Source organism: Rutidosis leptorrhynchoides, chromosome 11, assembly GCF_046630445.1.
Source record: "Rutidosis leptorrhynchoides isolate AG116_Rl617_1_P2 chromosome 11, CSIRO_AGI_Rlap_v1, whole genome shotgun sequence".
Classification (NCBI taxonomy): Eukaryota; Viridiplantae; Streptophyta; class Magnoliopsida; order Asterales; family Asteraceae; genus Rutidosis; species Rutidosis leptorrhynchoides.
The window spans coordinates 139,089,112-139,161,200 of record NC_092343.1 but is presented as its reverse complement, the minus strand read 5'-3'; the positions used below and the strand labels follow the sequence as shown (position 1 = coordinate 139,161,200).

Below are 72,089 nucleotides of genomic sequence, written 5' to 3'. Positions count from 1 at the left end.
AGTCATGAAGACTTGATATGATTCTTGAAGTGTTCTTGAAAGATGGTTGTTTTTATGATGATTAAAAGCTTGTAATTGAAGCTAAAAGATGGTGAAAGTGCTTGGAGATGATCAGGTATGATGTTAGGAGTATTTTGAGAGAGAAATTGGAGTGTAAGTATGAGAAAATGGAGTGAAGAAATTGAAATGTCCCGTTCTTATTGATTAAAAACGTTCCATATTAATTGATTTCGTTGCGAGGTTTTGACCTCTATATGAGACGTTTTCCAAAGACTGCATTCATTTTAAAACAAACCATAACCTTTATTTCATCAATAAAGGTTTAAAAAGCTTTACGTAGATTATCAAATAATGATAATCTAAAATATCTTGTTTACACACGACCATTACATAATGGTTTACAATACAAATATGTTACAACAAAATAAGTTTCTTGAATGCAGTTTTTACACAATATCATACAAGCATGGACTCCAAATCTCGTCCTTATTTAAGTATGCGACAGCGGAAGCTCTTAATAATCACCTAAGAATAAACATGCTTAAAACGTCAACAAAAATGTTGGTGAGTTATAGGTTTAACCTATATATATATATATATATATATATATATATATATATATATATATATATATATATATATATATATATATATATATATATATATATATCAAATCATAATAATAGACCACAAGATTTCATATTTCAATACACATCCCATACATAGATATAAAAATCATTCATATGGTGAACACCTGGTAACCGACATTAACAAGATGCATATATAAGAATATCCCCATCATTCCGGGACACCCTTCGGATATGATATAAATTTCGAAGTACTAAAGCATCCGGTACTTTGGATGGGGTTTGTTAGGCCCAATAGATCTATCTTTAGGATTCGCGTCAATTATGGTGTCTGTTCCCTAATTCTTAGATTACCAGACTTAATAAAAAGGGGCATATTCGATTTCGATAATTCAACCATAGAATGTAGTTTCACGTACTTGTGTCTATTTTGTAAATCATTTATAAAACCTGCATGTATTCTCATCCCAAAAATATTAGATTTTAAAAGTGGGACTATAACTCACTTTCACAGATTTTTACTTCGTCGGAAAGTAAGACTTGGCCACTGGTTGATTCACGAACCTATAACAATATATACATATATATCAAAGTATGTTCAAAATATATTTACAACACTTTTAATATATTTTGATGTTTTAAGTTTATTAAGTCAGCTGTCCTCGTTAGTAACCTACAACTAGTTGTCCACAGTTAGATGTACAGAAATAAATCGATAAATATTATCTTGAATCAATCCACGACCCAGTGTATACGTATCTCAGTATTGATCACAACTCAAACTATATATATTTTGGAATCAACCTCAACCCTGTATAGCTAACTCCAACATTCACATATAGAGTGTCTATGATTGTTCCGAAATATATATAGATGTGTCGACATGATAGGTCGAAACATTGTATACGTGTCTATGGTATCTCAAGATTACATAATATACAATACAAGTTGATTAAGTTATGGTTGGAATAGATTTGTTACCAATTTTCACGTAGCTAAAATGAGAAAAATTATCCAATCTTGTTTTACCCATAACTTCTTCATTTTAAATCCGTTTTGAGTGAATCAAATTGCTATGGTTTCATATTGAACTCTATTTTATGAATCTAAACAGAAAAAGTATAGGTTTATAGTCGGAAAAATAAGTTACAAGTCGTTTTTGTAAAGGTAGTCATTTCAGTCGAAAGAACGACGTCTAGATGACCATTTTAGAAAACATACTTCCACTTTGAGTTTAACCATAATTTTTGGTTTCATGTTCATAATAAAAATCATTTTCTCAGAATAACAACTTTTAAATCAAAGTTTATCGTAGTTTTTAATTAACTAACCCAAAACAGCCCGCGGTGTTACTACGACGGCGTAAATCCGGTTTTACGGTGTTTTTCGTGTTTCCAGGTTTTAAATCATTAAGTTAGCATATCATATAGATATATAACATGTGTTTAGTTGATTTTAAAAGTCAAGTTAGAAGGATTAACTTTTGTTTGCGAACAAGTTTAGAATTAACTAAACTATGTTCTAGTGATTACAAGTTTAAACCTTCGAATAAGATAGCTTTATATGTATGAATCGAATGATGTTATGAACATCATTACTACCTTAAGTTCCTTGGATAAACCTACTGGAAAAGAGAAAAATGGATCTAGCTTCAACGGATCCTTGGATGGCTCGAAGTTCTTGAAGCAGAATCATGACACGAAAACAAGTTCAAGTAAGATCATCACTTGAAATAAGATTGTTATAGTTATAGCAATTGAACCAAAGTTTGAATATAATTATTACCTTATATTAGAATGATAACCTACTGTAAGAAACAAAGATTTCTTGAGGTTGGATGATCACCTTACAAGATTGGAAGTGAGCTAGCAAACTTGAAAGTATTCTTGATTTTATGTAACTAGAACTTGTAGAATATATGAAGAACACTTAGAACTTGAAGATAGAACTTGAGAGAGATCAATTAGATGAAGAAAATTGAAGAATGAAAGTGTTTGTAGGTGTTTTTGGTCGTTGGTGTATGGATTAGATATAAAGGATATGTAATTTTGTTTTCATGTAAATAAGTCATGAATGATTACTCATATTTTTGTAATTTTATGAGATATTTCATGCTAGTTGTCAAATGATGGTTCCCACATGTGTTAGGTGACTCACATGGGCTGCTAAGAGCTGATCATTGGAGTGTATATACCAATAGTACATACATCTAAAAGCTGTGTATTGTACGAGTACGAATACGGGTGCATACGAGTAGAATTGTTGATGAAACTGAACGAGGATGTAATTGTAAGCATTTTTGTTAAGTAGAAGTATTTTTATAAGTGTATTGAAGTCTTTCAAAAGTGTATAAATACATATTAAAACACTACATGTATATACATTTTAACTGAGTCGTTAAGTCATCGTTAGTCGTTACATGTAAGTGTTGTTTTGAAACCTTTAGGTTAACGATCTTGTTAAATGTTGTTAACCCAATGTTTATAATATCAAATGAGATTTTAAATTATTATATTATCATGATATTATCATGTATGAATATCTCTTAATATGATATATATACATTAAATGTCTTTACAACGATAATCGTTACATATATGTCTCGTTTAAAAATCATTAAGTTAGTAGTCTTGTTTTTACATATGTAGTTCATTGTTAATATACTTAATGATATATTTACTTATCATAGTATCATGTTAACTATATATATATCCATATATATATCATCATATAGTTTTTACAAGTTTTAACGTTCGTGAATCACCGGTCAACTTGGGTGGTCAATTGTCTATATGAAACATATTTCAATTAATCAAGTCTTAACAAGTTTGATTGCTTAACATGTTGGAAACATTTAATCATGTAAATATCAATCTCAATTAATATATATAAACATGGAAAAGTTCGGGTCACTACAGTACCTACCCGTTAAATAAATTTCGTCCCGAAATTTTAAGCTGTTGAAGGTGTTGACGAATCTTCTGGAAATAGATGCGGGTATTTCTTCTTCATCTGATCTTCACGCTCCCAAGTGAACTCGGGTCCTCTATGAGCATTCCATCGAACCTTAACAATTAGTATCTTGTTTTGCTTAAGTCTTTTAACCTTACGATCCATTATTTCGACGGGTTCTTCGATGAATTGAAGTTTTTCGTTGATTTGGATTTCATCTAACGGAATAGTGAGATCTTCTTTAGCAAAACATTTCTTCAAATTCGAGACATGGAAAGTGTTATGTACAGTCGCGAGTTGTTGAGGTAACTCAAGTCGGTAAGCTACTGGTCCGACACGATCAATAATCTTGAATGGTCCAATATACCTTGGATTTAATTTCCCTCGTTTACCAAATCGAACAACGTCTTTCCAAGGTGCAACTTTAAGCATGACCATCTCTCCAATTTCAAATTCTATATCTTTTCTTTTAATGTCAGCGTAGCTCTTTTGTCGACTTTGGGCGGTTTTCAACTGTTGTTGAATTTGGATGATCTTCTCGGTAGTTTCTTGTATAATCTCCGGACCCGTAATCTGTCTATCCCCCACTTCACTCCAACAAATCAGAGACCTGCACTTTCTACCATAAAGTGCTTCAAACGGTGCCATCTCAATGCTTGAATGGTAGCTGTTGTTGTATGAAAATTCTGCTAACGGTAGATGTCGATCCCAACTGTTTCCGAAATCAATAACACATGCTCGTAGCATGCCTTCAAGCGTTTGTATCGTCCTTTTGCTCTACCCATCAGTTTGTGGATGTTAGGCAGTACTCATGTCTAGACGAGTTCCTAATGCTTGCTGTAATGTCTGCCAGAATCTTGAAATAAATCTGCCATCCCTATCAGAGATAATAGAGATTGGTATTCCATGTCTGGAGACGACTTCCTTCAAATACAGTCGTGCTAACTTCTCCATCTTGTCATCTTCTCTTATTGGCAGGAAGTGTGCTGATTTGGTGAGACGATCAACTATTACCCAAATAGTATCAAAACCACTTGCAGTCCTTGGCAATTTAGTGATGAAATCTATGGTAATGTTTTCCCATTTCCATTTCGGGATTTCGGGTTGTTGAAGTAGACCTGATAGTTTCTGATGCTCAGCTTTGACTTTAGAACACGTCAAACATTCTCCTACGTATTTAGCAACATCGGCTTTCATACCCAGCCACCAAAAATGTTTCTTGATATCCTTGTACATCTTCCCCGTTCCAGGATGTATTGAGTATCTGGTTTTATGAGCTTCTCTAAGTACCATTTCTCTCATATCTCCAAATTTTGGTACCCAAATCCTTTCAGCCCTATACCGGGTTCCGTCTTCCCGAATATTAAGATGCTTCTCCGATCCTTTGGGTATTTCATCCTTTAAATTTCCCTCTTTTAAAACTCCTTGTTGCGCCTCCTTTATTTGAGTAGTAAGGTTATTATGAATCATTATATTCATAGATTTTACTCGAATGGGTTCTCTATCCTTCCTGCTCAAGGCATCGGCTACCACATTTGCCTTCTCCGGGTGGTAACGAATCTCAAAGTCGTAATCATTCAATAATTCAATCCACCTACGCTGCCTCATATTCAGTTGTTTCTGATTAAATATGTGTTGAAGACTTTTGTGGTCGGTATATATAATACTTTTGACCCCATATAAGTAGTGCCTCCAAGTCTTTAATGCAAAAACAACCGCGCCTAATTCCAAATCATGCGTCGTATAATTTTGTTCGTGAATCTTCAATTGTCTAGACGCATAAGCAATCACCTTCGTTCGTTGCATTAATACACAACCGAGACCTTGCTTTGATGCGTCACAATAAATCACAAAATCATCATTCCCTTCAGGCAATGACAATATAGGTGCCGTAGTTAGCTTTTTCTTCAATAACTGAAACGTTTTCTCGTGTTCATCATTCCATTCAAATTTCTTCCCTTTATGCGTTAATGCAGTCAAGGGTTTTGCTATTCTGGAAAAGTCTTGGATGAACCTTCTGTAGTAACCAGCTAGTCCTAAAAACTGGCGTATGTGTTTCGGAGTTTTCGGGGTTTCCCACTTTTCAATAGTTTCTATCTTTGCCGGATCCACCTTAATACCTTCTTTGTTCACTATGTGACCGAGGAATTGAACTTCTTCCAACCAAAATGCACACTTTGAAAACTTAGCGTACAATTCTTCCTTCCTCAATACTTCTGACACCTTTCTCAAATGTTCACCGTGTTCTTGGTCATTCTTTGAGTAAATAAGTATGTCATCAATAAAAACAATGACAAACTTGTCAAGGTATGGTCCACACACTCGGTTCATAAGGTCCATGAACACAGCTGGTGCATTAGTTAAACCAAACGGCATGACCATAAACTCGTAATGACCGTAACGTGTTCTGAAAGCAGTCTTTGGAATATCATCTTCTTTCACCCGCATTTGATGATACCCGGAACGTAAGTCAATCTTTGAATAAACAGACGAGCCTTGCAGTTGATCAAATAAGTCGTCGATTCTCGGTAGTGGGTAGCGGTTCTTGATGGTAAGTTTGTTCAACTCTCGGTAGTCGATACACAACCTGAATGTACCATCTTTCTTCTTGACAAACAAAACAGGAGCTCCCCACGGTGATGTGCTTGGTCGAATGAAACCACGCTCTAAAAGTTCTTGTAATTGGCTTTGCAGTTCTTTCATCTCGCTGGGTGCGAGTCTGTAAGGAGCACGAGCTATTGGTGCAGCTCCTGGTACAAGATCTATTTGAAATTCAACGGATCGATGTGGGGGTAATCCCGGTAATTCTTTCGGAAATACATCGGGAAATTCTTTTGCAATGGGAACATCATTGATGCTCTTTTCTTCAGTTTGTACTTTCTCGACGTGTGCTAGAACAGCATAGCAACCTTTTCTTATTAGTTTTTGTGCCTTCAAATTACTAATAAGATGTAGCTTCGTGTTGCCCTTTTCTCCGTACACCATTAAGGGTTTTCCTTTTTCTCGTATAATGCGAATTGCATTTTTGTAACAAACGATCTCTGCTTTCACTTCTTTCAACCAGTCCATACCGATTATCACATCAAAACTCCCTAACTCTACTGGTATCAAATCAATCTTAAATGTTTCGCTAACCAGTTTAATTTCTCGATTCCGACATATATTATCTGCTGAAATTAATTTACCAATTGCTAATTCGAGTAAAAATTTACTATCCAAAGGCGTCAATGGACAACTTAATTTAGCACAAAAATCTCTACTCATATAGCTTCTATCCGCACCCGAATCAAATAAAACGTAAGCAGATTTATTGTCAATAAGAAACGTACCCGTAACAAGCTCCGGGTCTTCCTGTGCCTCTGCCGCATTAATATTGAAAACTCTTCCGCGGCCTTGTCCATTCGTGTTCTCCTGGTTCGGGCAATTTCTAATAATGTGGCCCGGTTTTCCACATTTATAACAAACTACATTGGCATAACTTGCTCCGACACTACTTGCTCCGCCATTACTCGTTCCGACACCATTTGTTCCTTTTGTTCTTTTAACCCCTGGTCCATAGACCTCACACTTCGCCGCGCTATGACCATTTCTTTTACACTTGTTGCAAAATTTGGTGCAGAACTCCGAGTGATACTTTTCACACCTTTGGCATAGCTGCTTCTGATTGTTGTTGTTGTTGCGGTTATTATTGTTGTTGGGATGATTGTTGTAGTTGCTGTTGTTGTTGTTGTTGTTGTTGTTGTTGTTGGGCCGTTTGTTGTAGTTGCGATTGATGTTGCGATTGTTGGGATAATTGTTGCGATTATTGTTGTAATTACTGTTGTTGTTGTATTGGTGATTCTTATCACCGTTTTCCTCCCACTTTCTTTTGACTTGCTTCACATTGGCCTCTTCAGCAGTCTGTTCTTTAATTCTTTCTTCAATCTGGTTCACTAGTTTGTGAGCCATTCTACATGCCTGTTGTATGGAGGTGGGCTCGTGTGAACTTATATCTTCTTGGATTCTTTCCGGTAATCCTTTCACAAACGTGTCGATCTTCTCTTCCTCGTCTTCGAATGCTCCCGGACACAATAGGCACAATTCTGTGAATCGTCTTTCGTACGTGGTAATATCAAATCCTTGGGTTCGTAACCCTCTAAGTTCTGTCTTGAGCTTATTGACCTCGGTTCTGGGACGGTACTTCTCATTCATCAAGTGCTTGAATGCTGACCACGGTAGTGCGTACGCATCGTCTTGTCCCACTTGCTCTAGATAGGTATTCCACCATGTTAACGCAGAACCTGTGAAGGTATGCGTAGCGTACTTCACTTTGTCCTCTTCAGTACACTTACTTATGGCAAACACCGATTCGACCTTCTCGGTCCACCGTTTCAATCCGATCGGTCCTTCGGTTCCATCAAATTTCAAAGGTTTGCAGGCAGTGAATTCTTTGTAGGTGCATCCTACACAATTTCCTGTACTGCTAGATCCAAGGTTATTGTTGGTATGTAGCGCAGCCTGTACTGCGGCTATGTTTGAAGCTAGAAAAGTACGGAATTCCTCTTCATTCATATTCACGGTGTGTCGAGTAGTCGGTGCCATTTCCTTCAAAAAAGTCAAATGGAACAAGTTAATCATACAGAATATTAAGAGTAGTTAATAGTATTTCGTAGCATAATATGAACTCATTTATAAAAGCTTTTTCTTCATATTAGCGTTTTATAAGTTTAAATTCTGGTAGTACCTACCCGTTAAGTTCATACTTAGTAGCTAATATACAATTCAACTACTACAATTCTATATGAAAAACTGATTATAATAATATTTCGCGTTCAAACTTTTACACAATATTTTACAAACTTACAATACCGCTTATTTTACATATAGCATGAAATATAGCACACAATAAATTTGATACAAGATGGTTGTGAAGATAATTCTAGCTAGTACACAAGTCGTTCAGCAAAGGCAATAAAGACACGTAATTCATACGTCCAGAAACAAGTCATGCATTCTGGTTTTACTAGGATTACTTCTCATCCTTGGTCTTGTGGAACATAACCGTTATGGCCATTGATAAGACAGCGTGTTGTAACGTCGTCAAAGGGACGAGGGTTACGTAATGTCCAACAGTCCCGTAACAATCTAAAAACCTCATTTCTTACCCCAATTACCGACTCCGTCACTTGTGGGAACGTTTTGTTTAATAGTTGTAGCCCGATGTTCTTGTTCTCACTTTGGTGAGAAGCGAACATTACTAATCCGTAAGCATAACATGCTTCTTTATGTTGCATGTTAGCCGCTTTTTCTAAATCACGAAGTCCAATATTCGGATATATTGAGTCAAAATAATTTCTTAACCCATTGTGTAAAATAGCATTTAGGTTCCCCGCAATATATGCGTCAAAGTAAACACATCGTAACTTATGGATTTCCCAATGTGATATCCCCCATCTTTCGAACGAAAGCCTTTTATAAACCAAGGCATTCTTGGAACGTTCTTCGAATGTCTTACAAACTGATCTCGCCTTAAATAGTTGTGCCGAAGAATTCTGACCGACTCTAGACAAGATTTCATCAATCATGTCTCCGGGTAGGTCTCTTAAAATATTGGGTTGTCTATCCATTTTGTGTTTTTATACTGTAAAATAGACAAGAGTTAGATTCATAAAAAAAAAAATACTTATTAATACAAGCAATTTTTACATATATCATAAAGCATAAGCACACTATATTACATATATTACACCACACGAATACAACTATCTTATTCCGACTCGTTTGTTTCTTCTTCTTCGGTTTTGGTTCGTTTTGCCAAGTTTCTAGGGATATATGATGTTCCCCTAATACGAGCCGTCTTTTTCCACATTGGTTTTAGAAAAACCTGGTGGTTTAGAGGTTCCCGGGTCATTGTTACAACTTAAGGACTTCGGGGGTTGATGATACATATAAAGTTCATCGGGGTTGGAATTAGATTTCTCTATTTTTATGCCCTTTCCCTTATTATTTTCTTTTGCCTTTTTAAATTCAGTTGGGGTAATTTCTATAACATCATCGGAATTCTAGTCGGAATCCGATTCATCAGAGAATTGGTAATCCTCCCAATATTTTGCTTCCTTGGCGGAAACACCATTGACCATAATTAACCTTGGTCGGTTGGTTGAGGATTTTCTTTTACTTAACCGTTTTATTATTTCCCCCACCGGTTCTATTTCTTCATCCGGTTCCGATTCTTCTTCCGGTTCCGATTCTTCTTCCGGTTCCGACTCTTCTTCCGGTTCCTCTTCGGGAACTTGTGAATCAGTCCACGAATCATTCCAATTTACATTTGACTCTTCATTATTATTAGGTGAGTCAATGGGACTTGTTCTAGAGGTAGACATCTATCACATAATATCAAACGCGTTAAGAGATTAATATATCACATAATATTCACATGTTAAAAATATATAGTTTCCAACAAAATTTGTTAAGCAATCATTTTTCAAGTAAACACGGTCGAAGTCCAGACTCACTAATGTATCCTAACAAACTCGATAAGACACACTAATGCAAAATTTTGGTTCTCTAAGACCAACGCTCGGATACCAACTGAAATGTCCCGTTCTTATTGATTAAAAACGTTCCATATTAATTGATTTCGTTGCGAGGTTTTGATCTCTATATGAGACGTTTTTCAAAGACTGCATTCATTTTAAAACAAACCATAACCTTTATTTCATCAATAAAGGTTTAAAAAGCTTTACGTAGATTATCAAATAATGATAATCTAAAATATCTTGTTTACACACGACCATTACATAATGGTTTACAATACAAATATGTTACAACAAAATAAGTTTCTTGAATGCAGTTTTTACACAATATCATACAAGCATGGACTCCAAATCTCGTCCTTATTTAAGTATGCGACAGCGGAAGCTCAATAATCACCTGAGAATAAACATGCTTAAAACGTCAACAAAAATGTTGGTAAGTTATAGGTTTAACCTATATATATATATCAAATCATAATAATAGACCACAATATTTCATATTTCAATACACATCCCATACATAGTGATAAAAATCATTCATATGGTGAACACCTGGTAACCGACATTAACAAGATGCATATATAAGAATATCCCCATTATTCCGGGACACCCTTCGGATATGATATAAATTTCGAAGTACTAAAGCATCCAGTACTTTGGATGGGGTTTGTTAGGCCTAATAGATCTATCTTTAGGATTCGCGTCAATTAGGGTGCCTGTTCCCTAATTCTTAAATTACCAGACTTAATAAAAAGGGGCATATTCGATTTCGATAATTCAACCATAGAATGTAGTTTCAAGTACTTGTGTCTATTTTGTAAATCATTTATAAAACCTGCATGTATTCTCATCCCAATAATATTAGATTTTAAAAGTGGGACTATAACTCACTTTCACATATTTTTACTTCGTCGGGAAGTAAGACTTGGCCACTGGTTGATTCACAAACCTATAACAATATATACATATATATCAAAGTATGTTCAAAATATATTTACAACACTTTTAATATATTTTGATGTTTTAAGTTTATTAAGTCAGCTGTCCTCGTTAGTAACCTACAACTAGTTGTCCACAGTTAGATGTACAGAAATAAATCGATAAATATTATCTTGAATCAATCCACGACCCAGTGTATACGTATCCCAGTATTGATCACAACTCAAACTATATATATTTTGAAATCAACCTCAACCCTGTATAGCTAACTCCAACATTCACATATAGAGTGTCTATGGTTGTTCCGAAATATATATAGATGTGTCGACATGATAGGTCGAAACATTGTATACATGTCTATGGTATCTCAAGATTACATAATATACAATACAAGTTGATTAAGTTATGGTTGGAATAGATTTGTTACCAATTTTCACGTAGCTAAAATGAGAAAAATTATCCAATCTTGTTTTACCCATTACTTCTTCATTTTAAATCCGTTTTGAGTGAATCAAATTGCTATGGTTTCATATTGAACTCTATTTTATGAATCTAAACAGAAAAAGTATAGATTTATAGTCGGAAAAATAAGTTACAAGTCGTTTTTGTAAAGGTAGTCATTTCAGTCGAAAGAACGACGTCTAGATGACCATTTTAGAAAACATACTTCCACTTTGAGTTTAACCATAATTTTTGGATATAGTTTCATGTTCATAATAAAAATCATTTTTTCAGAATAACAACTTTTAAATCAAAGTTTATCATAGTTTTTAATTAACTAACCCAAAACAGCCCGCGGTGTTACTACGATGGCGTAAATCCGGTTTTACGGTGTTTTTCGTGTTTCCAGGTTTTAAATCATTAAGTTAGCATATCATATAGATATAGAACATGTGTTTAGTTGATTTTAAAAGTCAAGTTAGAAGGATTAACTTTTGTTTGCGAACAAGTTTAGAATTAACTAAACTATGTTCTAGTGATTACAAGTTTAAACCTTCGAATAAGATAGCTTTATATGTATGAATCGAATGATGTTATGAACATCATTACTACCTTAAGTTCCTTGGATAAACCTACTGGAAAATAGAAAAATGGATCTAGCTTCAACGGATCCTTGGATGGCTCGAAGTTCTTGAAGCAGAATCATGACACGAAAACAAGTTCAAGTAAGATCATCACTTGAAATAAGATAGTTATAGTTATAGAAATTGAACCAAAGTTTGAATATGATTATTACCTTATATTAGAATGATAACCTACTGTAAGAAACAAAGATTTATTGAGGTTGGATGATCACCTTACAAGATTGGAAGTGAGCTAGCAAACTTGAAAGTATTCTTGATTTTATGTAACTAGAACTTGTAGAATATATGAAGAACACTTAGAACTTGAAGATAGAACTTGAGAGAGATCAATTAGATGAAGAAAATTGAAGAATTAAAGTGTTTGTAGGTGTTTTTGGTCTTTGGTGTATGGATTAGATATAAAGGATATGTAATTTTGTTTTCATGTAAATAAGTCATGAATGATTACTCATATTTTTGTAATTTTATGAGATATTTCATGCTAGTTGCCAATTGATGGTTCCCACATATGTTAGGTGACTCACATGGGCTGCTAAGATCTGATCATTGGAGTGTATATACCAATAGTACATACATCTAAAAGCTGTGTATTGTACGAGTACGAATACGGGTGCATACGAGTAGAATTGTTGATGAAACTGAACGAGTATGTAATTGTAAGCATTTTTGTTAAGTAGAAGTATTTTGATAAGTGTATTGAAGTCTTTCAAAAGTGTATAAATACATATTAAAACACTACATGTATATACATTTTAACTGAGTCGTTAAGTTATCGTTAGTCGTTACATGTAAGTGTTGTTTTGAAACCTTTAGGTTAACGATCTTGTTAAATGTTGTTAACCCAATGTTTATAATATCAAATGATATTTTAAATTATTATATTATTATGATATTATCATGTATGAATATCTCTTAATATGATATATATACATTAAATGTCTTTACAACGATAATCGTTACATATATGTCTCGTTTAAAAATCATTAAGTTAGTAGTCTTGTTTTTACATATGTAGTTCATTGTTAATATACTTAATGATATGTTTACTTATCATAGTATCATGTTAACTATATATATATCCATATATATGTCATCATATAGTTTTTACAAGTTTTAACGTTCGTGAATCACCGGTCAACTTGGGTGGTCAATTATCTATATGAAACATATTTCAATTAATCAAGTCTTAACAAGTTTGATTGCTTAACATGTTGGAAACATTTAATCATGTAAATATCAATCTCAATTAATATATATAAACATGGAAAAGTTCGGGTCACTACAGAAATGGTGTGCATTCATGAATACGTTTTTTACATTTTATAAAGAAAAAAAGATACTTAAGTTTGTTTTCTTGCTCAATAATTCATGCAAGTTGACAAATGATGGTTCCCACATGATACTTAATCATTTAAGGCTGCTAAGGAGCAGATTTTTATTAGTATAGATGAGTAGTAAATACATCTAGAAGCTGCGTATTATACGAGTACAATACCATACATGTACGAGTAGAATTTTTGATGAAAATGAATGAGAATGTAATTGTAAGCATTTTTGTTAACTAGAAGTACTTTGACATGTGTCTTGAAGTCTTTCAAAAGTGTATAAATACATCATAATACATTACATGTATATATATTTAACTGAGTCGTTAAGTCATCGTTAGTCGTTACATGTAAGTGTTGTTTCAAAACCTTTAGGTTAACGATCTTGTTAAATATAATTGACCCATTGTTATTACACTTAAATGAGATGTTAAATTGTTATGTTAACATGGTGTATTATCATATCTAATATCATATATATATATATATATATATATATATATATATATATATATATATATATATATATATATATATATATATATATATATATATATATATGTGAAATACTATTACAACGATAATCGTTACATATATGTATATTGTTTCGAAGTCTTTAAGTTAGTAGTCTCATCTTATATATATAACTCATTGTTATTATACTTAATGGAATACTTAAATATCATTTAATAAAATCATAAATATATATATATATATATATATATATATATATATATATATATATCCAAATATATATTCCTTTAATTAATTATTACGATATATGACGTTCGTGAATCGTCAGATAGACTGGATGTCCAAACGTTTGTATAAAATTCATTCCAAATAACCAAGTCTTAATGAGTTTGATTGCTTAACATGTTGGAAACATTTAATTATGTAAATATTAATCTTATATATATTAGCGAAAAAATCCGGGTCGTTACATTATACACCCGTTAAATTAAATTTCGTCCTGAAATTTGGAATAGTACCTAGTTAACGTGCGATATCGGTAAACAGATGTGGATACTTCTGCTTCATTTAGTCTTCTCGTTCCCAAGTGAATTCAGGTCCTCTACGAGCATTCCACCGAACCTTAACGATTGGTATCTTACTTTGTTTGAGTCGTTTGACCTCACGATCCATAATTTCGATGGGTTCTTCGACGAAATTTAGTTTCTCGTCAATTTTAATCTCGTCTAAAGGAATAATGAGATCTTCAGTAGCTAGGCATTTTTTTAGGTTTGAAACATGAAAGGTGCTATGAATCTTTTCTAATTGTGGAGGTAGCTCAAGTCGATAGGCCACTGGCCCAATACGTTTTTCAATCTTGAATGGCCCAATGTATCTTGGGCTCAATTTCCCTCGCTTTCCAAAACGAATAACCCCTTTCCAAGGTGATACCTTAAGCATAACCATATCACCCTCCTCAAACTCTAAAGGTTTCCTTCTAACATCCGCGTAGCTCTTTTGCCGACTACGGGCTGTTTTCAATCGTTGCTGAATCTGAATGACCTTGTCGGTAGTTTCCTGGATAATTTCTGGACCTGTAATCTGTTTTTCCCCCACATCACTCCAACAAATCAGAGACCTGCACTTCCTCCCATAAAGTGCCTCAAATGGTGCCGCCTCAATACTAGAATGGTAGCTGTTGTTGTAGGAAAACTCAGCTAACGGTAGATGTCGATCCCAACTGCTTCCAAAATCAATAACACATGCTCGTAGCATGTCTTCGAGTGTCTGAATCGTCCTTTCACTCTGTCCATCAGTTTGTGGATGATAGGCAGTACTTAAATCTAGACGAGTTCCCAATGCTTCGTGTAATGCCTGCCAGAATCTGGAAGTAAATCTGCTATCACGATCAGAGATAATAGAGATTGGTATACCATGTCTAGAAACAACTTCTTTTAGGTATAATCGTGCTAATTTCTCTATACCATCCTCTTCTTTTATTGGCAGAAAGTGTGCTGACTTAGTAAGACGATCGACTATTACCCAAATCATATCATAACCACCTGCGGTTCTCGGTAACTTAGCAATGAAATCCATGATAATATTTTCCCATTTCCATTCTGGGATTTCAGGTTGTTGGAGTAGACCCGATGGTTTCTGATGCTCAGCTTTAACTTTAGAACAAGTCAAACATGCTCCTACATATGTGGCTATATCGGCCTTCATTCCTGGCCACCAAAAGTTTCTCTTGAGGTCTTGGTACATTTTCCCCTCTTCGGGATGTATTGAATATCTGGTTTTATGTGCTTCATCTAGTACCACTTTCCTCAAATCCTCATTCTTTGGTACCCAAATTCTTTCAGCTAAATACCTGGTTCCATCTTTTCGAATATTAAGCTGTTTTTCTAATCCTTTGGGTATTTCCCTTCCAAAAATTCCTTCCTTCAAAACCTCATGTTGTGCCTATTTTATTCGAGTAGTAAGATTAGTATGAATAATCATGTTCATAGCTTTTACTCGAATAGGTTCTCTTTCCTTTCGACTCAAGGCATCGGCTACCACATTTTCTTTCCCCAGGTGGTAACGGATTTCACAATCATAATCATTTAGCAGCTCAACCCATCTACGCTGCCTCATGTTTAGTTGCTTTTGATTTAAAATATGTTGGAGACTCTTGTGGTCGGTGTATACGATAAACTTGACCCCATATAGATAATGCCTCCACATCTTTAATGCAAAAACAACGGCGCCCAATTCCAGATTGTGTGTGGTGTAGTTTTGTTCATGAATTTTGAGTTGTCGAGAAGCATATGCAATCACCTTCTTCCGTTGCATGAGAACACATCCAAAACCCATTCTTGATGCGTCGCAGTAGATAACGAAATCTTCCATTCCGTCAGGTAATGATAAAATAGGTGCCGTAGTCAACTTCTTTTTCAACAATTGGAAGGCACCCTCTTGTTCAAAAGTCCATTCATACTTCTTCCCCTTAAGTGTCAAGGCAGTTAAAGGTTTGGCTATTCGGGAGAAATCTTGAATAAATCTCCTATAATAACCAGCTAAACCCAAAAATTGACGTATTTGCGTTGGAGTTTTCGGAATTTCCCAATTTTTGATGGATTCGATCTTGGAGGGATCAACTTTGATTCCATTACTACTGACTACATGACCAAGAAATTGTACTTCAGTTAACCAAAAAGCACATTTAGAGAACTTAGCATAAAGTTGCTCTTTTCTTAACAACTCTAACACAAGTCTCAAGTGTTGTTCGTGTTCTTGGTTATTCTTCGAATAAATAAGGATGTCATCAATAAAGACAATAAAAAACTTATCTAAATATGGACTACATACTCGGTGCATGAGGTCCATGAAAACTGCGGGTGCATTGGTTAGACTGAATGGCATAACCATGAATTCGTAATGGCTATAACGAGTTCTGAAGGCTGTTTTTGGTATATCGGCTTCTTTAACCCTTAGTTGATGATAACCTGACCTTAAGTCGATTTTGGAGTATACGCTCGAACCTTGGAGTTGATCAAATAGGTCGTCGATTCGGGGTAAAGGGTATCGGTTTTTGATGGTTACTTTGTTCAGCTCACGGTAATCGATACACATGCGAAAAGACCCATCTTTCTTTTTAACGAACAAAATTGGAGCTCCCCATGGTGACGTACTCGGTCGGATAAAACCACGTTCTAATAATTCTTGTAGCTGACTTTGTAATTCTTTCATTTCGGTGGGCGCAAGTCTATATGGAGCACGAGCTATTGGTATGGCTCCTGGTACAAGATCTATTTGAAATTCAACGGATCGGTGTGGAGGTAGTCCCGGTAATTCGTCCGGAAACACCTCAGGAAATTCTCTTGCAACAGGAACGTCATCGATTTTCTTTTCTTATTTTTCAATCTTCTCGGCGTGTGCTAGTATGGCATAGCAACCTTTTCTTATTAGTTTGCGCGCCTTCAAACTACTAATAAGATTTAATTTGGCATTACCCTTTTCTCCGTACACCATTAAGGGTAACCCGTTTTCTCTCGGAATGCGAATCGCCTTCTCATGACAAACAACTCCGGCTTTCACCTTGGACATCCAGTCCATTCCAATAATTACGTCGAAGCTTCCCAATTCCATCGGTATCAAATCAATTGCAAACGTTTCGCTAACTAAACTAATTTTTCGATTTCGGCAAATTTTATCAACCTTAATTAGTTTACCGTTTGCTACTTCAACTATACACTTTTTATCCAAAGGCGTTAACGGGCAATTTAATTTGGCACAAAATTCTCTACTCATATAACTTCTATCAGCACCCGAATCAAATAAAACATAAGCAGGTGTATTGTTGATAAGAAACGTACCCGTAATAAGCTCCGGGTCTTCCTGTGCTTTCTCCCCATTAATGTTGAAGGCTCTCCCACGGCCTTGCCTATTTCCATTCCTGCACTGGTTTATGGTATGGCCCGGTTTTCCACATCCATAGCAAACAACGCCGTTATTATTTGTTCCGGCATTATTTACTCCTTTGTTTCTATTTGGTCCGTAGACTTCACACTTTGCCGCAATATGGCCATTCCTATTACACTTGGTACATAATTCTCTACAAAACCATTTCGGATGAAACGTATCACACATGGGGCATATAGTTCTTTGCCTTTTGTTGTCGTTGTTGTTGTTGTTGTTGTTGTTGTTGTTGTTAGGGTTATTGTTGTTGAGTCATTTGTTGTTGTTATTGTTGTGATTGGGATTGTTGTTGTTGTTATTATTATTGGGATGGTTGTTGCGGTTATTGTTGTGGTTGTTGTTGCGATTATTGTTGTTGTTGGGGTGGTTGCGATTGTTGTTGTAGTTGTTGTTTTGATTGTTGTTGTTTTGATTGTTGTTGTTGTATTGGTGACCCTGATCACTGCTTTCCTCCCACTTTCTTTTTCCCTGTTTCATTATGGCCTCCTCGGCTGCTTCTTTCTTTATCCTTCCTGTAATTTGGCCTATCAATTTGTGGGCTATACGGCCCGCTTTCTGCATTGTTGCAGGATCGTTAGCACCTACATGCTCTTGGATTCGTTCCGGCAACCCTTTTATGAATGCTTCAATTTTTGCTTCTTCATCCTCAAATACTCCAGGACACATTAAAGCCAGTTCATTGAAACGTCGCTCGTAGGTAGTGACATCTAACCCTTGGGTTGTCAGTGCTTTAAGCTCTGTCTTGAGCTTGTTGATTTCGGTTCTGGGACGGTACTCTTCCGTCATCATGTGCTTGAAAGCGGACCATGGAAGTGCGTAGGCGGTATTCTGTCCTACGTAATCCATGTAGGTATTCCACCATGTCAAAGCAGTACCCCTAAAAGTATGTGTGGCATATTTAACTTTATCCTCTTCTGCGCAGTTGCTGATTGCAAACACGGCTTCAACCTTCTCTGTCCACCGCTTTAGTCCAACGGGTCCTTCAGTTCCTTCAAACTCATTGGGTTTGCAGGCCATAAAAGCTTTGTAGGAACATCCTACCCGGTTGCCATTGTTTCCTCCACTGCTGGAACCTGATTGGTTATTGTTGTTCATTGCATTCACCACTGCAGCCATATTTGCAGCGAAAGCTTGAAGTTCTTCTGTGTTCAATTGTTGTTGTCTAGTAGCTGGAGGAGCCATTTCCTTCAAAAATAACCGATTGAGTTAATCATATAGAATTTTAGAAGTAGCCAAAAAGTATCTTGTAGCTTAATATGAACTTATTATTATAAAATCTTTTTCTTCATATTAGCTTTTTATAACTATAATAATGTTCATACTTAGCAGGTAACACACAAATTAACTACTAAAATTCTAATATGAAAAACTATGGTAAATTATTACGTTACTACGTAATAATAAGTTGTAATAATAATAATAAACCTTCCATGCTTATTCTTATTATTATACAATCATAAGGAAAATTACATTGCGGATTTTCTTACAAACTTAAACACACAATATAATGCATATTATAAAATGCATGGAATACAGGATAGCTGCCGATGGTTCAAGAACGGCGAGATTTCTTAGATGTTGACGTTATTTCTTTCTCGACCAAACGTTTGGATTTTCGTTTGGATAGTTCTTTTTCCAATTCCTCCCAATTAGTTCTTTCGGCTAATTGTTTGGGGGCAAAACCAACAGTCGTTATATGAGCGGTCATTTTATAAACTGGTCTCTTAGGTGGTTCAGGTGGATGATCACAAACATTTTGGGTCATAATAGGTTCATCGGGTTTGGGATCGGGTATAACAGCCAAAGATTTTCCCAAATCACGTTGTGATTCGGTAATTTCCATAACTTCTTCAGGATCCTCTTCTTCGGGTTCCTCTTCGGGATCTTCTTCTGGATCCTCTTCTGGAACCTCTATTGGCAATTGTGAATCTTCCCAATTTTCCCAACAATTTTCCACTTTAATGGTAGCACCAAAAGTTAACTTTTCTGTTGGTTCATAAGTCGTACGCTTTGACTCAGCCTCCGAATCACTTGATAAGTAAATGAAATCTGAATCACTAGAGATGCTTATATGATTGGATGAAGTCATCTATCACATAATAGCAGGCACGTTAAGAGAATGATATATCTTATAATATTTATATGTTAATAATCTTATGTTTCCAACAATTATATTAAGCAATCATTTTTAAAATAATTACGGTCGAAGTCCAGACTCACTAATGCATCAAAAATCAGTTAGACACACTAATGAAAAATTTTCTGATTCTCTAAGACCAACGCTCTGATACCAACTGAAATGCCCCATTCATATTAATTATAAACGTTTCATATTAATTGGTTTCTTTGCGAGGTTTTGACCGCTATATGAGACGTTTTTCAAATCTTGCATTCGTTTTTAAAAACAACCATAACCTTTATTATTGAATAAAGGTCTTAATGACATAATTTAGATTGTCTATCAAAGACAATCCCCTCAAATAAATAAGTTTTTACACAACCCATTACAATATGATCAAATATATTACAACAAATACTCCGAATGCAAGTTTAAACAATATAAACAATTATGCCGACTCCAAATCTTGACCTTGGGTTGGCATACGACAGCGGAAGCGTTTTTAATATTCACCTGAGAATAAACATGCTTAAAACGTCAGCAAAAAATGTTGGTGAGTCATAGGTTTAATTTCTATATAATAATCATAACATTTAATAAGCCACAAGATTTCATTTAATCAAATGCGCAGGATCATTACAACTACAAAAATCATTCATACGATGAGTCGCCTGGTAACTGACCTTAACATAGAGCGCTTAAGATATCTGGCATCATACATTTCACTATTCAAATGTATGACAAGAACCCTTCGAAGTACTAAAGCATTTCCACTATTCGAAAATGGGGGTGGTTGGTGCCCGTAGATCTACCTTTAGGATTCGCGTCAATTAGTGTTTCTCACTAATTCTTAGGTTACCAAGCATAATAATAATAAGTACAGATATCCGGTATAACAAAACAGTCGTAGAATGTAGTTTCATGAACTTGTGCTTATTTTGTAAAACATTTATAAATTTGCATGTATTCTCATCCCAAAATAATTTAGATAGTAAAAATGGGACTATAACTCACTTTCACAGATTACTAATTCGTCGAGAATTAGACTTGGCCACGGGTTAATTTATGAACCTATAACAATATATACATATATTAAAATATGATCGAAATATATTCACAATATTTTCTTTATTACGTGTTGATGATTTTAGTTGTCCAGTTAGCAGTCCAATGTTAGTAGTCCATAATTTGTCGTACATGAATAACTTAATATATATCTTGAATCAATCCACGACTCAGTGTATACATATCTCAGTATTGATCACAACTCAAACTATATATATATTTTGGAATCAACCTCAACCCTGTATAGCTAACTCCAACATTTGCATATAGAGTGTCTATGGTTGTTCCGCAATATATATATATATATATATATATATATATATATATATATATATATATATATATATATATATATATATATATATATATATATATATATATATGGGTCGACATGATAGGTCGAAACATTGTATACGTGTCTATGGTATCTCAAGATTACATAATATACAATATAAATTGATTAAGTTATGGTTGGAATAGATTTCTTACAAATTTTCACGTAGCTAAAATGAGTAGTTTTTACCAATTTTGTTTTACCCGTCATTTCTTCGTTTCAAATCCGTTTTGAGTGATTTAAGCGGCTTCGGTTTCATATTGAACTTAACTTTATGAAAATAAACAGAAAAAGTATAGGTTTATAGTCAGAAATATAAGTTACAAGTCATTTTTGAAAGAGGTAGTCATTTTCGTCGAAAGAACGACATCTTGATGACTATTTTGAAAAACATACTTTCACTTTGAGTTTAACCATGATTTTTGGATATAGTTTCATATTCATAATAAAAATCATTTTCCCAGAAGTATAGCTTTTAAATCAAAGTTTTTCATAGTTTTTAATTATCCAAACCAAAACAGCCCCCGGTTGTACTACGACGGCGTATATCCGGTTTTACGGTGTTCTTCGTGTTTACAGGTTTTAAATCATTAAGTTAGCATATCATATAGATATAGAACATGTGTTTAATTGATTTTAAAAGTTAAGTTAGAAGGATTAACTTTGTTTGCGAACAAGTTTAGAATTAACTAAACTATGTTCTAGTGATTACAAGTTTAGCTCTTCGAATAAGATAGTTTTATATGGATGAATCGAATGATGTTATGAACATCATTACTACCTCAAGTTTTCTGGATAAACCTACTGGAAATGGGAAAAATAGATCTAGCTTCAAAGGATCCTTGGATGACTTGAAAGTTCTTGAAGTAGAATTATGACACGAAAACAAGTTCAAGTAAGATTTCCACTTGAAATAAGATTGTTATAGTTATAGAAATTGAATCAGAGTTTGAATATGAATATTACCTTGAATAAGAAAGATAACCTACTGTAAATAACAAAGGTTTCTTGATCTTAGATGATGAGTTGGAATGGATTAGAAAGCTTGGAAGTAGTCATGAAGATTTGATATGATTCTTGAAGTGTTCTTGAAAGATGGTTGTTTTTATGATGATTAAAGCTTTTAATTGAAGCTAAAAGATGGTGAAAATACTTGGAGATGATCAAGTATGATATTAGGAGTATTTTGAGAGAGAAATTGGAGTGTAAGTATGAGAAAATGGAGTGAAGAAATGGTGTGCATTCATGAATACATTTTTTACATTTTATAAAGAAAAAAAGATACTTAAGTTTGTTTTCTTGCTAAATAATTCATCCAAGTTGACAAATGATGGTTCCCACATGATCCTTAATCATTTAAGGCTGCTAAGGAGCAGATTTTTATTAGTATAGATGAATAGTAAATACATCTAGAAGCTGCGTATTATACGAGTACAATACCATACATGTACGAGTAGAATTTTTGATGAAAATGAATGAGAATGTAATTGTAAGCATTTTTGTTAACTAGAAGTACTTTGATATGTGTCTTGAAGTCTTTCAAAAGTGTATAAATACATCATAATACATTACATGTATATATATTTAACTGAGTCGTTAAGTCATCGTTAGTCGTTACATGTGAGTGTTGTTTCGAAACCTTTAGGTTAACGATCTTGTTAAATATAATTGACCCATTGTTATTACACTTAAATGAGATGTTAAATTGTTATGTTAACATGTTAACATGGTGTATTATCATATCTAATATCATATATATATATATATATATATATATATATATATATATATATATATATATATATATATATATATATATATATATATATATATATATATATATATATATATATATATATATATATGTGTGTGTGTGTGTGTGTGTGTGTGTGAAATACTATTACAACGATAATCGTTACATATATGTATATTGTTTCGAAGTCTTTAAGTTAGTAGTCTCATCTTATATATATAACTCATTGTTATTATACTTAATGAGATACTTAAATATCATTTAATCAAATCATAAAAATATATATATATATATATATATATATATATATATATATATATATATATATATATCCAAATATATATTCCTTTAATTAATTATTACGATATATGACGTTCGTGAATCGTCAGACAGACTGGGTGTCCAAACGTTTGTATAAAATTCATTCTAAATAACCAAGTCTTAATGAGTTTGATTACTTAACATGTTGGAAACATTTAATTATGTAAATATTAATCTTATATATATTAGCGGGAAAATCCGGGCCATTACAATTACTCCCCTGAACATAAGCATGGCTACCTTAAAGACTCTTGAAGATGCAAAGCCGGAGTAAGTTTTGTCTTCACAAGATAATCTCCTTTCTGATCCTTCTCAAAAACAAACTGATATAAACAAACAGAATTCACAAACTGATATATGGGTCCTATTAATTATATCATTACGTTTTCATGGCCATTAATTAACTCTTATATTAGGACCCTTAAATTTGGTAGTACAATTATAACTTGCGTTATTAACCAAGTGTACAGACAATTGGAATTAATGTGACGGTTTAATATAAGGGTCCTATAACTCATATCATCCGATTATCATGGCCGTGATAATAAGACAGTTTGATAATGAGATCCTTTTAATGATATAATTAGGTTATCATGACCATTAATTAACTTTATTAATAGGACCCTTTACTTTGGTCGTAAAATTTATAGTTTTCATTTTTAGCCAAGTAATATAACGGTTTAATAAAGGATCCTTTTAACCAAATCATCGAGTTATAAGTTAGTTGGTTCAAGCATGTGCTGCATATATATATATATATATATATATATATATATATATATATATATATATATATATATATATATATATATATATATATATATATATATATATATATATATATATATATATATATATAGTCATAATCAAGAGGGAAGCACTTTTTATGGGGGAAGGGGGAAGCAAATTATTTTTATTTTTTTTCGTTTTTTAAAAAAACTTTGTTCACGAATATTATAGATTAGATGAAAATATGAACATTTAAAAAAACGCTTTGTGATGAATGTCATTATTTTGGCGGGAAAACGTTCGAAGAAAAAAATAAAAACATTCAATGCAATGAATGTTTTGCTGCTGAGTTTATTTGCATCGTTTTGTTTTCATCTTGTGTGAAGTGTTTTTTTCGAATTTAGCCCGATTTAGAGTTTAGGATTTAGGGTTTAGGGTTTTCGGGTTTACTCCGTAAACCCTCAACCCAAAACCCTAAACCCTAAATCCTAAACTCTAAACCGTTCGTGTTAAAATATTCAATCTAAATCCTAATTTCTAAACCCAAAACCCTAGTTTCTAAACCCTAATAGCTAAACCCTAATTTATAACCCCCCTAATTTCTAAACCCTAATTTCTAACCCCTTAAAAAAAAAAACTCAGCAGCAAAACATTCAATGCATTGAATGTTTTTATTTTTTTCTTCGAGCGTTTTCCCGCCAAAATAATGACATTCATCACAAAGTGTCTTTTTTAAATGTTCATATTTTCATCTAATCTATAATGTTCGTGAACAAAGTTTTTTCAAAAAACGAATTACTTCCCCCCATTTCCCCCCAAAAAAGTGCTTCCCTCTTGATTAAATCTATATATATATATATATATATATATATATATATATATATATATATATATATATATATATATATATATATATGTGTGTGTGTGTGTGTGTGTGTGTGTGTATATATATATATATATATGGAGAGGATCCAGAGAGAACTTTTTTAGTGTGAGAACTCTAGGAACTCCAAAAAACACCCAAATACACTTAAATTCGAGCAAAAAAAGGGGAATTCGAGTAAAAATACAAAACACGGACGAACAAAAATTTCATAGCCGAGCAAAAAAAAAATTCGAAAAAAAATGTAGAACCATTTTTTGTTCGAATATCAAAATTTTTGTTCGACTATGTAGCGACCCGACAAAATTGTCATTGACGGCGCCGCTAACTTAGGTCCCGTTACGTGGTCGTAGTCCCTAAATGAGACTCGTTTGACCAAAATTATGTCGCATTCATTTGAATCGCACAAGACTTGCAAAGTTTAGTTTACCAAACGGTTCGACAACAAGTTTAAGTTTATAAAAGTATAAAGTATAAATGAAAGAACTTGCGACATAATAAGTTTAAAATCACGGTTGCTATAAATAGCGTATGTATGTAGACAAAAGTTTGAATCCAAAGGTGCTATCACTAGCGTATGCATGTATGCTTGACTCCAAGCAAGTAATCAAAGTGTGCGGAAGCATGTATCAAGTAGCCAAATATGAACCTGAGAAACATATAGAAAACTGTCAACAAAAAACGTTGGTGAAATCATAGATGTAGTAATAGACATTATTTTTGAATCACAAGATTTAGTATTTCCATAAAATTGATCATCCAAAAGTTGCATTCCAAAAGTTTGTTCGCGAGCACCCAATTATCAAGAATTAACGTTTCCTTCCATAGAACCCCATCACAATAGTGTTAGAACATACACTGTTTCTCGAAAATATATTTCATCCGTAGACGGTAGCGAACCGTCCGAAATGAGGGTTTGCCAAACCCGTATGGCCACACAATATAAGTTCTCGCTTACACCCTGCAAGTGTAACTAATGATAATCGAATTGAGGATTTTTGTTCTAACTCGCTGTGAAATGTTTGTTTCCTTGTACTTGTGTTCAAAATATCAAAGTAGTACAAAATGTAACAAAGTATATGTTTCTCAGCCCACGATTTAAAAGTATAAAAAGTTGTTGAAAAGGTGGGACTATGATCTCACCTCGAGTGCACGAGTATAAATGTACTTCACAAAGTAAAACGTGTGCATGAAAGTTGCTTAGCCTTGACCTAAACAAGTAAGTTGTATCAATTAACCGGTTACGACACAAGGTCGGGCGAAATGTGTTCGATTAGTCCTATGGCTCGTTACGACTCGATTATGTAGCATGTGAATCACGTTGTCAAGTATCATGCAAGAATCAAGTATAAAATACGATTAAAATGATTTCATAAGTGTTTGGTTAAGTTTGACTAAAAGTCAAACTTGGTCAAAGTCAACGGGGTCGGGTCGGGTATCCGACAATTTTTTCATGATGAGAAAGTATATATAAGCATGTTGGCCAAGTTTCATGTTAATCGGAGTTACGAGTAAGCGGGGGTGAAAACGTGAAAATCAAAAGAATTTGGGACAGACCAAAATGGCGCGCCGCTCCATCTAACTGATCAGCAAGTCTGGCAGTTTTCACACTCAAGCACGAATCCAACTTCAAACAATCATAACTTGTGAACCGTAAACATTCAAAACACGTATCTTATATCGTTGAAAAGGTAATTTAAAGAGGAATATAACTAAACACATTTCATGAATCAAAACCATCATTAACAATAATGAAAACCTCATCAAATGATCATTAAACGTTCAAAATCAAAGTTTCAAGTTCACAAAACGCATTTCTTGACTCGGGAATCCAATTTACACATACGATACGCCGTTTTGAAGGTAATGAAACATACAATACAACTAATCACTCACTAATAACATTTCATGGCATTCAATACATCAAATGTTCACATTTAGGTCCATCAAACCCTAACCAACACCACCAAAATCAATAATCAAGTTTATGAAGTTTTCTAAAGCAACCTACACATCAAATTGAAGCTAGTGATACTAGTAACACAATTAAAACATGAACTTTTAACATCTAACAACATTTAAGCAATTTAATCTCAAGAACAAACACACCAAAGTTCAAGTTCAAGCTAGTTACTTCAAAACAACAAATCGAGCAAACAAAACATATATTCATGTTAGACTTGAGCCATAGACACTAACTAACACCATTTCAAGTATATAAAATGAATTTAGAGAAATCTAGTGTTTTTAGAAAGTTACCCAAACTTGATGAAATTGGTACCAAAATGTAGAGGATGAAGAGAGGATCACGAAAATGTAATTTGTTTTGATGTTTGCTTCTTGATTCGGGTTTAGATGATGATTTTGTGAATTTGGTGTTTGAGTTCCAATAATGGAAGTAGAGAGAAAAAGAGAAAGAGAGGTGGGATTGAATGAGTGGTGGTAGTGGTGGGTTGACTAGTTGACCTAGTCAACTAGTTTGCCCACTAGTCAACTTTGATCCCTCAAGTTTCAAAGCGGGTGCGGGAATTAACCAAACGAATATTTTAAAAACGCTAGAGCAAACGAGTGATGTTATAATTAAATAACGGGAATATTATGAACGTTAGCCAACGGAAAATACGAATTTAAGTAACGAAAAGATATTATTTTAAAAAAAAAAGACAGTGTTAAAAATAAATTTAACGGAAAAATGCGGGATGTTACAGACTACCTATATGTTCTACATTTTTGCGTTCGAATTTCAAAAATGTAGAACACATTTTTTGTTCTAATATCAAATTTTTGTTCGTCCTCCTTTTTTTTGTTCGACTTTCTCCATTTTTGCTCGACTATCAGTTTTTTTGCTCGTCCGTGTCCCATTTTTGCTCGAATTTCACCTTTTTTGCTCGAATTTCCCTTTTTGCTCGAATTTCAGTGTATTTTTGAGTTCTCGGGGTTCTCACACAAAAAAAGTTCTCATTTGATCCCTCATATATATATATACTAGTTTAAAACCCGCGAATTCGCGGGATTAAGCAAGAAAAATCTTTGTAATAGAATACAGATATTACGGAACTATATGTATCTTTATTACATGGTGTGGTACATAATGAACAAATTAAATTTTCAATCATTTTTTGTGTCTTAAAATTTCATAAACATTAAACCATATACTTGGATGGGAGAAACTAAAGAAAATCATATCATATATGAAACAAAAACTATCCCTTGTTTCTCACTCTTTATACCACTCGTCCACATATAGGATAAAATTTGTGGTTCTATTCAAATTCAGTATTTGAATTAGATCCCTCAGCAACAGGTGGGTTAGAAAACCTCCTACGGGACATTCGGCAATCCCACCTCACTGGTAAAGTCGACAGTCAAAGGATGAGGTTAAAAAATGCTAATAACAATACTACATAGCAAGTAACCTCTTCTTCGTTCCTCGTGTTTAGTTTATCGGATGCAATTATTAAGTTCATATTAGATTTTCTCTTTCAAGACCACGAGTGTTCATCAAGCCAATTCAAAATTCACAAGTAAAAAAAACACCATAAACAACTTGCAACAAATTATCAACAAACAAAACATAAAATTAGTGTAATTTGCAGGGCAAAATTGTATCTGTATTTTTTCCCATATAAGAGCTTATTTGTTCATGACCTTTTTGCTATTGTATCACCATATCTAAAAAAAACATATTGCAGAAGCTAAACAATAATAAATCAAAAGACACCAATCTATCTATATCTATGATTAATATTAAAATGTCATAATTATGACATCATAAATAGTCATTTTCCTTCATCGAAAAAAATCAAAAAGAAAATAGAAAAAAATCTAACCTATTTGGATGACATCATAAATCAATTTAATTTATAATCAAAATTTAATCTTTACAATTAATTATAATTAAGATATAAATTAACAAAAGATGCAGCCTTTATTCCATTTGTAATTTACGGAGTATTTTTTTTATAGGGTAAATAAAAATACCCCTGTGCTCCGCAATATATTCGCTAAATCAAAAAGCATATATGGATACAAATCGCCGTCCTTAAAATATATCCTTTTTCCCAAATCAAATTAAAACCCTATAAAACTAAACTAATTGCACGCTTTTACTTACTCTCTTTTACCAAGAATTCAAATTTTGTACAACTTGCATATAATAATTGTATTTTAATTTTTAAAAAAATTTCAAAAGGCATTTGTTATTATTAATAATTATTATTAAAAATATAAATACTCAATTCTTAAACAAATTTTATTATTATTATTATTAGTTATTATTATAATAATAATAATAATAATAATAATAATAATAATAATTATTATTATTATTATAATATTAATATTCAAATATGAATTCTCTTTACGGGATTAATTACGTTATATATGTATGCGAAAATACATGTCTTTATATGTTTGTAATAACAACAAACTTCTTAGTCAGAATCCGTGATTTTACGTGTCATTAAACTAAACGACTTTAGCATTTACATTCAATTAATTCCTAAAACATATCATTAAACTGTTTTGTTTAACCAAACCCGTGATTTCAAGGGTCATTTCACTAGCTATATAAAATATAATTTATGATTAATCTCATGTGGCACATCACTACAAATTTATATGTCTACAAAACTGTATGCTAAGATATATACGGTAGCCCTTTTGACCTATTCTCAGTTTGACCCATTTTCTCCTTTACCTACATTTATTTTATGCTGTGTAAAGTGCTTGTAATTAAACCTAATCAAATTTGACCTCTTTAAAAGTAATCCTAATGAATGAACTATTTGTAGTCCCATGTTTAGCAAAACGTTCATGATGAAAGCTAAAAAAAATGCATCGATCAAGTAAGAGGTTTGGTATCATATTACTCTATTATTTTTTGTAAAACACAGAAACCCGGCATGCCCATTTTGATCTAACTAAAAAATCTCTTATGTTGACTTGTATCCAATTAACCCTCATGAGCCGCATGTTTTTCACATATAACTATAGGTACCACAATGTCTATCTTGACGATACTTCAATATTTAATGTTATAATGTATTCTCTGTCTAATAGAATCAAATGATACCGTGTTTATGTATAAGCAAGTAGATCAGTCTTACAACTTATCTAAAACAATTTTGTACCAGGCATTAAGTTGCAAGTTGCTTAGAAAACATAATATACAACTGAGTTGGAAGTGTATGACACACTTAAAAATTTAAGAAAGATGAATTAGGTAATGCCATTAATCGGCCCAATAATCGTAAAAAGTCAGAGCTTTTCGGGACAACAGCCTCATCTGTGGAATAGAAGCATGACAGCAGGGACGGGTCAAGACTAAAATATATATACCAGGCGCATTTATCAGGCTTATATTTAAAAGAAATTCATTAAACACGAAATTCTTTCCTTATTGACCCGTTAATTTATTCATGAGTTTTTGTACTAAAGACCTACATCAATAATGGAAGAAACATATGGATAAACATACGAAATACTACAGGATAAATAAATTGTAAATTTCATATGCATATCATGAAATGCTCATGAACTTACATTGATAATCTCTACACGCTGGTCGACTCCAATCTAACCTGGATAGAATTGCACAAACAGGTATGTAGAAAGCATACACTTATATCTAATAATATGAGTTTAGATTATTATCATGATACCTACACTATAAAAATATACTCATACGAAGCTAGGGCACTTTCACATGGACATACAATTTTATATTCACCTGCAAGATTTATCATAAGATGATAGTTAAATTCATCATTAAGATGACTAAAATCTAAGTATCCAGCTAGCTACAAAGTACGATTATATAAACTCGGTAATTCTTAGTTTACAGAAGCTGCATATATTGTGAATATTTCCATCGATTGTTGCACTTCTCAAAATAGCAGCCATCATGATGACAACCAGCAATTTGACAAATAAAAAAACATGTGTCAAAGAAATTGATTTAATAATGCATAAAATCATATACCTATAACATGCATGATTCATTACTATATATGACCAATGAAGTATAAATAATTAGTTTCTTATATAACATGTTTGTATATTCTAATTTTTAAATTGTAGAAAAGAGTCATGAATTTTCATGTAAAGTTTCCTAAATGTATGTTGATGTTAATATCTGAAACACGACCCTTTAATTCATTTGAGGTTATTAACAGGTCTTTTCTGATATTTTTAGTTAAGTCGGTTAAATTTAGATCTTTTTAGCTTGATCCATTAAGCATAAAACATAATCCAACTTAACCCATCTACCAATTCACCACTCATAACAAATTGTGAGCACCAACCTCTGCTTCTACCTGATGTAGAATAGCAGCTATTCTCTAATTATGATATGATCTTTCAGCTTCAACCTTTAAAGGACTAAAAGCTGTCTTAGAGGTTAGAATTTCAGCCCATTTTAGTTGTAAAGTAGAGGTTTTAATCAATATATTACATATACAATTTAAAAAGTGAACATGCATTTAAAGCAATGAATGATTTTATATATGATGGATCATCTTATTATTTGCAAAAAAATAGAATAAAGATAAAGATGATAATGAAAAGACAATCAATAACTGGATATTGATGTGCTGATCATCGCATATAATATGAAGCAAAGTACGTGTAGCAGTTATATAGGATACAACTGACTTGAAAAGCAGCTTATAAATCAATATAAGTAAGCAACAACAGCCCAACTTAAAAGAATAAGTTGGAGCCAGAACTCTCCAAGCATCTTCTCCGTTTCCTGTTCTAAGTTTTTAAAAAACAGTGCTTTTTTCGAAATCCTGCAAGATAGGGCGACACGTCGACACAAAAAAGCCATATAGTGCATAATCATGTTGTAATCCGGCCGTTTTCAAAAAGAAACCATAATTTAATCCGACTTTTTGTTGCACTGATCTATCAGTTCACCGACAAAGGTATTGAACGGTGTTCTTCGATCAATGCGTTTACATACATACTAAGATCAAAAGAATTAAAATCAAGAGCAATCCAAATAACAATAAATCTTAAAAGTTACTGTGTTCTAAATCTGCAATGCATAAAAATATCAGAATGTGTGTTATAATTACATACCTTAAATCGAACAACAAAACTAATTTGTGAAAGGGTTTTAACTGATTCAGAAGATTATACGGTTCGATTGATTGCACAATTAAGAATCCATTCTCGATTTTGATGTTAGGTGTGTGTTTTTTGATGTTAGGTGTGTGTTTTTTGGGAGGAAATTAGGGTTCATTCTTTTGAAGAACCTGGGACGTGAAGAACGTGTTTGATTGTGAATTGGTTGAATTTTGAAGAACCCTGTTTTCCCATTTAGATCCCGTATTCTAATAATGAGAGGGTAATTTAGTCATCAAACAATTCAACAACGTGATTAGAAAATTTGAATGGTCGATGTTAATGATAATAGAAGGTTAGGATTAGTGGTTTGAATTTTAGATGATCTATTTTTAGTTTTGTTATTATAATATAAAGATATATATATATATATATATATATATATATATGAACTAAGGATTTTGATAAATGTAGCCCTGTGGGTTACACTTAAGCTTTCTTAATTTAAATGGATTCCATCTACTAATTAATTGCTTCTAATTAATACAAGAATCTCTACATTTTTAATTTTGGAATATTAAAATCCTTAATTAAATGATATATAACTGACAAAAATTGTACTACTAATACGTAATATAAATTCTATTATAGACAATATTACCAAATCACTAAATCATTGTGATATAGTAAATGACAAAAATTGCAATCGGCAAAAAGTACTCTTGTATTTCATATTGAGAATTTGCTATTCTATTCAAATATTCTTATTTTTATTACAAAATCATCATCACTAAATGTGTAAGAATCAAACACAGAAATATTTTTTTAGCATAGTGTCTTATTTGCGTAGTATATATGTGTTCAAATTTATCAAAGTAAGAAATACTAATTGACAAATAAAAGCATTTTCTGGAAGTGGTTTGAAGGTGTAGAAATACTAATTGTTGAGCATATTGATCTTTGGATCAAGTAAGTTAATCTTCTTGTTATTATTTAGCATCATCTGTTTAATATTCGTGGTTTAGAAGTTATGGTAATCTAGTATTCCATTTTGTATGTTGTTTTGACAAAATAATGAAAGAACATAAACATAAATAGGGTGATGATTTTTCATCTAGAGGTGAAAATTCAACAAAAAAAAAAAAAATACAATACACACTTACGTGTATGTGAAATTTACTTAATTTTAGTACACAATAGTTTCGTATAATTATTCATATATGTACTTCATGTTAATCGATTAAGCATAGTTAGTATTTGAATCTTTTAAGTAATGTTGATGTCAATTTAGATATTTATTTATTTAATTATTGTGTTGTACGCATATTATTAGTACATCATGATTAATCTGGACTTGAACACTATCCCAAATGAAGAAGAGGATGAAATATTAGATAATGAACCTTTTGTTGGTCAAGCTTTTTCAAACTTTGAAGAAGCACATTTGTTCTATAAGAACTATGCCATGCAACATGGGTTTGCAATTCGCAAGGATCGCTCCGACAAGAAAAAAGATAGGATTGTAAGACGTGACATTTATTGTCATCGTGGAGAAAAAAGGTCATTAAAAGCACGTGATCCATCAAAAGATCAAAGAAACAGGGGGTCTGTAAGATGTGGGTGCAATGCACATGTGCGTCTCACATTTAAAAAAAGTTGTGATATATTTCCAGACGAATGGCATATTACAAAATTCATTAAAGATAACAATCATGAGCTATTATCCAAAGAGGACATGCGCTTCCTTCCGGTTAACCGCATCATCACGAAGGAGGACGAGGATCAAATACTTTTATACAAAGAAGCTGGACTTAATGTACGTCAAATTATCCGAGTCATGGAACTCCAAAAGCATGTCAAACACGGAGATCTTTCATTCTTTGAAAGAGATATTCGCAATTTATTTACCAAAGTTAAAAACAAGCTTGGAGAAAGTGATGTTATGAGCCTTATCAATCATATGAAATGTTTAAGAGAAGATAATGAGAAGTTTCAGTATGTTTATACTGTAGTGACCCGAACTTTTCCATGTTTATATATATTAATTTAGATTGATATTTACATGATTAAATGTTTCCAATATGTTAAGCAATCAAACTTGTTAAGACTTGATTAATTGAAATATGTTTCATATAGACAATTGACCACCCAAGTTGACCGGTGATTCACGAACGTTAAAACTTGTAAAAACTATATGATGACATATATATGGATATATATATATATATATATATATATATATATATATATATATATATATATATATATATATATATATATATATATAGTTAACATGATATAATGATAAGTAAACATATCATTAAGTATATTAACAATGAACTACATATGTAAAAACAAGACTACTAACTTAATGATTTTTAAACGAGACATATATGTAACGATTATCGTTGTAAAGACATTTAATGTATATATATCATATTAAGAGATATTCATACATGATAATATCATGATAATATAATAATTTAAAATCTCATTTGATATTATAAACATTGGGTTAACAACATTTAACAAGATCGTTAACCTAAAGGTTTCAAAACAACACTTACATGTAATGACTAACGATGACTTAACGACTCAGTTAAAATGTATATACATGTAGTGTTTTAATATGTATTTATACACTTTTGAAAGACTTCAATACACTTATCAAAATACTTCTACTTAACAAAAATGCTTACAATTACATCCTCGTTCAGTTTCATCAATAATTCTACTCGTATGCACCTGTATTCGTACTCGTACAATACACAGCTTTTAGATGTATGTACTATTAGTATATACACTCCAATGATCAGCTCTTAGCAGCCCATGTGAATCACCTAACACATGTGGGAACCATCATTTGGCAACTAGCATGAAATATCTCATAAAATTACAAAAATATGAGTAATCATTCATGACTTATTTACATGAAAACAAAATTACATATCCTTTATATCTAATCCATACACCAACGACCAAAAACACCTACAAACACTTTCATTCTTCAATTTTCTTCATCTAATTGATCTCTCTCAAGTTATATCTTCAAGTTCTAAGTGTTCTTCATAAATTCTACAAGTTCTAGTTACATAAAATCAAGAATACTTTCAAGTTTGCTAGCTCACTTCCAATCTTGTAAGGTGATCATCCAACCTCAAGAAATCTTTGTTTCTTACAGTAGGTTATCATTCTAATACAAGGTAATAATCATATTCAAACTTTGGTTCAATTTCTATAACTATAACAATCTTATTTCAAGTGATGATCTTACTTGAACTTGTTTTCGTGTCATGATTCTGCTTCAAGAACTTCGAGCCATTCAAGGATCCGTTGAAGCTAGATCCATTTTTCCCTTTTCCAGTAGGTTTATCTAAGGAACTTAAGGTAGTAATGATGTTCATAACATCATTCGATTCATACATATAAAGCTATCTTATTCGAAGGTTTAAACTTGTAATCACTAGAACATAGTTTAGTTAATTCTAAACTTGTTCGCAAACAAAAGTTAATCCTTCTAACTTGACTTTTAAAATCAACTAAACACATGTTCTATATCTATATGATATGCTAACTTAATGATTTAAAACCTGGAAACACGAAAAACACCGTAAAATCGGATTTACGCCGTCGTAGTAACACCGCGGGCTGTAAATATATTTTGAACATACTTTGATATATATGTATATATTGTTATAGGTTCGTGAATCAACCAGTGGCCAAGTCTTACTTCCCGACGAAGTAAAAATCTGTGAAAGTGAGTTATAGTCCCACTTTTAAAATCTAATATTTTTGGGATGAAAATACATGCAGGTTTTATAAATGATTTACAAAGTAGACACAAGTACGTGAAACTACATTCTATGGTTGAATTATCGAAATCGAATATGCCCCTTTTTATTAAGTCTGGTAATCTAAGAATTAGGGAACAGACACCCTAATTGACGCGAATCCTAAAGATAGATCTATTGGGCCTAACAAACCCCATCCAAAGTACCGGATGCTTTAGTACTTCGAAATTTATATCATATCCGAAGGGTGTCCCGGAATGATGGGGATATTCTTATATATGCATCTTGTTAATGTCGGTTACCAGGTGTTCACCATATGAATGATTTTTATCTCTATGTATGGGATGTGTATTGAAATATGAAATATTGTGATCTATTGTTACGATTTGATATATATAGATTAAACCTATAACTCACCAATATTTTTGTTGACGTTTAAAGCATGTTTATTCTCAGGTGAATACTAAGAGCTTCCGCTGTTGCATACTAAAATAAGGACAAGATTTGGAGTCCATGTTTGTATGATATTGTGTAAAAACTGTATTCAAGAAACTGATTTCGATGTAACATATTTGTATTGTAAACCATTATGTAATGGTCGTGTGTAAACAGGATATTTTAGATTGTCATTTAATCTACGTAAAGCTTTTTAAACCTTTATTTATGAAATAAAGGTTATGGTTTGTTTTAAAAATGAATGCAGTCTTTGAAAAACGTCTCATATAGAGGTCAAAACCTCGCAACGAAATCAATTAATATGGAACATTTTTAATCAATAAGAACGGGACATTTCATATACTATGGACGAACAAAGAAGATTGGAAAACATATTTTGGTGTTACTCTGAATGCTTTGATTGGTATGTTAAATATGGTGACGTAGTTGCCTTGGATACTACTTACAAGGTAAATGCGTATGATATGCCATGCGCACTTTTTGTAGGCGTCAACAATCATGGGAAAACGGTTTTATTTAGTAGTGCACTTCTTCGAAATGAGACTAAACATACTTTTAGTTGGTTGATGAAGGTAAGACTTCCAATTTATTTTATCTAAATGTATTTTAAAATGTGTTAAATGTTTTACTCTATTGCTAACAACTTATATACTTATCTTGTGTTGCAGACTTTTCTCACGATAATGAAGAAACCACCAAAAACAATAATTACCGATCAAGATCGATGGATGTCCGAAGCAATTGCTATCGAAATGCCAACTACAAAACATAGCTATTGTATATGGCATATCACTGAAAAGTTTAGTTCTTGGTTTACCGGTCTTCTTCGTACTAAGTATCAAAGTTGGTGTACTGATTTTTACAAGCTTTATAGGATGAACTCAATTGAAGAGTTTGAGTATCATTGGCCTTTAATCATCGGCAGGTATAATTTGGTAAATAATAAACATGTCATGGGTTTGTACGAAATAAGAAAGTTTTGGTCGTCGGCATATCTTCGTGAATATTTTTTTGGAGGTATGGTATCGACTAGCAGATCTGAGAGCATTAATGGATTCATCAAGAAGTTTGTTTCATCGAATACAAGTTTGAAAGATTTTGTTAGACAGGTTAGTGGTTAAATACCTTTATTTTTTAGTTTCGTTTACATGTATATTTAAATGTGGCCATAAGGTAAGACTTCCAATTTTTTGCAATATGTATTGAAAATAATAATAATATGTTATACTTTAGGTATATCTCGCGGTTGAAGAAATTAAAAATGGAGAATCACAAATAAAGATGTTGACTACTTTAAGAAATACATCTATAAAAGTCAAATCGCCATTGGAAGAACAAGCTTCTAAGCTTCTTACGCCATTTGCTTTTAAGAAGTTTCAAGAAGAATTCGAAAGATCAAGCCAATATTTAATTGTTAAAGGTGAAGGTAACAAGTACGTTATAAGGTACTTTAATGGCGAAAATCATACAAATCACAAGGTATATTGGGATAGAAGTCAAGCCTCGTGCACTTTCAAAAACTTTGAGTTTTGGGGAATACTTTGTCGACACGTATTTCGCGTTTTGACCTACACATATTGCTTTATAATTCCACCGCCATACTTGCCTCTACGTTGGTGTTGTAATTCGCTACACGGTGATGATGTGTCTAAAATTGTGCCATTAGACAATCAACCAGTTATTTTGGGAGATATAAGAGACGAAGAAGATGTATCGTGTCCACCTAAGTCAAAAACGAAAGGACGTCCGAGAAAAAGGCGTCTCAAGGGTGGAAAAGAATTGGCGACTAAAGCAACTAAGAGATGCTCTATATGCAAGGAAAGTGGACATACAAAGCCTACTTGTAAGATTTATCAAAATGTCGATGTGTTGGTATCACACCCCCAGTTAGGGCCTGGGCGAAATGTGATTCAATATCATAATACATACCAACATATTATAAAATGAGAACAAATACTATATGAATAAAACCAAATTTGCAGCGGAAGGATTAATAATGTCGTTACAAGAATTATAAATTGTTCAAATGCAGAAAAGTAAATATGCGATAAGTCTTGATCCTAGCCAAGTAAGTCATCACATAAGCAGTAGATATAGAGGTCCTGATCATTCAGTACCTGAGACAAACATGCTAAAAGTGTCAACCAAAAAGGTTGAGTGAAATTCATAGGTTTAACAAATATGATTGACCGTTTGTTCTTAGACCACAAGATTTGTTATAAAAGTAGATCACGCAGATCCAAAAGTAGTACTGATTCGTGATATTTTAGACTAAACGTTTGTTTTGTTGCCCCGATGATAAGTTGACAGTACCTTATCACCATGTTTAAATCATTATTAAGTAATACAAAGACATCGCGGTCAAATGTATCGGGGACGTTACTCCCGATAGGCCTACCCCCAATAATTAAGAATGCCTTATCCTGAAAACAATTAAAAAATATCACTGTGGGGTCTTAGTAGCATAAGCTAGTCATAGTACAGTTTAGGTTCGTACTTGTGTTTAAGTTGTTTAGCCATCATTAAACTCTGTGCCATGTGGATCACAACATCCACAGTAACCTTCTCGGCAGAAATCACATTCCCTTGAACATCCTCGGGTAGACCCTCGATATACCGCTCTATCCTGCGGGCTTCAGTTGGGAACATTTCGGGACATAAGGTAGAAAGCTCCAAAAAATGATTGGTATAGCTTTCGTTATCGGTTCCTTTAACTCTGAGTTCCCAGTACTCAGCCTCGAGCTTTTGGACTTGACTTCTTGGGCAAAACTTAGTGATCATCATGCCTTTGAGTTCATCCCATGGGGTAGTATTAGCATTATCTATTCCCACAGATTTGGCATGAGCAGTCCACCATGTCATAGCATTGCCAGTGAGTGAACTTGTGGAAAACTTCACTCGATCATTATCTCCGCAGTTACAGATACGGAAGATTGATTCTAGCTTTTCAAACCATCGGACCAGTTCTACGGCTTCTTCTTTTCCACTAAAAGTGGGTGGGTTACAGTTCTTAAAATCTTTATAGGAGCAAGTTTTAGAAGGAACATTATGATTGTTGTTGTTATTGTTATTGCCTTGGGCGGCCGCTAGCAGCAATTGAAATTGCTCAGTAGAAAGAGTGATATTTGGTATAAGATTGTTTTTGTTGTTGTTGTTGTTACCACGAGTTGAGTGAGCCATTGATCTTCAATACATAAATACATTATTAGTTGAAGAATCAAGATGTTATAAGTTTACAATCATGATTTATAACGTTTGCACAACACACATAGGTGAATAAGACAATATGCTTAAATAAACACTTAACATTATTGGAAACGAGGCATTATATAAGCCTTTATTACACGAGTTTGGAATGGAAAAAGTTTAGGCATAAGCCTTTACATAGATGGGTAAAGGGAAAATAGGAAAACAAAAGGTAGGTTTTAGTTCTTCCTTTTCTCGTTCTCAGCTTCCTTCATAAATTTCTCTATCTTTTCATTTTTCTCCTTTTGTTTCTCGTGGAGGTATTCAAAATTATCGTAGAGGTTAGTGATGCGGCTGTTGACAAAGTTTTTGTTGAAATCCTTGATAGCCAGTTGATGATTGATTCGGTTTTTCTCTATTTTCATCTTAGACTCAACTAGTTCTTGGAGTTAGGCAAGAGATTGCTTTCCCCAACGGGTATTCCGTTCTTCCTCAGTCTTCACTTTCATTACTGTCTCCATTACTTTGTCCATGTTATTTTTCACAAGTTTTTCTAGTTTTTCAGTTTGAGAGTCGAAGGACTCTTTGATGATTTCTTTCAAGATTGTGTTTTCTTTTTCTAGGTTGTTTAGACGCATTTCTATCCAAGCAACTTGGCGCCTACTATACTCTTTATTCTTATTACAACTTCGCTGAAGGTTGAGGATATCAGACTTCACCCTTACGTGTTCCATGTTATTACAAAATAATGGATCGGCTTCTCTAGTGGCGGCGGGTTCGGGTTGTTTTCTCTTTTGAGATGAGTTTTCAAATGATTCTTTAATAGGCTCTTCTTCAGGCTCATAACCTGAGAAGTCACTATCGTAGTTAGGGAGGTCTTGAAGAGCATTCCGTTTGGGAGTATTCATCGGTTGATGAGAGTCAGCAGTATTGGCATGATGTTTTCCTTTGCTTTCATTTCTCGGGGTTGGATAATATTCGGGAGACCCACGCGAGTTGTAACGAGTGTTCGGGCTATAGTTCATTGGTGGTGAAGGAGGACTATAAAGTGGGCTTCGAACTGATTTTTTGGTAGAAGATCCTTCAGTATCTTTCTCAGCTGGTTTGAAAAGAGTCATTTTGTTTATTTGATGATAGCTTGACATCCTAACATTAAGATAGAGATTTTGATTAGATTTTTAAGCTAGGATTGTAAAGAATGAGAGGTAGGGTTGAACTCTTTGCTTTAACATTCTAAGGTAATCCTAAGTGATTTAAAGTCTAAGGCAGGAAAGGTTATAGTTTTCTAGATCGCTAAGGTACCCTAGCTAACAAGTAAGGCACACATAAAATGCAATCCTGGTTCTCTATAACAGCCTGGTTATGCTCTGATACCAATCTATCACACCCCCAGTTAGGGCCTGGGCGAAATGTGATTCAATATCATAATACACACCAACATATTATAAAATGAGAACAAATACTATATGAATAAAACCAAATTTGCAGCGGAAGGATTAATAATGTCGTTACAAGAATTATAAATTGTTCAAATGCAGAAAAGTAAATATGCGATAAGTCTTGATCCTAGCCAAGTAAGTCATCACATAAGCAGTAGATATAGAGGTCCTGATCATTCAGTACCTGAGACAAACATGCTAAAAGTGTCAACCAAAAAGGTTGAGTGAAATTCATAGGTTTAACAAATATGATTGACCGTTTGTTCTTAGACCACAAGATTTGTTATAAAAGTAGATCACGCAGATCCAAAAGTAGTACTGATTCGTGATATTTTAGACTAAATGTTTGTTTTGTTGCCCCGATGATAAGTTGACAGTACCTTATCACCATGTTTAAATCATTATTAAGTAATACAAAGACATCGCGGTCAAATGTATCGGGGACGTTACTCCCGATAGGCCTACCCCCAATAATTAAGAATGCCTTATCCTGAAAACAATTAAAAAATATCACTGTGGGGTCTTAGTAGCATAAGCTAGTCATAGTACAGTTTAGGTTCGTACTTGTGTCTAAGTTGTTTAAAGTATAAAAGCAGCATGTGTCTCACCCCAGTAAGTATAAAAAGTGCTATAGCAATAAGAGTGGGGCTATGAAAGTCACCTTAGTAATTCGGTGAGTGAAAGTATTCCTTAAAGAGAAAGTATGGATGATCGAAGCACAGAGAAGTCAACCTAAGAATAAGTTGAGAATAGTTTTAGATGTTTTGCCTGTATTATGATAAGTGTAAGTATTTTCTTTTATAGTAAGTTTAAAGAAGGTTTATCGTTTTGGAAAGGCTTTTCATACTAGACAAGCTTCCAATCTAACACTTTCAATTTAAAATGGCCTTTTCAGGTCATAGGTTTCTGAGCCACAGGATCCTTTAACTCGGTAATCCAAACTCTCCGCCTAGACTTTCGAGCGTCCATCCACTCGAGAAAGATCAAGATCTATACCCGTCTAATATACCGTTCCAATACGTTTTTAGGTGCGTATAGAAATACAACACTTTAATTACTTTACTTATAAGTGTTTAATATGTATATATTATATATATGTAAGGATACATATATATATATATATATATATATATATATATATATATATATATATATATATATATATATATATATATATAGTTTAAATTATGTTTTAGATCAATATAAGCACCAATAATTATCTAATGATGCTAACAAGTGTTTTATTGATTTCATAACAGTAAGTAACTTGTATAAAACATAATAAAAATTTTCTATACATTAATATTAAGTTTTGTGTATTAAATATTACTTTTTATAATTGTTTTAATAGTTAAAATGCAAATAAATAGGTAAACAAGTTTAACACCACATCTTATATTTTTCTTAGGTTCTACTGATCAAAATAAACTTAGGAAAATTTTATAAATTTTTGTTATGGTGTAAAAGTATTTATTGCTAATTTCTTTTTCGGTTTGCAATAAATCAAAGTTTATAAAGTAATAATTATTAAATCAACTAAATTAATTCAACCAATAATTTTCATGAGCTTATATTAGTATATTAAGCTTAGAAAAATTATTTGTATAATTATATTAATAGTTTAACTATTTAATTCAACTTTTGTATTGTTATTAGTTTAAATTCGAAATTAACTAGAAATATATATTCATTAATTCAAAAAAATAATTTTTATAACTTTCTTAATAGTTCCAAAGTAGTTTCTATTAATTATTGTAGTCATAAAAATATTATACCATTTAGTTCTCTTTTTATTTTAAAAACACTGTTTTCGGCTACTGTAGCAAAACTAAAGAAAATACAAATTAATTATTTAAAATGACAATTAAATTAAACATTAATTTTTATAATTACTTGTATAACATATGTGATAAGTGAAAATTGTAAAAACATATATATATATAATCGTTTACTATTTATTTATTATATATCTATATATACCAAATATATATTTAATTCATTTTTGATTTTTAATAAATATAAATTCGAATGTATAATTCATAAAAATAATTTTTATAGTCATTATGATACTTGATACTAATTATCATGTATTTAATTTATTTAATTATAATGGTTTGGTAATTAATTCCTAATTATCGATCGGAATACAAAAATAAATACAAAAACTGCATAAAAACTATAAAAAAAATAAAGGAGACTTACAAAAATAATTTTTGCAGAGGTTTGAGAGTATGATCTTCAAGTGAGAGTAAGTTTTTGGGTGTAAGTTTGTAATGGAGATTTGAGTGCTATTTATAGTGAAAAAATTTGTATTTAATAAAAGTATAAAAGAAAAATATAAATAAAATTATTGATTTATTAATTGTAATTAAAAATCAAAAGTAATAACACCAGCTCTAATAATCATTTCACTTAATAATTTAGTTAGGGTATGGGCTAAAGTGGATCTAGATCTAATAATACATGTGATTAGTTTTATAAAAGTAAAAGAAATAAATTTTTTTTTTTATATATAATACCTCTCGGCCGCTACAGTGATTTTTTTTTTTTAAACTCATAAGTTTATAAAACTTTTTATCAAATCATAAAATGTTAAAATTGTAAAAACTTTTCTTAATTGATTTGTAGTTTTGTTAAACTTTTATACAAGTTATATATATACATATATACACATTTACGGTTTTTATATATATTCATATATATATATATATATATATATATATATATATATATATATATATATATATATATATATATATATATATATATATATATATATATATATATTTTATAAAGTATATCAATAACTAAAATTTTATTTTTTAAAAGTTATCGTCGTATAGTTTTATTTTTATAAGTGTTATTACGTTTATATACACTTTTTATTTTATATACATGTATATACTATTTAGTTATATATATTTATATATAACTATGTCAAGTATAACTAGTTTATAAGTTTAACTAATAAACTTATGTTACTTTGGTACAAAATTGTATATTATAAACTTATTTATAATAAGTATACGTTATATAATTTAATTGATATGTTTAAGTTCCGTTATATAATATAAACTTATAAATGTACGTTGTTGAATAAAATTTATTATTCGTTTAACGTTCGTTAATTTCGTATGTATATAACGACCTTTCATTAATACATAAAGTTTATTCATTATACTTAAATCTTTTATTCGGGCATTAAATTATAAGGAAGAAAAATATAGACGGAAAAATGAGGGTCGTCATAGTTGGATGTCGAACCTTCAAACGATCAACAAAAGTCATGTGCACCTGGTGATGAAATATGCCCGAATCCAATATTAAGTATGAAGTACTAGATGGTTGTTTTTTGTGTATTGAATATGTTTGCTACTCATTTTGGAATTTAATAATAAATGAAAACAAAGAGAGTGTTCGGTGACGATTTGACGTAAGAATATGTATGTTTTCAACATTTCTTTTGAGTTTTGAAGTTAAATGTCAATAATTTGACACTGATGCTTTAGTTTTAAAAATAAAAGTCTGTATTACGTATTAGTAGTATAATTTTTGTCAGTTATATATCATTTAATTAAGGATTTTAATATTCCAAAATTAAAAATGTAGAGATTCTTGTATTAATTGGAAGCAATTAATTAGTAGATGGAATCCATTTAAATTAAGAAAGCTTAAGTGTAACCCATAGGGCTTGATAAATTCATGAACTAATTACAATTTAACATTTATCTACGTATTCTTAAAAAGGAAGTCAAATCATCTATCTATCTATAGATTATATTATAATGCTAAAATGATGACATCATAATTATGCTTTTTCCTTCACAAAAGAAAATAAAAAAATAAAAAGAAAAAAATTTAAGAATATATGGATGATGTCATAATTTTTTTTTTTTTAAATTATCCCATTCAATAGGCGGATCCTAGGGTTTTAAACCACGCCGTATGCACAGTATTGCTCTCAATATTTTCCTCTCAAGAAAAAAATATCTTCAAATAGCAGGTATGTACAATTTGTTTGTTTTTTTTTTCGATTTATTTGTATTGGAACAACAATCTTATTCACTTTTGTAGGTTCTTTGATCATGCAATTTAACAATTTTTGAATGAAACGGGTATTATGATGCAACACAATTTGGAATCAATTGAAGCTACTTCTTATTTTTCTCTTTTTAGGGTTTTGACTATCAAATTAGGGATTAATGTTTTGTAATAACCAATTACTATTGTTGAATTTTAGGTAAAAGCAAACAATGATGATGAAAGGTTTAAGCTTCTTGGAAGTGCAAAAGATTTGCGTAAGTAATTTTTTGAAGTGGGATTTCCTCTGGTTTCTCATGAAATTTAATTTGCTTCAATTTCTCTTCTATATCTCCTTCTTACGAATAGTTTAAAGGTTACATATATTTATGGTCTGATTTCACACTTCATCCTTATGTATTTATGTTATTACAGCTTGGAATTGTAATTAGACATATAAATCTCATAGTCCATACTAGAAGGTTGAGTTGCTTCTCTACTACTAAGGACTTCACTTTGATGATGCAGTAAAAGTTTACCTATATTGAAAGACCCTCAACGATCTTTCGGGCAAGTTCTAATCTTACCTTTTTTCACATTAATATTTCTATTGAGTTTTGAAAAGTAGTAGTAGTATTAATTTATTCCTTTCTAATGGTAAGAATGTTCTACTTTACTCTTGATTTCGGTTGTTTCCCTTAACTCTGAGGTATGTCAAGGGTTAGATCCATAAAAATGTTAGGGAAAGAAAAAGGGTTTTTTTAGGTGAAACTTTAGTAGGAAACACAAGTGTTATTCTATGTTTGGTGAATTGGGATTTTTGAGTTCAAGAAAATTAGATGATTCAATGGTAGTGGCTAATTCATCTAGGAATTTGGTTATTTTTTCAGAACAATTGGTTTATGATGTGGATTTAAAGCAATTATCGTTGGTTAAAGAATAACTTATGTCTAGAGAAGATATGAAGGTGAATCCATAAATTTTCTTATACCCTACATGTTAAAAAGGTACAGACGTCATGTTCTTAATTTGTATGGAGTTGAGGTATTTTCATTGTATATTGTTTGTGAATCATAGTATTTATCTTTAATTCCTGAAGATAAATTCCAGACAATAAATAATATGTTGCTATTAATCTTGATTTTAGTTATGGTGGGATATTGTATTTAGTTGCTTCTGGATATCTATTTGAGTTACGAAAAAAGTTCATTTGCTTCAAGTTATATTTGAAAGGCTTGAAATTGAGTTATTTATCAAGGGGTGTCACTGGCACTTTTCCAGGCAATTTAGGTTTATTTAAAAAACTTATTCTTTCAATAAAAATGGACATGTTACGGACATGTATCTATGAAAATTATTGTACATTTGAGTCTACTGATATTTTTGAAATCACGTAAGAGTTTGGTTTCCTTTGAATAAAATGATTAAATAGCCATACTAAGATTGTTTCTTCTTTTTTTCGTATTTTTTAAGTTAATTGGCTTAAACTAGTAAATGCAAGTTCATTGAAAGTAATCATGTAATTTAGATCATTCACCCCTATATGATAATTGTAGCTTATTATAAGTGTGACCAATTGGGTGGGTCAAGTCAAAATAGGTAAAATGGTGTGGTATTGTGCAAATTGCAACCAAAGATTCATTTTGTGTAGCACTTGCTGGGCGAAAAATAAGAAAGTAATTTAAATATCTTTTAGTTTGGCTATTACTACCTCCGTGTCACGGACTTATCTCGATAAGCTCACGTGCGGCACTTAGTCTCTACTAAGTCAGCCTTTCTCGGACCTTATAACGATTCAAGTAACCAAAAGAGAAAATATTATAGAACAAGTGGAATTGAAGAAAATACTTATATTGCTTGAGAATGCTTTACAAGAGAGAATGTTTGAGATTTGAGGTGTTGTGTGCCAAATGAGACCACCCCTATTTATACTACTTCTAACACAAAATGGATGGCTAAGATTAATCTAAATCAATGGTTAGGATCTAAGTACTAGAAACTTCAAGTATATACATGGAGATAGATATTTCCATGAACATTCCATACCATTCCATGGAAGAACTCATGGGAAAGTTCTAGGGAGCTTCCATGATGTTCTTGGGCCTTCCATGAAGTTCTTGGGTTAAAACCCTTAATTGGGTCATAATCTTAGTGGGTTGGGCCACAAACTTATTGGGTTGTGACATTCTCCCCCACCTAAGCTCGCGACGTCCTCGTCGTGTGATCCTCGTGATACTTCTTGATTTTGTCTGTGAACTGCCACAATAAGTCTTCCGCTTCCCAGCTTGCTTCACTATCGGGCAAGTTACGCCACTTAACCAGGTATTCTCTATAGCTCGGCACACCTCGTCTCCGTACCGTTCGATGCAACAAGATATCTTCCACTTCACGATCGAACGAAGTCGCAACTGCCATTGGTGCTCGTTTGGAAACTCCTCGTTCTGGGTCTTCCTCGTCCCCATGATAAGGTTTTAGAAAACTTACGTGGAAGACTGGATGAATCTTTAACTTGGGCGGTAGTTGAACTCGATAAGATACGTTCCCAACACGTCCAATTACCGGGAATGGACCTTCATATCTCCGGATCAATCCTTTGTGCACCTTCCTAAATGTTTTGAATTGTTGAGGTAAAAGCTTCACCATCACCTGGTCCCCAACTTTGAACTCAACATGTCGTCTTTTCTCATCCGCCCATCTCTTCATTTTCTTGGCCGCCTTATCTAGTGATGCTCGCGCCAAGTCGGCTTGTTCGTGCCACTCCTTCATCGTTCTATAAGCGGCTGGGCTGCTTCCATCATATGAAGCGGCCAAAGCATTCGGGGTCAAAGGTTGGCGTCCTGTCACCAACTCAAAAGGACTCTTCCCCGTGGACTCACTCCTTTGCATGTTATAAGAGAACTGAGCAATATCAAGAAGCTTTGCCCAATCATGTTGATTTGCACTTACATAGTGTCGAAGATAGAGCTCCAATAGTGCATTCACCCTTTCCGTCTGTCCATCCGTTTGGGGATGAAAACTCGTGGAGAAATTCAAGTCTGTCCCCATGATCTTGAACAACTCTGTCCAAAAATGCCCTGTGAACCTCGGATCTCGATCACTTACTATCACATGTGGTATCCCCCAATACTTCACCACATTCTTGAAAAATAGTTTTGCGGTTTCATCCGCGGTAACTTCGGATGATGCGGCTATGAAGGTACCATACTTAGAAAACCGGTCTACCACGACTATAATACTCCCACACCCTTCCGACTTGGGTAAGCAAGTAATGAAGTCCATGGAAACACTCTCCCATGGTCCTTTCGGTGTAGGTAGCGGCTGTAATAGTCCTCCTGGTTGGCGTTGCTCTATCTTGTCTTGTTGGCATATTAGGCATGTCCGCACGTACGTCTCTACGTCGTCTTCCATCCTTGGCCAATAATAAGTGCCTTCTACTAATGCCAGCGTCCTCTTGATACCTGGATGACCAGCCCACTTTGAATCATGACACTCCTTCAAGATTGTCCGTCTAAGATCACCCCACTTAGGCACATATAACCGGTCTCCTTTGGTGAATAATAGATCACCTTTGAGCCAAAACCTTCGCGTTTTTTCCATCTCGAGCCAATCCAACAAGGTTTTTGGCTATAGGATCATGCTCTAATCCCTCATTTATACGATCTTGAAGGAAGAATTGTGGTTTTGTGATCGCTGCAAACTCCGCCTTACGACTTAGGGCATCAGCTACCACATTGGCTTTCCCAGGCTTATACTCCAACACATAGTCAAATTCGGCTAAGAAGTCTTGCCAACGAGCTTGTTTGGGACTCAACTTCTTTTGGGTTTGAAAATAACTCGTTGCCACATTATCCGTCTTGATCACGAACCTTGATCCCAAAAGATAATGCCTCCATGTCCTCAAACAATGAATAATTACCGTCATCTCTTTCTCTTGCACAATGTACTTCCTTTCCGCCTCGTTAAGTTTTCGACTTTCGAACGCGATTGGGTGACCTTCTTGCATTAGAACTCCTCCAATAGCAAAGTCCGATGCGTTTGTGTGTAACTCGAACGGAATGGTCACATCTGGAAGTCTCAACACCGGTTCTTCCATGACAGCTCCTTTTAACTCCTCGAATGCTGCTTGACATTTCTCATCCCACAACCAAGCTTTATTCTTCTTTAACAATTCTGTCAATGGAGCCGCCTTCGCCGAGTATCCCTTGATAAAACGACGATAGTAGTTTACTAAACCAAGGAAAGATCGTAAATCAGTCACCTTCGTTGGTGCCTCCTACTCTTGAATTGCCTTGACCTTAGCCCCATCCATGAGTAACTTCCCATTTTTAATTCTATGTCCAAGAAAATCCACCTCTTCTAATCCGAATGAACATTTCTCTAGCTTCACATACAACTCGTTGTCCCTTAGTACTTGAAATACTTGCTTCAAGTGCCTCACATGATCTTCCATGGTGTGGCTATACACGACTATGTCATCCAAGTACACCACGACAAACTTGTCGAGGAACGGGTGGAATAATTTGTTCATCAAAGTACAAAATGTGGCAGGGGCATTGGTTAAACCAAAGGGCATGACTAGAAATTCATAAGCGCCATACCTCGTCACGCATGTGGTCTTAGCCTCATCTCCTTCGGCAATTCGGACTTGATAATATCCCGATCTCAAGTCTAACTTGGAGAAGTATCTCGCCTTCCCAAGTTGATCGAACAAATCAGCAATAAGTGGGATTGGGTATTTGTTCTTGATAGTTACCTTGTTGAGTGCCCGGTAATCTATACACATCCGCAAGGACCCATCCTTCTTTCTTTGAAATAGCACCGGAGCACCATACGGGAATTTTGACGGTCGGATGTATCCCGCATCCAGCAACTCCTTAAGTTGTCTTCGCAACTCCTCCAACTCGGGTGGTGGCATTCGGTATGGGGCTTTGGAAGGTGGTTTTGATCCCGGCTCCAACTCGATCACATGGTCAACCTCCCTCCTAGGTGGTAACTTCTTTGGTAACTCCTTGGGCATGACATCCTTGAACTCATCAAGGACTTTCTCAATTTCCTTGGGTACCTCTAGTTTTCCCTTATCTTCGACCGTCTCTTGCTTTGCTACCGCTAAATAGCATGTCTCATTCTTGTTGTACCCCTTCTTGAATTGCATGGCCGAAAGTGACTTGGATGCACTCTTGCTTCCACGTTCGGTTGACACCATACAAGTCTTCTCACCATTCAAGATACACAGTGAGTTAGCGAACGGTATAGAAAAACCGCGTACCTTATCTAGGAACTCCATCCCAAGTACTAACTTGAAGTCGTCTATAGGCACGACCGATAGATCAATCGTTCCTTCCCATTCTCCAATCTTCACTTGCACATCTTTAGCCACTCCACTAATCGGTTTAGCATTCGCGTTCACCGTCTTCATCATTCCGCCCTCCTTTATCTCTTTAATCCCCAATCTCTTAGCTTCCTCGGTGGAGACAAAGTTATGAGTAGCTCCCGTATCTACCAAAGCTCGTACCCGGTTTCCTCGAACATAAACTTCCACGAATTGGAGTCCTTTAACCATTACTTTGGGTACCTCCACCTTGGCCTTGATAGCGTTGAGTATTTGCATCGATCCCATGCACACATCCTCATCCTGACAACCCGCCTTTTGAGTTTCCATAACATGAAGGCTAGCTTTCTTCGGACAATCTCGGGCTCTATGCGGTCCATCGCATATGAAACATCCATCATTCTTGTAAGAAGTTTTTATGCTCTTGTTATTCCCGGTTGGTGGCTTACGTGTATTATCATTCCTTGATTGGGCGGGCTTATCTCCCCCACCTTTCTCATGGCTCACCTTCTTATCTTTTGACTTGAACGAATCTTTCCTATTAGCATGGTCGACTAGTGCCTCCGCTTGAGCAATTGCGGTGGCAAGGTCTTGGACTCCTCGTCTCTCCAACTCCGTTTTAGCCCAAGGTTGCAAACCATCGAGAAAATAGAAGAGAAGAATATCATCGGGAATATCTGGGACCTCCAGGCTAAGGTTCGTGAATTCTTTAATATACTCCCGAATCGTCCCGGAATGATGTAATTTACGTAGACGACTCATCGCATCCTTTTGAGCATTCTTGGGGTAGAATTGATTCTTAAGTTCAGTAAGGAAATCATCCCAAGTATCAATAGTAACCGTACCTTTCTCGATATCTCCATATCGAGGACGCCACCATAATGCTGCGGTATCCTTCAGGTAACGAGTTGCCGTCTTGATCTTCATTGCATCATCCACTATGTTGACTCCCTCCAAGTATTGTTCCATCTCCCATATAAAATCATCAACCGCTCGGGCTTCCCGCTTCCCCACGAACGGTGACGGCTTGGGAACGTCCACCTTCAGAGCATTGCATCCAGTGTTGCCACCCCCACTAGCCATGAATCTCAAACAAGAGTTCATGTTGGTTTGTAAATCCACGAGGCGTTGGTGAATAGTGGAGACCTCCCCCTCCATTTCGCCTCGCAACTTCGTAATCTCACCCATGAGCATACCCCTTAAGTCATGGATCTCACGTCGCATGTCAACGTCTAGCACGTTGATTGCACTCTTGCAATCATCTTTCAATTCGTCAAAGTCCCCGTCCAAACCATCCAAACGTTGGTGGACGTCTTCGACCTTTGCTTTCACGTCGTCCATGGATGCCTCTACATCCATGATCCTCTTGTCCAAGTTTGCGACAAAGTCTTTGGACGTACCTCGGTTCTTCTTGGCTCCTTGGCGAGTCTCTACCCGACCACGAGTCTCATCACCCATCACACCACTTGTTGCGCTCACATTCTTCTCGGTCTCGGTTGCCATCTCCTTGAATCGACCTTGCTCTTGATACCAAATGTCACGGACTTATCTCGATAACCTCACGTGCGGCACTTAGTCTCTACTAAGTCAGCCTTTCTCGGACCTTATAACGATTCAAGTAACCAAAAGAGAAAATATTATAGAACAAGTGGAATTGAAGAAAATACTTATATTGCTTGAGAATGCTTTACAAGAGAGAATGTTTGAGATTTGAGGTGTTGTGTGCCAAATGAGACCACCCCTATTTATACTACTTCTAAAACAAAATGGATGGCTAAGATTAATCTAAATCAATGGTTAGGATCTAAGTACTAGAAACTTCAAGTATATACATGGAGATAGATATTTTCATGAACATTCCATACCATTCCATGGAAGAACTCATGGGAAAGTTCTAAGGAGCTTCCATGATGTTCTTGGGCCTTCCATGAAGTTCTTGGGTTAAAACCCTTAATTGGGTCATAATCTTAGTGGGTTGGGCTACAAACTTATTGGGTTGTGACATCCGTCTCACTTAAAGTGTCCACATTTCTATTTTGAGATGTCCCATTACAAGTGTCCACTTTGTAATTCAATCAATAAGAAGAGGTTATTCTGGAGAGAGAAAAATTCTGATTGGTGGAGAATGAAGTTAGTGGGATTTTCTAAAACTATGTGTTAAAAGTAAGTTGACACTTGTAGTGGGATGGAGGGAGTGTATACTGTTTATTAGTTAATTATGTTATTTAAGAATTTGAGATGTGATTTGTGATTTCACTATTTATATGGAAGTTGTTGAAGTTATCATCGCTAAGCTAGATTAAGATGTATAAGATTGGTAAAAATTGGTACATGAGATATATTTGTGACTTTTAAATGGTTTTCACCATCGATATTCTGATTGAAATTTTGAAATCATATCTTAATTAAAATATAATTCACAGTTAATTTTGTATATTTCCTTCATATAGATAATTTAGAATTGACTTATTTATAGGGATTTCTAATTTCAAAGTTTTCAACCAACCTAAATTTACGTTCTTGATTTCAACCAAGCCAACACGAAGATTAAGCATCCTTATCAAATTAAAGTTTGTTCTAATTACAATCTAACTTTTGTTTTCAATTTTACAAATGAAGAGTGACATGATACATGCTACTGCGAAGCTTAATTTGTTGACCACGCAGAGTGAGTTTCTTTTGGAAGAAGGCTTATTTGTCACGTTGAGCAACTTTGGTATAGGCGACAATAAAATCAAATATCCAGCCACCAATCGTAAATACGAACTAACGTTTTACCGTGGAACTAATATCAGATGCGCTGTTCAATTCGATGGACCTGCTAATAGTTTCACTTTTTTCCGTTTGCAGAGATTCAAACCCATCATTCTTATAAATATTTTAATATGCTTTTGTTTCTTAGTGGCGTCACTGTCAAGTGCACCTTATGGGACAATTTTGCTCAGCGGTTTCACGATTATCTCGACATTCCAAGAAATGCTAATAGTGTGTGTATTATCATCCAGTTTAGTAGAATCAAACTGTGGATTGAACCATTTCATTGGTCACCATTACTATAATTGTTGACATGTTTTGGATTGACCCCTCTTTTTAGCGTTAACTAGCTACGCTCTTTTTTGTCATGTAAAATAGTTTATGCTAGCACTATGTTGTAAGCCTATTGAATCACAATACCGAACTATGGTTTGATTAAGAGGATTCCATCTGTTAACTTGCTTTTCAATATTGGTGGTGAACATTTCTTTCAAAAGTATTTCTTTCAATAGTATTTCTTTCAAAAGTAGGTTTTTAACATACCCGTGGTTCCACGGATCATTAAACCTAGTATTACATATTCTCTTATTATTCAATAAAGCTCAAATACAAGCATTGACATCTTGTTACATGAACCATGCATACAGTGCATCATTATTTATCTTGAGACATATCACAACTTGTTATAGGGATGCGATATTGAGCCTTCACTAATTCGTAGACTGCTGTCAATCTGTAGCAATGTGAATGCCTTGTAGCTCTGCCCCATTACGACCATCATGTGGGCCATCAACACTAAGCCATGTGCAGGCTACGGTATACCTTCGCATTTTCTAACAAGACTTATCTTGACCGTCAGGCAATACATCTTTTATTGTCACATAAGCATTAATAGTCCCATTTCTTTGACAGGCTTCATGATGAGATGGACTTGAAGTTGTCACATACCATTGTTGTTCTCATTTTCAGTTGCTAGGGTGTATAATTTGGTTACTTCCAGTTGTATCGTGGTTGAAGAATCTTATATATTGAACCTGTAGGTGTGTTTGACACATACACCAAGTAAACCGAGAGTCTTATTCAACTACTTTGCACGTCTACAAGATGCAACAAGTAAAAGATCACATAACTAACTAATAATGATAAATTCTTTTGACAGCTTGTCAAAATACAAATACATCAAAACACTAATGCCCAACAATGACAGGTATAGAAGGCAATTCAGCTTCCGCTGCATTCATGGAAGCTTTTAAACATTAACAACAATATAAAGCAAATGTATGCCAAATAAAAAAATAGTGAGGAAAACACAAAAAAGTGAAACTTAACAAATGCTATAAAAACTATCTAATGCAGTGATAGGTGATAATATTACAAGAAACAAAACAAGCAATAATACGATTAACAAAGTATAAATATATGAAATGCCTTCATTTTGACCAATTTTTTTGCGTCTAAACAGCTACTTTTCAACAAATTCTAGGTCCGACACAAGCATATTTAATATCTTATATCCTGACCATTGAAAAGTAGACCTTTTCACCTTTCTATTGACAACTTATTTGTCAAAAACAGAGTAATGGTTTGAGATTTATGATATTCCGAAAAACAGCCCCACAACATATTTTCTTATAATTTACTATGTTTAAAACCTATTTACACTCCAAATTTAACTAATTTCAACTTACGAACCCACAATGTAGGCCCGAGAGGCATTTTAACACTTTTTCCCAAAATGACACAAATTTTAGTTCACGACCCAAATTCTTATCCAACGTACTCGGGTGGCACAAAATCACTCCACAACTCTAAAATGACTTTATAAACCTGTTGGCAACTTCAAATTCTAAAATAATGTAAACGGGTCGAAATGGACAATTATGACGCAAATGGGTCATAATTTCCCACCTTAACCAAATTTTGTTCAAGACTCATTTTCAAAATAGCAAAACCTTCAATTAAACTTACCTTGGCATAATTAACTTGTATAATTATTCAATGCTCAATTCATGATTTCTTTTCTATCTCCTTGCTCCTATCTCCTTGGCTCCCTGCTCGCTTTCTCTCTTTTTCTAAAGCATCCTGGAACTTCCAGGAAGTTCATAATCCAGCGTATGTATGTGTATAATATCATGATGGTGTATTTATTCAATTATTACTAAATACTTACGCTCTCCACCCCTCTAGTTTTCATCATTCATGATACACCACATAACCAATTCAGTTAAACTACTAGACAAGTTTAAAACACATCTTACATATTTCTTATAACATTTATAGAAAATACATATATTTAGATTATTAAGTTACCTCGAATTTTGGGGTGTTACAATATATATCAATGAAACTGAAAAAACCCCTTAGGTTATATGATGTTGAAAGAAATTGACAAATTTTGACTTGCTCACAAAAAAAGACTTCTAAATTATGTATCAAGTTCCTTCCAGAGTAGTTCCACCTAAAAAAAGAGAGACTGATATGGTATCTTTATCCAATTTAAGCTATCTTATTGTTAATTCATTTAGAAATTCAGTCGACCCTAATGCTAACCATGTTAATATTGTGAAGACAAAATAAAGTAGTATTTGGGTTGAAATTGCAATTATCCTGACAGATTTAAACACCTACAGTTCATACCTTTTAAAGGTATTTTATTGAACTTTCTTCACTTCTGGTTGGTGTTTAGTCCTACATATATATATATATATATATAGAAAATAAGCAAATTCATATACCTTCTCATCCATGAGGATCATTAGCTAATAACTGTTGGATTTATTTGTAGAAATTAGATAGCTTCATGTGCAACATCATGACTGAAACATTTAAGTGCATTGAGCCTATCAATTACCTAAAACGCTTTTCGGTGCCACGATTAATGATTGCATAAGAATCTGACATGCCATTCAGGTTAGCACCGATAATACGACAAGACTAGTTATATATAGATTTATAAGAATATACCTTTACAAATAAGCAGAGCTGCCATGAGAATCACCTTTCAGTTGATCTATCTACAAAATAATCAAAGACGTTCACGTCACATAAATGAAAAACAACCTGTTAAACAGGTAACAAGTAAAGAGATGAGAATTAGGCAGCATAAATGATGACTATCACTTTCCAATTCCAATTAGCAAGTGGCTACACACTTATTCTTTAAGAACGGTAATTTCTACACTAGTAAATTAGTATATGTATGTTAAAATGTTATATCACTCCAATCTTTCATTATTAAGATGCTTATTTATCATTATTATTCATGCAAACCGTCATTATTTCCTTAATAACCAAAACAAATCTTTCCCATATCTACATATAGTATGTAAAGTATGTAACTACGTGTAAAAAAGTCAACACTAAAAAGTCAAATTTTCACTTTTTGTAACCAAATTAGAAACACAACCCTGAACTCATACTCTCTCAATAGATAATCATAATTAGAGTTCAATTAAATTTAAATCATAAATCGTATCTAGGACACAAAACGTAAATGATCAAAATAAAACACAAGACAATATCACCGTATAAAATAATAGCAACGAATACACATAACATACACATACACAATCAAATCAAAATTAAATTAAAATCAATTATGATTATAATAAGTCAAGTTTTTATCGAAATATATCATAATGATCACAAGGTATAGATAGCAAAGTGATAAATAGAGGTAGCTGCACTGAGAATAGAAAATAAAAATCTAGAATTTACCATCCACTAAGAAGTTGGAATTATTGTTAAGATTTAGGGTGCGTGAATTGTAGAAACGTGAAAAGCAGTGACCATCTAAGGGTTTAGGAAGAGAATGTTTCTTCTTAAGACCAAATATCTCTTGAACCAATGGAACGTGAACCAGTAGTAGTTTCCACGCCGACAACCAGCCTAGAACAAGTAACATTAAGTACAAACAAGATAGCAAAAATCAGAAGTATAAGAACAAGGTATAGTCGATCGGTATACGCAATAAAGCAGCCAAGAGACGATTCCATATAAATCCTTGAAAATTAAGTAACTTGAATTGAGTACCAAAACCTAAACCGAGATATGTCAGCAGTTGAGGCAAATCACACAGCCCTAACCACTTGTACAGAATTGCAAACTAAACGATTACTAGGATCATCTGGTGATTGATTTCATTGATTTGGAATTACTTTAGGGTTTTAGGGGATCATCTTGAAACATTAGGAATTATCGGATTAAATATTCAGTGAAAATGTAAACGAAATCGCGAGGGAAAGTGAAAATGTTAGAACGTGAGTAAGAGGGAATAACCCCCCTTATTTTTATCTAATACCATCTCAGATCTCATTCCAATAAAGGCAGTATTTCATTTTGAGATGTTCCATTTTAATAGTCCACTTTCATAAATAAAAAGGAAATATAATATTTCATTGGTGAATCTGGAGAGAGAAGATATTTCATTGATGGATAAATGAAGTTAGTGAGATTTTCTAAAACTGCGTATTTTTTGTCTGTGGACAATCGGAATGAGACGGAGAGAGTAGTCTAGAGTTTTTTTATAAACTAGTAAAATGACCCGTGAAATCACGGGTTTGTTTAAACGAAATAATTTAATAACATGTTTTAGTTACTAAGTGAATGTAAATGTTGAAGTCATTTATTTTAATTATCCGTTTGACAAAGAAACTTGTCGTTATTTTTACAAATATATAGAGACATATATATTCGCATAGATATGTAACGTAATTAATTTCGTAAAAAGAATCTATATTTAAATATTAATAATATAATAATTATAATTATAATTAGTATATTAAAAATAAATAATAATAATAATAAAGTTCGTTCAAAGTTGAGTATTTATATTTTTAACAATAATAATTAATTAGTAATAATAAATGACTTTAAATTATTTTTAGAAAATTAACATTACAATTTAGGAGAGATTAGTATTTCATTTTATAAAAGATTTCCTACTATTTTTTAATATTAAAAATAAATAAATAATAATAATAAAGTTCGCTTAAAGTTGAGTATTTATATTTTTAATAATAATAAGAGAAATAAAGGTGAGAGAACTCAAATTCTTTCAATTTAGAAGGTAGAGATGAATAGTAAAATATCTAATGACCCGTCTTAATCTACCTGGACGAATACATTACATTTGGTTACATCGCGAGGTACTTGACCTCTATATGATACATTTTAAAAACATTGTATTCGTTTTTAAAAGACAAACATTCATTACATCGAAAGTTGACGGCATGCATACCATTTCATAATATATCCAACTATAATTGACTTAATAATAATCTTGATGAACTCAACGACTCGAATGCAACGTCTTTTGAAATATGTCATGAATGACTCCAAGTAATATCTCTAAAATGAGCAAATGCACAGCGGAAGATTTCTTTCATACCTGAGAATAAACATGCTTTAAAGTGCCAACCAAAAGGTTGGTGAGTTCATTAGTTTATCATAAACGATAATTTTTATCATTTTAATAGACCACAAGATTTTCATTTCTCATAAATATACGTCCCATGCATAGAGACAAAAATCATTCATATGGTGAACACCTGGTAACTGACATTAACAAGATGCATATAAGAATATCCCCTATCATTCCGGAAAATCCTTCGGACATGATAAAAACGAATTCGAAGTACTAAAGCATCCGGTACTTTGGATGGGGTTCGTTAGGCCCAATAGATCTATCTTTAGGATTCGCGTCAATTAGGCGTGCACTAATTCTCAAAATTAGTGATGTTCCCTAATTCTTAGGCTACCAAGCAAAAAGGGGCATATTCGGCTTCGATCATTCAACCATATAATGTAGTTTCGATTACTTGTGTCTGTTTCATAAAACATTTATAAAAATTGCGCATGTATTCTCAGCCCAAAAATATAAAGGGTAAAAAGGCAAATGAAACTCACTATACTGTATTTTGTAGTAAAAATACATATGACGGCATTGAACAAGTGCAAAGTTGGCCTCGGATTCACGAACCTATATCATTTGTATATATATTAACACATATATTTGTAATCGAACAAATTTATATATTATTATTAATGATATAGTTGTTATATTTATTAATTTATAGGTTTCATTAATAACTTAATTTAATATATATATTTTATATACTTTAAATAAATACCTAGCATTTATTATTATTAATATAATTATGTTATATGTGTTGAATATATTTTTATATAATTAAAAATCATTTGATAAGATAATATCAATAAATAAAAGTTGTATTATTTATGAAAAATAATAATAGTAATAAAACTTAATAATAATAATAATAATAATAATAATAATAATAATAATAATAATAATAATAATAATAATAATTATTATTATTATTATAGTAATAATAACCGTGTAAATAATAATGTTATTAGTAACGATGTTTAAAATGATAATAATAATGATAATAATAGTAATGTTAATACTTTTGATAATACTAGTAATAATATATGATAATAATAATATTAATAATCTTTATAATAATAATAATATTAATAATGATACTATTAATAATAATAACATGGTAATTTTAATAAAAAGGATACTTTTCATAACATTACTATTAATAATAAAATGATAATTTTAACAATAATAATAATGATAATACAAATTATATTACTAATGATAATAGAAATTATACCCTCCAAATCGTCATCATCATTGGATATTACGACTTTGTCACCATTTCGTTTTCATAATCAAAACTATCATCAACATTGAAATGTCCCGTTCATATTGATTATAAACGTTCCATATTAATTGATTTCGTCGCGAGGTTTTGACTTCTATATGAGACGTTTTTCAAAAACTGCATTCATTTTTAAAACAACCATAACCTTTATTTTATCGATAAAGGTTTAAAAAGCATTACGTAGATTATCAAATAATGATAATCTAAAATATACCGTTTACACACGACCATTACATAATGGTTTACAATAAGAATATAATACATCAAAAATAAGTTTCTTAAATGCAGTTTTTACATAATATCATACAAGCATGGACTCCAAATCTTGTCCTTATTTTAGTATGCAACAGCGGAAGCTCTTAATAATTACCTGAGAATAAACATGCTTAAAACGTCAACAAAAATGTTGGTGAGTTATAGGTTTAACCTATATATTATCAAATCATAATAATAGACCACAAGATTTCATATTTCAATATACATCTCATACATAGAGATAAAATTCATTCATATGGTGAACACCTGGTAACCGACATTAACAAGATGCATATAAGAATATCCCCTATCATTCCGGGAAATCCTTTCGGACATGATAAAAACGAATTCGAAGTACTAAAGCATTCGGTACTTTGGATGGGGTTCATTAGGCCCAATAGATCTATCTTTAGGATTCGCGTCAATTAGTAGATCGGTTTACTAATTCTTAGGCTACCAAGAAAAAGGGGCATATTCGTCTTCGATCATTCACCCATATAATGTAGTTTCAATTACTTGTGTCTATTTCATAAAACATTTATAAAACTGCATGTATTCTCATCCCAAAATATTAGATTTTAAAATTGGGACTATAACTCACTTTCACAGATTTTTACTTCGTCGGGAAGTAAGACTTGACCACTGGTCGATTCACGAACCTATAACAAATATGTACATATATATCAAAGTATGTTCAAAATATATTTACAACACTTTTAATACATTTTGATATTTTAAGTTTATTAAGTCAGTTGTCCTCGTTAGTAACCTACAACTAGTTGTCCACAGTTAGATGTACAAAAATAAATCGATATATATTATCTTGAATCAATCCACGACCCAGTGTATACACGTCTCAGGCTAGATCACAACTCAAAGTATATATATTTTTGGAATCAACCTCAACCCTGTATAGCTAACTCCAACATTACTGCATATAGAGTGTCTATGGTTGTTCCAAATAATATATATACATGGGTCGATATGATATGTCAAAACATTTGCATACGTGTCTATGGTATCTCAAGATTATATAATATATTAGAATACATCTATAATACAATATAAGTTAGCTAGGATATGATTTGTATAGAATTGTTAATATTTCCCGTAGCTACAAAAATCAAAAAATATTCAATCTTGTTTTACCCATAACTTCTTCATTTTAAATCCGTTTTGAGTGAATCAAATTGCTATGGTTTCATATTGAACTCTATTTTATGAATCTAAACATAAAAAGTATAGGTTTATAGTCGAAAATATAAGTTACAAATTGTTTTTGTAAGAGGTAGTCATTTCAGTCGAAAGAACGACGTCTTGATGACCATTTTGAAAAACATACTTCCACTTTGAGTTTAACCATGATTTTTGGATATAGTTTCATGTTCATAAGAAAAATCATTTTCCCAGAAGAACAACTTTTAAATAAAAGTTTATCATAGTTTTTAATTATCAAACCCAAAACAGCCCGCGGTGTTACTACGACGGCGTATGTCCGGTTTTACGGTGTTTTTCGTGTTTCCAGGTTTTAAATCATTAAGTTAGCATATCATATAGATATAGAACATGTGTTTAGTTGATTTTAAAAGTCAAGTTAGAAGGATTAACTTTTGTTTGCGAACAAGTTTAGAATTAACTAAACTATGTTCTAGTGATTTCAAGTTTAAACCTTCGAATAAGATAGCTTTATATGTATGAATCGAATGATGTTATGAACATCATTACTACATCAAGTTTTATGGATAAACCTACTGGAAAAGAGACAAATGGATCTAGCTTCAAAGGATCTTGGATGGCTTGAAAGTTCTTGAAGTGGAATCATGACACGAAAACAAGTTCAAGTAAGATTTCCACTCGAAATATGATTGTTATAGTTATAGAAATTGAATCAAAGTTTGAATATGAGTATTACCTTGTATTAGAAAGATATCTTACTGTAAATAAGAAAGATTTCTTGAGGTTGGATGATCACTCTACAAGATTGGAAGTAAGCTAGCAAACTTGGAAGTATTCTTGATTTTATAAAACTAGAACTTGTAGAATTTATGAAGAATACTTAGAACTTGAAGATAGAACTTGAGAGAGATCAATTAGATGAATAAAATTGAAGAATGAAAGTGTTTGTAGGTGTTTTTGGTCGTTGGTGTATGGATTAGATATAAAGGATATGTAATTTTGTTTTCATGTAAATAAGTCATGAATGATTACTCATATTTTTGTAATTTTATGAGATATTTCATGCTAGTTGCCAAATGATGGTTCCCACATGTGTTAGGTGACTCACATGGGCTACTAAGAACTGATCATTGGAGTGTATATACCAATAGTACATACATCTAAAAGCTGTGTATTGTACGAGTACGAATACGGGTGCATACGAGTAGAATTGTTGATGAAACTGAACGAGGATGTAATTGTAAGCATTTTTGTTAAGTAGAAGTACTTTGATATGTGTCTTGAAGTCTTTCAAAAGTGTAAGAATACATATCAAAACACAACATGTATATACATTCCAATGGAGTCGTTAAGTCTTCGTTAGTCGTTACATGTAAGTGTTGTTTTAAAACCTTTAAGTTAACGATCTCAATTAATGTTGTGTGATGACCCGGAAATTTCTGACCAAATTTAAACTTAATCTTTGTATGATTAACATTTCCGACACGATAAGCAAAGTCTGTAAAACTGAATCTCAAAATTTTTGAACTATTCAAATACCTTTCGGTTGTTCTCGACGATTCGCGAACAATTATATGTATATAGATACATATATATATATATATACTATAACTTGAAAACGTAACAATGTATTAATTGTTTAATACCGTACATTAAACTTATTGGTTTAAATATTTATTTGAATATATATGATAAGTTGGAATATTAATTGTATGAATAACTTGCGACGTATATTTAAAACGTGTTTATGAATGTTGAAAATATATATTAACTTGGTCATAAAATGATTTGTTATTATATATATATCAACAAATAGCGAGACAATGATTTATAGAAGTAAATGACCAAAACACTCGAAAGTTTAAGATACACTTTGAATGATATAGGTTATTGATAATTTAAGACTATATTTTGACAAAGGTACGAGTCACAAAACGTAAATTGCGAGTTTTCTAAGCGTACGAAAATGAGTTCGAGAAATCGAAACCGGGACATAAGTCGAGTGACAACGTATGAGTCATCGGAACGAAAATTACAAGTCAACTATGCACATGAATTTAATATAATATATAATTAATTATTTAAATTATATATATTATATATATTATATTTAATTATGTCGACAAAAAAGAAAACAAAAACATTTTGAGCTGGATCAGGCGACCATGCGATCGCATGGAAAATACACTAAAACCCCATGCGATCGCATGGGCATCAGATTCCAAAAAGTTGCCTATAAAAGTCCAGTTTCTGCTCGAGTTCTTTTACACATATATTACTCTGTAAGTATTTATTTATTATTATTATTATTATTATTATTATTATTATTATTATTATTATTATTATTATTTTTATTTTTATTATTATTATTATTATTATTATTATTATTATTATTATATTATATTATTATTATTATTATTATTATTAAGATTATTATTATTATTATTAATCTTAATATTTTTAGTAATATTATACATAAAATATTACGACGAGGTCATGAGCGTGTCACTTTCAAAACAAGCTTCAAACGGGATAGAACTAAGGAAATTATGGGTTATAGCTATGGAGGTTATGGGTAATGTTCATGGGTATTGTTCGCAAATCAAACCTAGTATTTATCATCTCTGTTGCGTCTACGTACTTTCCTGCAATATTGAATCTCAATATTGATACGTGAGCATTCATATCTTATCTTTTATATATTAATAGTGTATACATGTCTAGTGCTCGAGTATATATTTATACATGCTTGTATGCTAAATTTCGTCGTTAAACAGTTTATAATGAATCACGAATTAAATACATATATTACTGGTAAAAGGTATATGATATACATGTTTTCGGAAAGCTGGCGAAAAATCAATAACTTTTCATTTAGAAATCGCGTAATTTCGATGAACGAATCAAAAGATATGGTCAACTGAATTATAATTGACGTTAATTGGAATTGCTTTTGAATCTGCAATTAATATTTAAACAACCTGTTTATGAGATTGATAAAATACTACTAGCCAAGTAAATGAATCCTTATATATGGCACGTCTTATTTTGTTGAACAATTATCAAAATTGACTTTTTGAAATGACTTTTGATAACTTTTGTATGTCGATCTTGAGCATTAGGATTGTGATACACTATAACCCAACCTAGTTTATTAGACATGTATTGACCAACATATGTTCTCTAGGTTGAGATCTACGGTTAATCTTGCATTCCGAGTTACGGTCACTTTTTGATGAATGACCTTATGTGCTGCTAAGGTGAGTTTCATTTGCTCCCTTTTTAATTTCTTTTGCAATCTATATTTTTGGGCTGAGAATACATGCACTTTATTTTAAACAATGGACACAAGTACATACTAAATTCTATACTGAGTTTGAACTTAAAATCCCTTAGCTTTGGTAACTAGTAACTGCCGGTTATAAGAACTGGTGGGCGCGAGTAGTAGTATATGGATCCATAGGGCTCGATATCCCCGTCCGAGCTAGAGCGCTAGGCTTTTAACGGACGTATGCTATTTGAGAAGCGTACACGTTGGTTTGCGTGTATTATTAAGATGGTTATACAAAGGGTATAAAATATATATACGTTAAGTTTAGTTACCAGAGTGCTCAATTTCGTAGAATATTTTGATAAACGTTTCTGGATGAAACAACTGAAACTTGTGATTCACCTTTATATACAGATTATGCGCAACATTAAAACTATGAACTCACCAACCTTTGTATTGACACTTTTAAGCATGTTTATTCTCATGTTTCTAGAAGTCTTCCGATGTTTGCTTATATGTGATACAAGCTATGTGCATGGAGTCATACATGCTTTATTCAAGAAAACTTTGCATTCACAAAATCATCACCGTGTATCTTATTTTGACTTCATTGTCAACGGATGTATTATGGTAAACTATTATTTATGGTGATTGTCTATATGTAGAAATCATCAAACGTTGAAAACCTTAGAAATTGATATTCATTTATTGTGTACCTTTTGAAAAGAATGCAATGTTTACAAAACGTATCATATAGAGGTCAAATACCTCGCAATGAAATCAATGAATGGCGTGTTCTTCCATATGGATTTGGAGCGATCGTCACAGTTGGTATCAGAGCGTTGGTCCTAGCGAACCAGGTCTTGCATGAGTGTGTCTAACTGATAGTTGTTAAGATGCATTAGTAAGTCTGGACTTCGACTGTGTCTGCATGTCAAAAGTTTTGCTTATCATTTCTTGTCAAAAATTACATGTCTATCATCTTAAGTCTAAACGCGTCTTATTGCATTGATTGCATAGATAGTGTATAGACAAAATTCATATCTTGGCATATCTATTACAGTAAACTTTGACTGCCATCTTCCGAAAATTTCTCCGTAATTTACGGAATTTTGGTATTATATATATATATATATATATATATATATATATATATATATATATATATATGTAAATTATGTATTGAAGAGTACCAATCTAAATTCTATAATCTATTTCATATCAAAAATCATCTCTCTAATTATACAAGATGGATCCCATATCTAGTTCAAATTCCTTAAATTCCGACAGCTATTCCGATATGGATATTCACCTAAACTCTGAAGAAAGTGTAACCGGAATGGATCAACCAATCAGCCATCACCTATTATGGATGAATTGGGGATGGGTTCGTAGCCTACTTAATTATTGGAGACAAGAAGAAGGCGATCCCTTCCATCCACCACATTGCCCTCTTGGTGAAGAACCTGAAGCACTTACCGGCGAACCTGTTCGTAATACCATTTTCTCTCTCATCTCCAGAATATTTCGTCATGATCATATACTCTCTCAAATTCTGGATCTTATTCATCCGCTCGTCCGAACCGCCAATCATCCCGGTGTAGTAGAAGAAGTCAACGAGCTTCACGCTCGGGTAGTGGCTTTGGAGAATATGGTACAAAGGTTACAAGCACCAGCAGAATCACCGGCATCAACAGTACCACCGACAACAAAACCAACAGTACCATTACCACCACCAACAACATCCGCATCGCAAACCTCAACTTCACAATCTATTCCACGAGCATCAACGTCATACGCACCGTAGTTACCAAGAAATACCAACAACAATAACCGATGAAGTATTAACTCATTTCCCCTGAAGAAATTTTATGTATATTTAATATATATGAATTTTGAAATCAAAATAAATCTTTTCGTACTAAGCTATTACATGTGAATCTTAACTGGTAGGTACTACTCGGTTAGTTCATATTACTAATATGCAATGATGTACATCCTTCCTTAATAACTTAACCATTGTTAACTACAATCTCTGTTTCAACTTAATGAATTCCATTTCATAGTAAACCAAGTGTATTATTCAATTACATAATTGATTTTACATTTTCATTTTTGATGTACTCGAAACTTTCCAGAAAACATCATCCATGTCTTGTAAGGTTCACAAAAATTCCACGAGCATCAACATCCTTCACCGAGGAATAAGAATAAATAATGACGTATTGATTACATTAGCGAAATACTCCGCAAAAGATTATGAAATCTTTAATATTTTAGAGATTAATCATTTCTAATCTAGCCAAAAATCAAATGAGCTTAATATGTTATTAATTCATTAAATCTGTATTACATCTGAAGAAAATATACATACATATATTTTCATCAAGACTGTAATAAAATTCTCTGGTACAAAATATTACTTGTGAAACTTTTAACGGGTACGTAATACCCGAAAGATATATAAATTCACAAGTAATATGTTACATTATTCGATTCTGATTCAACAAATCATCAACTATACTCACTACTTTCACAATGATATACATTATTTCCGAGAAATCAAAACAACCATTCACATCCAAATTTGATTACATATTCTGATTTTGAAAAATCAGAATCCAAGCCAAGATTTAACAGAAAACATCACTCTTAGATTCTTACATCTTTCAAAGCTATACTTTGACTTCAAAACTGTGCTAGAACATCACTTCTATTCATAAACCCTGGAAAAAAATTTGTATCGTTCAAAATTCTAGAACATCATATGTATCTTGACAATTACAATCTTCATGCAAACCCTTCAAACTTTTGAAAACACCTCGGATTGATAACCAACGATCCGGTTATGATAACTTTGAATGCTGATGAAGCAGCAAAAACTGTAAATGACCTTAACAGCCAAAAGTTTGATTATAAAGAATAATGTGTTGGCAAAGCTCAGAAAAAGAGAAGGTTTGGAACTGGAAAACGGATTAAGCAAAGTATGAAGGAGGCTATGGATAAATCACAAAGACTAAACCTACCTTCAAAGAATCCAAATTATTCAGTATCTGCTGAAGCCATTAACGAGTACCTTGCTTCCGAATCTAAACCCTTGCGGATAATATTCTTCATCATCCTCTGATATTAGAAATTCTAAGATATCATCGTATCTTTCATTATAAATATCCTCCATATTTCTGGAGATAATTCCATAATCATTCTTATCAGAAATCAATTTTCTCCTTGCGATATCTGTGTAACATCATAAAAGAAACTATTTTAGTTTCTAAATTCTGAAACCTTCGAGTTTAAAATATGAATATTTTTGAAGTGGTGTTGGGAACTGAAGCATGAGTTAGTATAATATAATGACATTTGATCAACGTGATTATATTACAGTAAGTCATGCTGAGTTTTTAATGGAATGTGATAAAGGTTCACAGATCATACCCTCATTATAAACCATGTTACATAACTCTTTCATTCTATTTAACCTCTAAACTATCAAGAAAATATTTTCTTAATGATTCGGTCTTTTTCGAGGTATTCTGGTAATTTGACAAGTCAGATTGTGCTATTACCGTTTTTTTAGAACATTAATTATGTTCATTCCGAAATTCATACCTACGAATTCTGGACCATTATTCGCTTGACTTAAAGTCGGGAAGAGAAAACGAAAGCATGAAGCTCCGAAATATAATGGAAAATATAAAGCCCTATAACAACCTCGAAATTACAAACCGTGTATATCAATGCGTATAGCAATATAAAGACACGGGAGAATGAAAAACACTATAACCCCAAGGTAATGGTAGAAGAAAATAACTTCCTCTGGTGGTAGATGAAAAAGAAGAATGACAGATATGAAAGTTAGGAGTATATCAAAAATCAGAACTGGATGAAGCATTTCACAATCTTTTGGAAGTATGAAATGAAGAAGAAGATGTAGGAGTGGTGAAAATAATGAAACGGAAGTGTTTAATTTATAGCAAAATATCAGACATAGCAATCGAGGCAGATTACGCATTTAATCAAAGAAAATCCTAATTTTCTCAAATTCCGAAGAATCAAATCTTATTTAGATAATGAAGATTTTCTATTCCTTTAATTTCGGAAATCAATCGTTACTACTTCAACAGTTAAGGCGAATCTCTATTCCTTCAATTCACTATTTTACGATAACTTCTCTCATATGCTTCGAGTAATTGGATTGTTTTATCCATATTATTCAACGGTAATAAAAATTCTATTTATCAACTCATATTCGTCATGAAAACATTTTTATTGTTAGCCATGACGACCTCACTCAAATTTCGGGACGAAATTTCTTTAACGGGTAGGTACTGTGATGACCCGGAAATTTCTGACCAAATTTAAACTTAATCTTTGTATGATTAACATTTCTGACACAATAAGCAAAGTCTGTAAAACTGAATCTCAAAATTTTTGAACTATTCAAATACCTTTCGGTTGTTCTCGACGATTCGCGAACAATTATATGTATACAGATACATATATATATACTATAACTTGAAAATGTAACAATATATTAATTGTTTAATACCGTATATTAAACTTATTGGTTTAAATATTTATTTAAATATATATGATAAGTTGGAATATTAATTGTATGAATAACTTGCGACGTATATTTAAAACGTGTTTATGAATGTTGAAAATATATATTAACTTGGTCATAAAATGATTTGTTATTATATATATATATATCAACAAATAGCGAGACAATGATTTATAGAAGTAAATGACCAAAACACTCGAAAGTTTAAGATACACTTTGAATGATATAGTTTATTGAGAATTTAAGACTATATTTTGACAAAGGTACGAGTCACAAAACGTAAATTGCGAGTTTTCTAAGCGTACGAAAATGCGTTCGAGAAACCGGAACCGGAACATAAGTCGAGTGACAACGTACGAGTCATCGGAACGAAAATTACAAGTCAACTATGCACATGAATTTAATATAATATATAATTAATTATTTAAATTATATATATTATATTTAATTATGTCGACAAACAAGAAAACAAAAACATTTTGAGCTGGATCAGGCGGCCATGCGATCGCATGGAAAATACACTAAAAACCCATGCGATCGCATGGGCATCAGATTTTAAAAAGTTGCCTATAAAAGTCCAGTTTCTGCTCGAGTTCTTTTACACATATATTACTCTGTAAGTATTTATTTATTATTATTATTATTATTATTATTATTATTATTATTATTATTATTATTATTATTATTATTATTATTATTATTATTATTATTATTATTATTATTATTATTATTATTATTATTATTATTATTATTATATTATTAAGATTATTATTATTATTAATCTTAATATTTTTAGTAATATTATACATAAAATATTACGACGAGGTCATGAGCGTGTCACTTTCAAAACAAGCTTCAAACGGGATAGAACTAAGGAAATTATGGGTTATAGCTATGGAGGTTATGGGTAATGTTCATGGGTATTGTTCGCAAGTCAAACCTAGTATTTATCATCTATGTTGCGTCTACGTACTTTCCTGCAATATTGAATCTCTATATTGATACGTGAGCATTCATATCTTATCTTTTATATATTAATAGTGTATACATGTCTAGTGCTCGAGTATATATTTAATAAATATTATTTATACATGCTTGTATGCTAAATTTCGTCGTTAAACAGTTTATAATGAATCACGAATTAAATACATATATTACTGGTAAAAGGTATATGATATACATGTTTTCGGAAAGCTGGCGAAAAATCAATAACTTTTCATTTAGAAATCGCGTAATTTCGATGAACGAATCAAAAGATATGGTCAACTGAATTATAATTGACGTTAATTGGAATTGCTTTTGAATCTGCAATTAATATTTAAACAACCTGTTTATGAGATTGATAAAATACTACTAGCCAAGTAAATGAATCCTTATATAAGGCACGTCTTGTTTTGTTGAACAATTGTCAAAATTGACTTTTTGAAATGACTTTTGATAACTTTTGTATGTCGATCTCGAGCATTAGGATTGTGATACACTATAACCCAACCTAGTTTATTAGACATGTATTGACCAACATATGTTCTCTAGGTTGAGATCTACGGTTAATCTTGCATTCCGAGTTACGGTCACTTTTTTATGAATGGCCTTATGTGCTGCTAAGGTGAGTTTCATTTGCTCCCTTTTTAATTGCTTTTGCAATCTATATTTTTGGGCTGAGAATACATGCACTTTATTTTAAACAATGGACACAAGTACATACTAAATTCTATACTGAGTTTGAACCGAAAATCCCTTAGCTTTGGTAACTAGTAACTGCCAGTTATAAGAACTGGTGGGCGCGAGTAGTAGTATATGGATCCATAGGGCTCGATATCCCCGTCCGAGCTAGAGCGCTAGCCTTTTAACGGACGTATGCTATTTGTGAAGCGTACACGTTGGTTTGCCTGTATTATTAAGATGATTATACAAAGGGTATAAAATATATATACGTTAAGTTTAGTTACCAGGGTGCTCAATTTCGTAGAATATTTTGATAAACGTTTCTGGATGAAACAACTGAAACTTGTGATTCACCTTTATATACAGATTATGAGCAACATTAAAACTATGAACTCACCAACCTTTGTGTTGACACTTTTAAGCATGTTTATTCTCAGGTTTCTAGAAGTCTTCCGCTGTTTGCTTATATGTGATACAAGCTATGTGCATGGAGTCATACATGCTTTATTCAAGAAAACTTTGCATTCACAAAATCATCACCGTGTATCTTATTTTGACTTCATTGTCAACGGATGTATTATGGTAAACTATTATTTATGCTGATTGTCTATATGTAGAAATCATCAAACGTTGAAAACCTTAGAAATTGATATTCATTTATTGTGTACCTTTTGAAAAGAATGCAATGTTTACAAAACGTATCATATAGAGGTCAAATACCTCGCAATGAAATCAATGAATGGCGTGTTCGTCCATATGGATTTGGAGCGATCGTCACATGTTGTTAACCCAATGTTTATTATATCAAATGAGATGTTAAATTATTATGTTATCATGATATTATGATGTATGAATATCTCTTAATATGATATATACATTAAAATATCGTTACAACGATAATCGTTACATATAAGTCTCGTTTCGTAATTCTTGAGTTAGTAGTCTTGTTTTTACATATGTAGTTCATTGTTAACATACTTAATGATATATTTAAATATCATTTTATCATGTTAAATATAGTGTATCAATATCTTAATATGATACATATGTATTTAGTAGATGTTATCATAACGATAATCGTTATATATATCATTTTGAGTTTCTTAACTTAGTAATCTCATTTCTTATGTATATCACACATTGTTAATATACTTAGTGAGATACTTACTCATCATAATCTCATGTCAACCATATATATATGTCTATATATACCACAACATGTAGTTTTTACAAATTTGTAACGTTCGTGAATCGCCGGTCAACTTGGGTGATCAATTGTCTATATAAAACTTATTTCATTTAATCAAGTCTTAACAAGTTTGATTGCTTAACACGTTGGAAACATTTAGTCATGTAAATATCAATCTCAATTAATATATATAAACGTGGAAAAGTTC

At 32.6% G+C, this 72,089-nt stretch overlaps 1 protein-coding gene and 1 long non-coding RNA gene across 3 annotated transcripts; both read left to right on the top strand.

Annotated features, from left to right (window-relative positions):
• The first annotated feature begins 33,427 nt into the window (after nucleotides 1–33,427).
• LOC139875003 (protein FAR1-RELATED SEQUENCE 11-like) lies at nucleotides 33,428–43,206 on the top strand. The gene is made up of 6 exons (XM_071862390.1): nucleotides 33,428–34,022; nucleotides 36,762–36,907; nucleotides 37,004–37,260; nucleotides 37,372–37,444; nucleotides 37,569–38,207; nucleotides 43,180–43,206. The coding sequence occupies exons 1-6, from the start codon at nucleotides 33,428–33,430 to the stop codon at nucleotides 43,204–43,206; spliced, it is 1,737 nt and encodes a 578-aa protein (XP_071718491.1).
• Nucleotides 43,207–44,879: 1,673 nt separating this feature from the next.
• LOC139877726 (uncharacterized) lies at nucleotides 44,880–46,172 on the top strand. 2 transcript variants are annotated; one of them, XR_011768746.1, is made up of 5 exons: nucleotides 44,896–44,963; nucleotides 45,035–45,075; nucleotides 45,201–45,258; nucleotides 45,416–45,550; nucleotides 45,871–46,172. It is a non-coding gene; the product is annotated as an uncharacterized lncRNA (long non-coding RNA). The 2 variants fall into 2 exon arrangements; XR_011768747.1 differs by lacking the exon at nucleotides 45,035–45,075 and having other exon boundaries at nucleotides 44,880–44,963; nucleotides 45,871–46,170.
• The last annotated feature ends 25,917 nt before the right edge of the window (nucleotides 46,173–72,089 follow it).

Bases quoted from the DNA above. Each gene is read 5' to 3' on its own strand.
- LOC139875003 (XM_071862390.1), top strand. From the start codon at position 33,428: ATGATTAATCTGGACTTGAACACTATCCCAAATGAAGAAGAGGATGAA. The intron at 37,261-37,371 runs GTATAATTTGGT...ATCGACTAGCAG, and splicing joins TGGCCTTTAATCATCGGCAG to ATCTGAGAGCATTAATGGAT. The intron at 37,445-37,568 runs GTTAGTGGTTAA...GTTATACTTTAG, and splicing joins TGAAAGATTTTGTTAGACAG to GTATATCTCGCGGTTGAAGA.